This window comes from Dipteris shenzhenensis, chromosome 19 (genome assembly GCF_047967505.1).
Source record: "Dipteris shenzhenensis isolate YYH24624 ecotype China chromosome 19, Dip_SZ_1.0, whole genome shotgun sequence".
Taxonomy (NCBI): domain Eukaryota; kingdom Viridiplantae; phylum Streptophyta; class Polypodiopsida; order Gleicheniales; family Dipteridaceae; genus Dipteris; species Dipteris shenzhenensis.
In genome coordinates this window covers 6,752,088-6,816,185 of record NC_141614.1, presented here as the reverse complement: position 1 = coordinate 6,816,185, position 64,098 = coordinate 6,752,088, and the positions used below count along the sequence as shown (strand labels likewise).

The following is a 64,098-nucleotide window of genomic DNA, read 5'->3' as shown; positions in this document are numbered from 1 at the left end:
ACTAGGGCTCTACTTGCAAGAGAGAGCTTGGTTGAGCCTCCAATAGAGAAGCTTGCGCCTAACGCTCTCAAGAACCAGGGCAATCTGCTACTCTGCTAAGATATCCATCCCCACCTAACATCCTAGGTCCACCCCTGTGGAATCCACCTAAAGCCAAGTGTTGCCCCCAAGTCGCTAATCTCCTAAACCTCTTCCTTGTCCGTGAAGAATCCAACTGATTTGGTCCAGGTTATCCGTTCTCTAGAGGCCTCGCAATAAATGGTCAGGGCCTCCCTGACCGTCTCAAGGATCGCCACAGTCCCCTCCACAAAGCAAGTTGTATCATCCGCAAACTCTGAGTCCATTAGCTCATCCTCCTAGCACGTCGTGAGTCTCATCCCGGAGAGGTCAGCAGCCTAAGCACGAGGAAAATAGCCCATGGCCTCCACCACAAAGAGGAAAAGGAAGGGGGCGAGCGGGCAACCCTGTCCAACTAAGTGACAATAGAAACGGCTCTCCCGTGTGGCTGTCGATGGTCACCTGACTGGAGCTCCCTGCATAGAGGACTAAAAACCCTCTAATCCATGTCTCTGAGTAACCCAATCTTTGCATCGTTCCCTCTAGGAAGGACCACTCCAACCTGTCATACGCCTTCTCAAAATCCAAGAGAAGGATAGCGAGAGGTTGCATCTCCTCCCTGGCCCAATCCACTACCTCCTAGAATGTAAAGATGTTGTCCAGGATGCTGCGTTCCTGAACAGAGCCACTCTGTGTGTCGTGAATGAAGTCTGAAAGGTGGGGCCTCAACCGTAAGCTCAAGACCTTGTCTAAGATCTCGTATGCGATGACCAGTAGGGTAATCAGTGTCCACTACTGAATATCCACCATGTCCCCTCCTTCGGAAGTAAACATGTCCAATCACAGCTCAGGTAGGGTGGGAGAGAACCTGTATCAAAAATCTCCTAGCATGCTTGTCTAAGTGGAGTACGAATCCTCTCCAAGAAGAAGCGAAAGAAAGTCGGAGTTAGACCATCCTCCCCTTGGCACTTCTGAGGAGGAAGGGCCTTAAGAGCTTCTCAGAGCTCCTCCTCTATGAAGGGGGCCTCTAAGCGTCTGCTCAGGCTCGAGATACCACCATTGGACCTGCTCCCCCATTGCCTCCTTGGCCACAAGGCATGCGGGGGTCTCCTCCTTTGACTGAAACAATTCCCTCTAAAAATCGTGGTCATCTCCAAAATCTCCTAGGGTCCGTGTGCATCTGACCCTATGCGTCTCTCAGTTGCTGTAGCTACGTCCCTGCTGAACGTGGCCTAATGGCTTGGAAAAGCTGTCGAGTCATCCTATCCGCGTGTTGCACCCACTTGGCACGAGACGAGTGGTAAGAGAACTTTGCCCTCTGCACCTCCATATCTTGTAGGATTAGCCTCGCGACCTAGTATCTCTCACTAAGCCGCTGGGAGCTTGGCTCTTGCTCTCTAAGTCGCTCTATGGAAGCTAGATCCCTCCTCAAGGCTCTTGAAGAACATGTCTTCTCTTGAGTGCCTGGGATTGGAGCTCAACACTGCTCCTTTGGATGGCCTCTGCTACCCAAGTTGTCCATCCCTCTCAGGGTACTCCATTTGGTTTTGCTGCCAGATCTCCGCTATGGAGTGTTGGACCTCTGACTCTTGTGAAGCAAACTGTCTAGAATACAAATCCCCTTCTGGGGAAGATCCAGGTGAGACTGCTCAATGTGGAATATAATCGGAGCTTGATCCGGCATCATGGTACCTACTAATATGCATGTGGCTTTCCCTCTGTGCATAGCCCAAACGTTCAAGTAAACTGTCGCGTCTCCTTTGTCCAAAGGAGAAGTGAAGGTTGCCTGGGATCCTAGTAAACTCTGCCTCCCTCTAGGGATCCCTGCTGCCACGCTGATTGCAAAAACAAACCGCTCCCAAGTCCTCTGCTCTACTGCCGGCATCTCTATGAACAAAGCCCCACTTACTCGTCCTCCTCGAGCTCTAGATTGTTGAAGTTGCCTCCAACAATCCATGAATCCACATTGGGGAGGCACTCTACCAAACATCTCTTGAAGGTCAGCCGGTGCTATTTGCAAGCTAGCACATATACGTTCAGGATCCCTATCTTGAGGCCCTCTGCGTGAAGCCCCATCCATACTACCATGCCCGCTATAAGCTCGCCCTGGTCAAAAACCTCCAAGGCCACTGGCTGCGAGGCTCAGATACAAACCCCTCCGCTCCTGCCAACTACAGGGGACCAAATCTCAGGCCCCCTATCCAAAAGGAGGTGATTGCTATGTCCGAAATCAGTTGCGGTTAACATATGCTCCTGAATCAGGAGGTCAATTGACCTACCTACCATTGCTTTGATACCGAAGAATTAGGTACTGAGGCTAATTGCGTGCACGATCGTGGAATCTGTGCACATTCCAACTCACTATCGTCCAACTCATGAGGAGGATGTCCAAGAAAATAGAGCTTGCCTGTGAGTGGGAACTTGTTGTAGAAAATGAGACTTCTGCGATTTTGATGGGGGCTTGGAGGGAGAGTAGTCTTTGTCCGTGCGTCTAAGCAACTAGCTCAACTCCCACCTTCCATGCCCACTACATCATGAAAGAAAAGTCAGCCTTGAATGCCTCTACACATTGTTGTCGTGTCCATTGCTGCTGTGTCGATGGGTGAATCCTCACATCGTGGCAGCCGGATCACACCTACTGCTAAACTTGAGCTCGGTCTCTTGAATCCCAACTAGAAGAAGGCCAACAAGCCATGCACATACCATAAGTCTAGCCTGTACAGTCCCATCCACTTGTCCATCATGCGAGACAACAACTACTCTATCATGTCATCGAACATCTCCGGCATCCACTTCTCTCCTGTGGAGGAAAACTCTATGCCCCAAAAGTGATGGGTTCGAGATCTGGCCACACTGAATGATCCCTCTTTGTGGGGCTGCAAAATCAGAATTGTCAACTCCAGAGGCATGGGGTAGAGTCTGGAATTGCAAGGTAGTTCCATGGCCTGAACGCCATAACTCTCTCAGTAGGGAAGTCCCGGGTGAAGCATTGGGCCTGGAACTTGCGACAATAGGGATTTGTTCCTCCCCGCTTCCTGTCTCGTGAGGTAGGGGTCTGCTAAGAGGAGGCTCCCACCTTACTGCTGCGAGAGAGGGGATGAGCTACAGGCCAGTGCCTTGCTCACATGCTGAGGGGCAGGGGAGGCACCAGAAAAAGAGGGGGTGGATGGCATGAAGTAGGCGAAAACCGCCAAAATGGCTTTTGACTCATTGAATTTGGACACCCACCCAAATCGCATTCTTTTATATGATGGTCTTTGGCACCTGTTTTGGTCGTTCTGACTCAGAGACACCCATCCAAATTGCATTCTTTTGTACAATGTTCTTTGGCACCTGTTTTGGTTTTTTTGACCCCTCCAAGTGTCCAAATTCAGTGACTCAAAAGTCATTTTGGGGGTTTTTACCTACTCAAGACACAACGGTGGTGTCAAAAACATGAAATTCTATATAGCAGTATTAGACAGCCATTTGGGTACTTGGACATAGCATTTATGGCACACTTACAAGCCCAACTCCAGAGGGAAAGTCTTTTTTTAATTATTAAAGAATGTAATGTTTGCCTCTCTCATTGGGGGATCTCTTCTTTTTTTCCAACCTAAAAGGCCCCAAAATGAGCTCTATTTTTTCCTAATGAGGAGGTCTTTCACAATAAATCTTATCCCCACTAGAAGAAACATGTAGCAACAATAATTGTAGTAGCCTCAAGAAGCCAAGAATACTTTTTAAAAATTACCAAAATGGTATATGAAGAGAGTGGAGGATGCAAACTTTGTAGGAGAATCCTAAGGGTAGTAGAAGGAGGCAACTATCTAAATTAAAACAATGAGGGGAAATTAGAAATGAAGCCCTCATGATACATGTGTTGGATGAAGATGACCCTCAGAGATTTTTCAAGTAGACAAGCATGTGCATTGGAAGAATGCCATGATACAAGAAATGGATCATGCCATTTTCAAGAATGAAACTTAAGGGAAAACGTGGTAGGATACAAGTAGGTGTACAAGAACAAAGTTGAAGCATATGGATCCATGGACAAGTACAAGGCAAGGCTAGTTGCTAAAGGCTATTTCAAAGAGGAGAGGGGGTAGACTTCATGGAGACTTTGGCACCAATTTTTGCAAAGTCTATTACAGAGAGAATTGTTCTTCCCATGGTGGCACACTTGACCAAGAAACTGAAAAGTGGATTCAAGATGCTCAAATGGAGGAAGCTAATATCAAGCCTAGATGGTCCAGAGAGTTTGAGGACGATGTAAATCAAGTAGATGCTAGCATGAGTGAATGAGAGTTAGGAGACTCAGAGGAAGAACTTCCCTTGGCCCAAAAACAGAATAACTCTCTTGGACCTCCAGCCAAACCTCAAGCCACAACTTTGAATAAGAGAAGGATCTCCCAAGTAAAGGGTCAGAGTGCCCTACCCAAAAGCCCAATCCCCAAGCTAAAAAGGGGAAGAGTAAGAATGGTAAATAAACCATTCACTTTTCTCACTTTTAATGTCTGTGGATTACCTAAAAGGGATTGCGCTAATCTTCTCCTCAATAACTTCAAGCATGTCAGACCTCTCAAAGCTCCTAGATGGAAGGACTATCCCTTATTAGCAACCATTGGAAACCTAGAACCTTGCACTACCAAAGGGAGTCAGTTGTGGAAATCCCTGTGGGGGCCTATGAACAGATCAAGTGCTATATCACTCTCTCCGGGAAAGGAAGCTTCATGACTTTGGATTCCATATGGGTAGGTATCTACCTTCTTCCCAAAACAACAACTAAGTGACAATGATTTTCTGAGAGCATGGCACTTGGTGAAGAAGGGAATTTCTTCTTGGGGGGACCTATGGGACAAGAATAATATTAGATGGAAAAACTGGTTGGAGATAAGAAGAGAATTCAGACTACAAAATTTAGACCAAGAGCTAATCACGGGAAGAATACAATTGTGGGATGGGGACATCACTTGGAAGGGGGCAGAGTACTTAATTACACCAGAGAGTTTGGATGGGTTGGCAGCTCATTCCTCTTACCTATACCCACACCATCTGAAGGTATAGAGGAGATTGTTGCTAAGCTAAACAATAGGTGGAACAGCTCTGATGATGAAACAAAATGGACACTCAGATTTGAGCTGATATGGAATAGAGGAATCCATGAGAAAATGTCTCCTCTTTTATGGTTAACTTTACATAAGGCAGTTTGGACCAATTGTAGAAGTCTCAGCATTGGCAAGGGAGATGGCACATGCAAATACTGTGTGAAGACTAAGCAAGACATCTTCTGTCTCTTCATTGCTTGCCCCAGAGCAAGAAAAGCTTGGAAGTATGTGCAAATAAGAATCGGGGAACCTATAAATTAGAAGGCCATTCTATTGGGGGATGCTCTCAAAATACCTCATGCCACATGGACACACATCAGAGCATATGCACTATGGTTTATATGGATATCCAGAAATGCTTTTCAATTCAGTGATGAGATCATGCATCCTGATCAGCTCTTTGTTAATTCGTATAAATGCTTTATGCTTACTAACTGATCATTATATGATGTGCCCCAAGCTAAGTTCCTTTTGGACTAGGAATACCATAACTACAATGACCAGGTATCCCAACTGCAAATAGAAGTGGAAGAGCTCATTCAAGAGGAAGGGAGATGCACTAATTCAGGAGTGGACATGCAGGCCCAACTCCTCCCTTCACTATTTCTAGTCAAATTAGAACCTACAGACTAGAGTAGCTCAACTGGCTATTGTTTCCATGCTACTGATGCTCTGTGCATAGGTCCAAGACACTACTGATTGCTGCTGCCTTGAAGGATGCCAGATCCGCAACTCTCTTTTAGATCTCTCTGTTAATTACAACACACTGTCTCTTTCTTGGGTAGGCAAGGAGTTAACTTGGGATCATATTATGAGGCATAGCCTCCTCTTTTTAAGTTTATATTTCTGGATTTGCTTTCTCTTACTACTAGACAGAGGTCATTTTGTATGCAGCTATCCCTTTGAAGAGGGGAACATTTTGTCAAGTTTTGACAACATTGTACAAATCACATGATTAGAATATAATAAAATTTTCTTTACCCCCAAAAAAAAAGACAATCTAGCCTACAAAACCTTGTCTATTTCAAATTGCCAATGAACATGCATGCACCTACGATCTACAAATTAGAGCTCAGCCGATGTGTAGTTACAGCACTTTTGAGAAAAGGGAGTTTGAAAAAAAACAATATATGGCCTGCAAACATCTATATTATGTATTCTTGCATGTTTTAGGGTTGCATAAGATATATGGCCATTCCCTCTCAAGCGCACAAGAGTCAATACTTAGTCGACCAAGAGTCAATGTACTCTAAAGCACATGTGTATTGTATTGAAGAGTCATGTGAAGAAACACTTTATTTGAATCCACCCATCCTATCATAGTCATGTTGGAACTGTATTTTGCTTGCAATCGAATGGGGGTAAAAGCAGGAATGTCAAACGAGAATAACTTGGGGCATCTTTGACAAGAGAGTTTGTAAGCAAAGACTAGGAAATTTATTAAAGGAGATCATGGAACTATGCTTAATTGATCTAGCAAGAATGGAAAATTAAACATGGACTTATGCAAGCTTTCATTGCACAATTAACGCAAGGTCATGTAGGCCATCTTTTGGTGGTTCTAGTGATGCCCTATAGGCCATGGTATGTGCCTTGTAGGCATAAGTGTAGGCACTTATAGTGTTAGTGCCTTCTAGGCCACATAGGACAGTTAGTCCTATGTGACACCTAGGACACTTAGTCCTAGGTCTAGGTACAAGTACTTTGTACTTGTGTATTTTCATCTTATCTAAGTTTTGACGTGATTGCTCTATCGACTCATCTTGTACCTGCACTCTCTCTCTCTCTTCGTTTCGTACCTTCAGTGGTATCAGAGCAGGTATTGCTCTAGTCTTCCAGCTCTCCTCAGCCCCCGAGTCCTCCATTACTCATTGGGAGTTTTCTGCCCTGCTGGTCGACACATTCCCAGCCTTGTTCGAAGCTCTTTAGTTGCTGTCCAAGATCCAGGCATCCAACTTCCCAAACCAAAGTTGTAACTACATTCCCTTCCGTACAGTCATACGGATGGTTTGGTATCTGCATCCGTACTACACATCGCCGTACCTATGCATCGCTTTGCCGTACTGTATGTCCGTGCATGTCCGTACCTGCATCGTCGTACCTTCAGTAGATTCGCCATACAGGGTACCTACACCTTACAGTTGTACATGCATAGGAACTCCGTACAAGGTACTTTCACCCGTACAATTGTACCTACGTAGGAACTCCGTACAAGGTACTTGCACCGTACATGTTCCATACACAGTACCTATTTTTGTACGATCTTCCATACATGCATACCTATAGATCCGATCGTAAGCAACTTATAGCAGCTTCCCGTACACATGTACATGTAGAACAGCTGATTGTATAGCTTGTACTTGATCTAGGTATTCTGTACAATTTCACTACAGGGTCCGTACCTGTTTTGGCATTGGCTTGAATCAAGTTCTTGGTCTCACTGCAGTCATCTACAAACATTTGCAATTTTGGGGCTTTTGCAGGACATTGGCAAATTTGGGGCTTTCATTTCCTTTCATCTCCTTTGATTGCAATTTCTTGCAAGAATATTGGAGTTTTGGGATTTAGTCTGCGATTTCTTGTTTAGATTGCAGTACATTGGGTCAGATTGTAGGACATTAAGTTACATTTGCAGGACATTGGGTCAGATTATCATACATTGGGTCACATTTGCAAAATTTCAGCAAAATTTGGGGCTTTTCTACATTTGCCCTCTTTTTGGCCTATTTGACCTCAATAAATTTGGGGCTTTTGCCAAATTTGCTATTTTTGCAGTGAACATTGCCTGTCACATTCACATTTGGGTCAAATCTGCATTTGCCCTTTGATTTGGTTCAGAAATTTGCAGATATTTGCTGTCATTTTTTGGGAGAGCCAGCTTTTTGTAGTGATAGCCTTGAGGCTTTTGGGTTTTCAGGTTTTTTTAAGGGTATCACAGTTGCTATGGCTGGGAAAAATCAAGATTTATTTGGATTTCTTCGTGAAGATGATAAGTTGGATGGCACCAACTATCCGATGTGGTCTTATCTCATGAAACACATTCTTGTTGCAAAGCATTTGTGGAATATTGTTTCTGGGGCTGATTTGAGGCTAGCCAATGCTATAGTGGTTGTTTCTACTGCTGGTTCTTCTGCAAGGGGTACTCCTCCTAATGCCTCTTCCTCTAGCACTCCTACTACTGCTCTTCCAACTCAAGAATAGTCAAGATGGGATGCAAGAGATGCAAATGCACATTCATGCATTTCTTTATCATGCAAGAGAATCATTATTCCACACATCCGGTCTTGCAGGACAGCACAGGATGCTTGGGATAAATTGGCTTCTCTCTATCAGGTACGCAATGAAGCTCGTGTTGCATATTTGAGAAGGCAGTTACAGGAAGTGAATATGAATGAAGTTGACAAAGGTTAAGGAACTCATGGAACAGCTTGCCAACATTGATGAGGTGGTGCCAAATTCACAGCTTGTCAGTACCACATTGAATGGACTACCAGATACATATCAAGGGTTTACTACAACCCTTCGATTAGTGGCCATGGGTAATCCAGACCACTATTCTTTTGACCAGCTAGTTATTTTGCTTTTGCAGGAAGAGCAAAGTAGAGCTAACAGACAAGCCATTATTCTTGATCATGCATTTGCTTCACAACAGACAGGAAGAGGCAAGGCTTCCAAGTCTATGGGCAAGCCAAAATCTACACACAGCAGCTGCAATTCCTCTACGCATAGCAGCTGCAATTCCTTCCATGCATCTTAAAAAATAGCAGATAAGGGAAAGAAGAAAAGATGCAACTATTGTCGCAAGCCTGGACATGACATCAGGAAGTGCATTGCTTTGGAGAAAAAGAAAGCAAGATTGACAGTTAATGCCTCACATGCCATTGAATCCCATGAGCGAGCAGATGCTTCACATGCACATGCTCTTCAGGATGATTGGGCATGGGCTGTCCATTGCTCATTTGATCCCTCCAAAGCTGATGCACTCTTTACTGCTAATGATGCTCAGTCTTGGTACTTTGATAGTGGTGCTTCCAAGCATGTCACATCTTGTAGATAGTTGTGTCATTCTCTAGCTGATGCACCTCTAGGGGGGACTGTTACATGTGCCAATAATGCTTCATATGCTACAAAAGGAGTTGGAGATGTGCAACTCACATCCATTTCCGGCCATCCTATCACTCTGACAAATGTTCTTTTTGTGCCTGGCATTGAAGTCAACTTGATTTCAATTTCAGCAATTGCTACTTCAGGTTTCAGAGTAATTTTTGATGGCTACAGATGCCTAGTATATGATCTTCGTGATGACAATGCCATAGTTCTCACTGGCACTTTGCAAAAAGGGCTTTATCACCTTGATCATCATTCAGTTGCACTTTCTATTGAAGCATTGGCTATTTCAGATTCACAGCTTGCTGAAACTCATCTTTGGCATGAGAGAATGGGCCATCTCAATTATAGAGCTCTTGCAAAGCTACATTCATAGCAGATGGCAAATGATTACCTCATACTCACACAGTTTCTAAACATGAGTGTGAGGGTTGTCTTTGAGTAAGATGCATCGATTTCCTTTTCAAAAAATTTGCCAAAGCTCTCACAAAGGAAATTGCAGCTAGTACACAGTGATGTCTGTGGCCCAATGAGGACAAATGCCATTGGGGGGTATAAGTATTTCATGACTCTCATTGATGATTTCACAAGATATTGCTGGGTATATCCTTTGAAGGCCAAATGTGAAGTTTTCTTATGCTTTCAGAGATGGCTGAATATGGTTGAGAATGAATCAGGATGCAAGCTTGTCACCCTCAGATAGGGGGGGGGTATATGTCAAAGGAGTTTGATGTATTTCTATCCTCATGGGGCATTATTCGCTCATGCACTACTCCTTACACTCCTCAACAGAATCCTGTTTCTGAAAGGAAAAACAGGTCCACAATGGAGATGGCCAGATGCATGCTTAAGGCCAAGTCTTTGCCTAATAAATTTTGGCTTGATGCAGTAATGTGTGCCAGCTACGTGCTGAATAGATCACCTACACGGGCATTAAAGACTATTACACCTTATGCAGCATGGAAAGGCAGGAAGCCTTCACTTTCACACATGAAAGTTTTTGGGTCTCTTGCATATGTTCATGTACCATCTCAGCTGAGACATAAGCTTGATGACAAGGCAATCAAATGCATATTCATTGGTTACAGCTAGGAGAGCAGAGGGTATCAGTTATATCAACCAAATACTGGGAAGATTATTGTCAGTAGAGATGTGATCTTTGCTTAACATTCAGCTTCTCCTCTTGTGGACTACAAAGCAAAGCCAGATGTTGACATGTTTGATGCCTTTGAATCTTGGTTACCTCTGCCATCATCAGAGGAGGATTTTGAGCAGCAACATGGGCCTCCTGCAGGCCCTCCACTAAGCAATAATTAGCCACAACCTCATGCTGATTTGCAGGTTTCTCTTCTGGCACAAAATGATCCCACTACTCATGATGCAATCATTGAAGAAAGAGCTATCAATAGACAGTAAAGGCAAGTTCCCAAATGGCTTCTTGATACATTGAGGGACAGCAAACAAGATTAGCCTTTTATTGCCCGGACAAGATCAGGGAATAGACAGCATGGTCACTTTCTTGAATTTGCACTCCTTGCTACAGCTTGCAATAAAGAGCCTTTGTGCCATAAAGATGCATTTGACAGCAAAGAGTGGATGGATGCAATGAAAGCTGAGTTACAATCTATTGCCTCAAATGACACATGGGAATTAGTAGATCTCCCACCTGGCAAACATGCCATTGGAACATGGTGGGTCTTCAAATTAAAAAGGAAGTCTGATGGCAGCATAGATTGATATAAAGCCCGTCTTGTTGCAAAAGGGTATGCCCAAAAACAAGGCATTGACTTTGAGGAGACATTTTCTCCCACATCCAGGATTACTACCATTCGATGTGTCATTACCATTGTAGCCCATCATCATTGGCAAGTGCACCAACTTGACATCAAGACCGCTTTTCTTCATGGGGATCTACAGGAAGAAGTCTATGTCACACAACCTCCTGGCTTTGAGGTTGTTAATTCTAAAAATAAGGTATGCCGGCTTAGAAAAGCCCTTTATGGTTTGAAGCAGGCACCCAGGGCATGGTATGCCAAAATTCATGCACACTTACTATCCCTTTTTTTTTAACCCACTCTTTATGTTCGTGGGAGTGGATCTGATTTTTTAGTGCTGATTTTATATGTGGATGATATGCTTATCACGGGCCCAGATACTCAGCAAATTGCAGCTTTCAAGGCTGATTTGCAGTAGATTTTTGACATGTCTTTCAGTTCGAGGATTGGCTTGATGTCTCAGTCCAAGTATATTGGACAGCTCCTTGATTGTTTTCAGTTTGAGGATTGCAAGCCAATCTCTACTCAGTGGACCCTGGCTTCAAATTCTCAGCTCATGATGGGACTAGGCAGGATGTTCCGACAACAGAGTGTCACATACTGGCAATTCTTTTTTGCTTGGCAATTCATGTATTTCTTGGCTAAGCAAGAAGCAACTGACAGTTGTCATGTCTAGTTGTGAGGCTGAGTACAGGCAGCTTTCACCGCTATAGTAGAGTGTGTTTGGCTTCGATAGTTACTTACAAATCTTGGTATTTGCTAGACATCCTCCACTATTGTCTACACTGACAGCTAGAGTGCTTTAGCCATTGCGCATAACCCAATGTTTCATGCGCGTACCAAGCATATTGAAGTTCACTATCATTATGTTCGGGAGTGGTTGTCAGCAAGAGACATAGAATTGTCATATCTTCCCACAGAGGACAACATCGCAGATATGTTTACAAAGGAACTTCCTCATCCCAAGTTCGAAGTCTTCCAATAGGCTTTACACTTGGTTCCCTTTGTTACATGATCTGACATTCCTTGTACATTCATAGGTGGCTATATCCTTTTGGATGAACATGTGCCACCATGACCAGAAACTACCAGGTATTTTGAGATGTTTCCAGAGTACTTCAGCCCATCCCATGGAGGGGGGTTTGTAGGCCATCTTCTAGTGGTTCTAGTGATGCCCTATAGGCCATGGTATGTGCCTTGTAGGCATAAGTGTAGGCACTTATAGTGTTAGTACCTTCTAGGCCATATAGGGCACTTAGTCCTATGTGACACCTAGGACACTTAGTCCTATGTGACACCTAGGACACTTAGTCCTAGGTCTAGGTACAAGTACTTTGTACTTGTGTATTTTCATCTTATCTAAGTTTTGACGTGACTGCTCTATCGACTCGTCTTGTACCTGCACTCTCTCTCTCTCTCTCTCTCTCTTCGTTTCGTACCTTCAGGTCCCATGGCTAGCACTACATCAACAATAATGTCACAATAGTAACAAGAAACAACATGAAGCGATTTGATAAAACACTCATATATTCTCTTAAGTTTCCAAATGCAAGGCTATTTTGAAACTCTATGTCAAAAGTATTTCTCATATGAATTTAGTGATTACCTAAAAGAACACATAAGTGACATAACCCGCCACCTCTACATGCCTTACCTCATTCGAGGTATTGTGGGGCTTAACACTTGGATGCCATGTATTGCATGTGTGTGACATAATATGTATATGCATATGTATACGTATACGCATATGTATATGTATATGTATATGTATGCGTATACATATATGTATACGTATATGTATATGTATGTATGTATGTATGTATGTATGCATTCATGTATATTTATTTATTTTTGGGGGGTAGTGTTTGTGTTTTGCACCGGACACTTCGGAGATCTCTCCACACTACGGCTATGGCAATTGGCCGCCCTTGCTTCCTCTACATTTCTATCCTTTAATTCTTGATCCTATCCATCATTTCCCTCCATTGTTGATCCTTCACCCTCCTCTCCTCCTCTCTACTTTGCCTCCATCCACTCTCTCTCTACCCTCTTCTACTGCTACTGGAAGAAATCCTCTAGCACATCTTGCATCATGTACATTTGTTCCCTTTTCATTTTCCTAGGCTTCTCTGACCTCTTCATCAATCGTTCATCTTTGTTGTCTTCGTCCTCTTCCTCGTCTTCATCCGAGAGGTCTTCAAAGAACCTCTCCCCTAATATGCCCTTTCTTCCTGTGTTGTTGCCAAGTTGGTCCCCTCTGTGAGAAGTAACCCATCCAAGTTATTGTCAGTCTCAAAGAAAATGGCATGCAATTTATCATAAAGCGAGCAAGGCCACCCATTCTTAAGTTTTGTTGTATCCTTTTGTTACATCATCACTATTGTTTGGCATAAAAGATCAACTAATTCTCATGGGTAAGCAAATAGATCAAGCATCGAAGGACGGTAAATAATTGTTCTTCTCATCTCAATTTGTCCCATGGAGATGGATGTCATAAGGATCTATGTTATAACCAAGCTTTGTTCTACCTGCTCATCCTCCCAGAGATTGTACATGACAATGATAGTTCCTTGGTACTCGATTTGTTGAAGTTAATCCAAAAGAACCTCTCTATGCTATGAGGTCATCTTTGCAAAGTTGTCTCCATGTTTTTATTCCATTCATCTTAGTTCCATTTGATGAGCTTTCACAACCCAAAGCATTGCGCCTCATATTCAATCATAGAAACGATAATGTCTTCTTGCCCAGTATCGATAAAGAACGTGTAGGACAACATATTGATGCTTTGAGTGGGAAATGATCTATCTTTTCCAAGGGATTGTGAGAAAACTACATTGACTCCAAGCCGCATCATACTAGTCTTGAAACCATCATGTTGGCAATCTTGCTCGTAGTAGCAAAGTAACCTCGGTGGTGCAAACAGTGATAAAATCCTTAGTTTCCATTATCTTGAGATTGTGCTAGCTAATTAGAAGTATGCTATGAACACTTGGATCCTCTGCATAAATTCATTTCAAGTGCAGCAATTTAGAAATGATTGAAAACATCAAGGTTTGCTAGTTGCTAGTTTATATATGCATTATGATTGAGTGTGGAAAGACATCAGATTTTGGGTGCAAAACTATCCATGCTTAAGTCTCTCCAGTAGACAAGAGTATACTATAAATTCCAAGCTCTATACAATGCCACGACACTAATAATGCTACTGACATATGTGTCTCTATTCAGAGCATGACTTGAGTATGAGAAGATGTTGCCTTGAATTCGAACACATATATATACTTGTAGCTCTAGCATTTGAGTTTCATGGCTTGTCAAGGACGTTGTTATCACCAATGTGGCAATATATAGTTTCACAAATTTTTTTAATGCTTGCAAGTAGATGTATTGGCTAGGGAGTTGTTTTTCCATTGTTTAATTTAAGAGCATGTTGGTTTTAGCCAAGAAGAGACTTTTTCAATCTACTCTCTCTCACTGTTTTCTACTCTTCCCTCACATGAGATACAAGCCATTCAATGTGACATGGCTTCCTTCATAGTAGTAAATGGCAGGCTATCCATTGCAAAAGTTTCCAAATTCATTTGTTACCTTACCTTTCAACCCTAACCTTTATAAAACTGAAGTCTCTTTGAGGATAGGTTGAGCTTTCTCTTTGGAGATAAGGATTGTATAATGGTCGGGATCTATTAACAAAAGGATCTAAGAAAGAGGAAAAAGATGGGACATAGTTATACGTGTCGTGTTGTGACATAAGGATTTATTTTAGGGTATGTTTCTCTATTACCTTATGAATGGAAGGACTTGATAGAAAAGTATTTATATGCAACCCTTACTTGAATTATTCTCAAGTGGGAGAAAAGTAGTTGTATGCAACCCTTACTTGCCTTATTCTCAAGTGGGAGAATAAGCGAACTTAATTCAAACGTGATTTTGTCTTGATTATTACGGTATGTATCCAAAGTGTTGAGGAGTAGCAATCTACCACCTATATTCCTTCACTCATCGAATAATGAATTGAATTTGGATGCCTTCGAACTCCTTGAATTTACAGAGGGAATTTTGATTTGCATGTCATTTCTTTCTTGTCCTACTTTTGGAGAAACCCAAAGACCCCATGATATATGTAGTTAAGCTTTGAAAGGAAAGATCTATCATCTAATCCTTCCTTTTGGAGATAAGAAAAGAGTATATGATTCCAAACAAAAGTACCAAAATTAGTCTTTTACGATTGGGAATATTAGTATTTTGTCTTCCAATGCTGAAAACAAACTGAGTCTTTAGTATCCCATTTAGTTAATCATCTCCATTCATCGATGATGTACCATATTCTTTGTAGTCTTTCTATTGCCAAGACACACTATTAATATCATGTATACACATCCCTGCGAGTCGATGATGACGTCGATGAAGCACTAGGCATGGATGCCCCAATATATGTGTCGGTGAAGTCCATGGGGTAGCTACATGGAGCCATCTTCTATTTTGAAAGTCATGCCATGACCCACCAAAAAGTCAATGTAGAGACTGGAGGTGCCACAAGGACTAGTAGAGTCACTCAATATGCAAGCCTAGCACCACGGGCAATCAGAGAAGTAATTGAAGAAGCCGGGAAGTAACCGTACCTCACATCAAGATCATTTTTCTTTATCTTCTTACTACAAATTAGTGTGGAGTCTACACACCGTTATAGAAGGCAGATGAGGTGTACAATGCAGCAGCTCGAATGCACATTGACCCTCCTTGTATCTCAAAGCAGGACACCCCTAGATGGTGCCTTTGGCTGTGGGAGGGCAGACCCCTAAGGGAGGTCAAGTGGGATTCGAGAGAGTGGTTCTGGCCCTCCAGGGGCAGCCTAGCCGAGCAGATGGATGAGGTGCCCTTTTCCTACACCACATGGACTCGTCGAGGTGGACCCCCTTGAGGGAGAGGCATTGGATGACCCAAAGAGTGCCCCAAGATGTTTGCTCCAGGTTTTGGACATAATTGTGGTCCAATTTGTGGCCGAGGAGGATATCCTACTTCTTTTGGGGCTGGCCGCCCACAGAGGCTTGCCCATCGAACCGTGGTTAGAGCAGATGTGAGTGGAGGGGAAATGCCATTGTTGCTCCGATGGTGTCTTGGAGACTATCCCGCACTGCCTGTGGAGATGTCGTAGCACAGCAAGGATTTGGATGGGAGCCCTCTAGATCATGACACATATGCAAAGTCTTCAGAGAGACTACACCTGAGGGATGGTGGCTTGGTTGACAAAGGACACGTGTTTCAGATTGATGAGATCTCCCCAACCTGCCAGATACAGGGTCAGACCATCTAGAGGATAGCACTGCACGAGGCAATCCCTCCTGAAAACCTAGCTCCTCCTCCTAGGGAGGATAGTGTTTGGGAGGTGGTAGCCAGCATCACTACGTGGAACATATGGGTGGCTCGTTGCAGTCTTGTGATGGGTGAGCACCTGGTTCCACCCTCGGCTACCCTAGTCACCATCTGGCAGGACATCATATACACACTATGGTCCACCTGGGAGCGTGGGACTCCAGGTTCTAGGGCAGCTATTGAGAAGCGTGTTCGTTTCTGCAAGGCTTGGCCTGCAAGAGTTTTCTACATCTTCACCCCATGATGGATTCACTGGTTGTATAGTCCCCCTACTTGGCTATTAACCCCAATACCAGAGATCCCCTAGGTAGTGAGTTGGGTTTCTTTGGAACAGGCCGGTTTTCTTTCAACCCTTTCTCGATTTTTCCATACTCAGCACCTTCGAGGTTGCTGTCTTGTATGAAATCTTTCAAGCATTAATGGAAGGTTACTTTTTTTGGGGGAAAAAAAAAAACTACCTCTCGCTTGTTTCTCCCTAAATTATTCTAAAATCTTTTCCTCTATTGGAGTTTTCCTATGCAAACTTCTCATGGTGCACAAAAGCAATGCACATGATTCTTTGAGTTTGTAGTGGAACTTCTCATCTACCTTGCATGCTAGATATGACTTCAATAGTCAATGGAGCAATATTTGTTAACCACGACAAAAACATGCCTAAATGTCCTTGCTTAGAACATTCAACTCGATTCAAACAAATACTGCATCCTTTTTCTATCCAATTAAATCATGATGCCAATTGAGTTTCAAGATCTTTAAATTCAATAAGTCTAGATTAATCTTTGACTATAATTTTGTGGAATTGTTTATTTATTTTTAAGCATTTTAGTTCTATACACATGTTTGTGACATTGAATCTCTTCTCTATTTCTATCCATACATTCGCAAAACTGATGTCTTTTCCTTGATGAGATCAAAATCATGATTTCCTTGACACTTGAAAAGATGAGGTTGAGTGATAATTGATCTTTTCTATCCCAATGTGCTTGTTGTTCATTGAGCTCTTTTACTTCATTGGCTAAAGGGTATTTTCGAGCTTGTTATAGGAGGTTGTAGTCTTTTCTCTAACTTGCTAACAATGTTCCATAGTTTCTTGAATTGGGAAATTTTTTGAAGACTGAAGTTCCAATGGCATGTTTGGACAACCAAGAGACCAAAGTAAGTGTGCAATGAGTCTAAAATGAATTATTTACATAAGTAAAATTGCACATTGCCTAGTGTGATAAGTCTCTTGTGAATCCTCAACAATACAAAAGTTCAAAGGCTCCCAAGGAGTCACTATAGATGTTGCTACACTCCAAATTTTCTTAAATACATGTTAAGAAAAGATTACAATTCAAGAATAAGATGACTAAGGAGTCACTAAGAATAAACAATTCCTACACTCTAAATCGGCTTAAATTACATGTTGGGAAAAAGCCCAAAGTATCCACTAGTCATTCCCAAGATAACTTGGTGGAGCAATGTGGCAACATTTGGAAAAGAGTGGCTAGGAAACAATCAATTAAGAGGAGGCTATGTATGTCATGGACTTGTTCCATGTTTCATCAAATTGGTAATTGCAAGCATGTAAGTGCCAAATATTGATGCTTTCACTAAACAAAATAAGCTAGCAAAGACAATCCTAAAAATTATTTAAAGGAGGCTGATAAATGCTACCAATATTCTAGAAATTGTTAAAAAGTTACGTGTTTTCCAAATATGTCAAAATAAATGTTACAAATATTCTAGAAACTATTAACAAGTTATGCTTTTTCCAAATATGTCAAAATAGCCTTTACAAGTGTGGCATTGGATATTTATAAGGGTTAATGAAGATTGCACTGAAATCAAATACAAAATGGCCAAGATATGGCTATATACAATTCACAGTAATATTTTGTATTTGATTCATAGTTCCATATTCGAGAAATGACACATACAATTCACTATAATGTGTCAAAATGATGTGTAATTTTATTGTGTGAAACCATGGTGCAAACAATCAAGATATGGGCACCTAAATTCGGGTGTATTTCAAACATCATGAAAAAAATAGATTAAGGCAACAAATAAATTTGACTTAAAGGTCACCGTGACATAGTTATATTTGTCAACTTGTGCAATTGGCTTCTATGGAGTTCAATCTTTAGATTGGCATATAGGTATGCTAGTCTAACAAATAAATTTGACTTAAAGGCCACCATGACATAGATGTATTTGTCAACTTGTGCAATTGGCTTCTATAGAGTTCGAGCTTTAGATTGGCATATAGGTATTCTAGTCTAACTAACACTAAGGCTAGTCCACTTCCAAGAGAAACAAAGGGGCCATAATTTTTAATTCTTAATGCAAATTAAAAAATAACATGTGCTACAAATATGGTGTGTCATAGGTGATCATGTGCATCATGCAAATGCGTATTTGTGGAAATATGTGTGCTTAGAAAGCATTGTGTTGATGTGGTAGTAGGGAGGTGTCACTATGTAACATGTGTCATTATGATTATGTGGTACTAGAGTTACTCTACTGAGTCGACATCTTTGGATGCTTGTTGTAGATGATGAGGCAGCACGTGGGACACTTGGTAGCTAGGAGATCCTTAGCTTTTAGGATAATCATTAGTAGTAAAGAGTGATAAGGGTTTTGGTAATGAATGGAGGCAATGAGTGAATGACAAGCTAGCTTGAGGGGATATGTTAGAAGGACATGTCAATGGTGATGCATTGTGAGGAGTCTTTGAAAATAGGCTCCAATAAGAGAGCTCCTAAGTTTCTCAAGGATCAAGGCACTCTAGAAGCTCAAAGCTTCAAGTCAAGCATAACCTGAGATGGAAAGCTCGAATTAAGGTTGATAAACAAAGTTGTAGCTCTCCCCTCAAGCTACAATGCAACAATTAAGATAGGTGAAAACAAAAGAAGCCATGGGCTCTAATACCATGTTGGAGAATGTGGGAGAGAGTGAGGAGAGAGTAGTACACACTCATAAATACTAACTATATTATGTTATAATGAAGAAGAAGATAAACGTATACAATTCAACCCCTTAGGGTTGGGATTGGGGTTAGGGTTAGGAATTGTCCCTACGCCCTTTCTAGTCCTCTCTAGAGTAGTGCAATTCACATTATTGGTTCAAATGTGGGACTCTCTTTCACACCACATATGCCAGCATCTTCTAAGGCACCTATCTAGGTGGAAATCCTCGATTTTCCTCTATCCCTTTTCCCTCATATTGATACATTGTGCTCTCCTTTGGGCCAATTTTTAAGGTTAGAAGCTAAGAAGTTCAACAATCCAAGACGTAACCCACAAGCTTGTGTCCTTATGGACCTAGTGATTGATCCTCCTTCTACCATCTAGGTGGTAGATGGGGATGGTTGTGAACTAGTACAAAGTTTTCTACAAAATCATTCCAAATTCTTGTTTCTTGTGAAGCCTGGGGGGACATTTCATTAGAGATTTCCCTTACACGTCCAGTTGTAGGAATGCGAAGAGAAAGAGAGAAGAAGAGTCAATGAAAGAAACCGTGAAGGTAGGGGAGGACAAACCAAGTGTGGTAATAGAAAACTTGCCTTCGGATAAAAAAGATCTAGAGAAAGAAAAAGGGAAAACTATGGAGAGCAAGAACTCTTATGAGGTCCTTAGAGATGGTAATTTAGATGAAGACAGTTCGGATGAGGAAGTGGAAGTAGTACCCAACACCCGGAATTTCGAAGAACAACTTTTGCAAGTAATACAAATGCTGAAAATGAGGGACCACCCTTTACTGTGGTCAAGGGGAAATGAAAGGTCAACATACTAAAGCTAAACGGGCAAAGGTTGGGTTAAGGGATGCAAACAATCTAGAAATGAGGGAAAGGAGAAGGATTTCAAGGCGTTTTGTCATTTCACTTATACAAATCCCAATTCAATTCAATTCAAGAAGAAAAGGAATAAAGACAATCAATAAGGATACATTACACCAGTCATAATAAATTTTCATTTTCTCCGTGTAAATGTCCAATAGTTAAAGTGCAAGGGGAGAAACTTATGTGGCAATGAAACCAAATAGATAGCAAGAGAATGTGGGTTGTAATAGATCATGAAGAGGGCAAACATGGTGGAACCCTAGGAGTAGCAGAACATCTAAGAGAAACTTTGGGAAGACCTCTTCTATCTCTAAGATGTTGTGGGATAGGAGTGGAGTTTAGACACAAAAAGTTAGAACAAGACATTTTTTCTCTGTATGCCCCTAATTCAGTCATAGAAATATCTCTATTGAGGGACAATATCCGTTTCAAAGAAAAGGTAATCTTCTTGGGTAATTTCAATATGGTAGGGTCAAGAAAGGATAGGTGGATAGCTTGGGCAGTGTCATACGTGGTAGTGAAGTAAGAACTTGGCAAGAGCTCAAAGAGATAATTGATTTGATAGATGTTTCAGAGGAGATCTCCTTTAATAACCAATATGGGGACAATCATAGAAGAGCCAAGATAGACAGGGTGTACATGTCAAAAGTTACCTTGGAAGAGTCAATGCTTTGTAGATGCTCTTCTTTGACCTCCATTCCCTGTTCTAACCACAAGCCAATTGTGATGAAGTTGGATAGAGAAGAGGGAAGAGTTGCCAAATCATGGTTCAAGGCAAACCCCTTCTACTTTCAACTACCTTATGTTCTGGAAAATATGATTAGATTTTGGCATGCAGCTTTTGGTGGGTTAGCTAAGATCATTACACTATAAATGGATTCATAATAGAAAAAGATTTTCCTGAGGGGTATTAGGAAAATTGGCAAACAATGCCAGAGCCAAGAGGAGACAAGAAATTGAGGGTTAGATCAAGGATCTTGAGTTAGATCAATCAGAGCAAGGACATAAAAGATTAAGAGAATATAAAGAAAACCTTAAGAAGGAGGCCTTGATTGAGGCACAACAAACACAGGGGATTGGTGGGCAAGAAAAGGAGAAGAAAAATTACGGAACATTTAGGATTGCTCAAGAAAAACCACACTCAATAAAGCATTGAAGTCTGAGGATTGAGGATAAACTACTCACAAATGACTCTAACATTTTACAAAGTAGTGATTGGTCATTTTAAACTAGTGATTGGTCATTTTAAACAACTCTTGGATGAAACCGAGATCAAAACTACACATAAGATGAGAGTAAGGTGTTATTGAAGTGTAGCTAGACCGAGAATGGCCATTAATTTGCATGTCAATTCATATAGTCACATTAGCACTCATTGAATGGTCACAACAATAAGCATACATTTACATGTGGGTCTAGACTAGGAAAACTTTGAACAATGGTACTTAAATCTTATCCTTCTACCCTCCTGAGATAGCAACCCATGCATAGGCAATGACATCACATTTTACGTCATTGAGTTCAATTGTTGTGGATTCAACATTGTGGGCATAAATTAAAAACCATTTTCTCCATGATAATGGTATTATGTTAGCATAGATAGACACCAAAATCCAATCCTACATCAATAGACATATGAGAGGGTGTAAGGATCACACGATATGGTCACAGATGTCACCCATGAGTTGAACTATAAAATCGCCTACAAAGATGGCCCCAATTAGGCTAGTATATCCCCATGAGAAGGATAAAATATTTGACTGCATCCTAAGGTCTCTTGATTTCATATCCAAAATTACACACTCCTTCCCTTTATCCTATGATATCTCTTCTCTCCTTTTGTATCGCCCCACACAATCAGCCTCCATTTACTACCACTAACACAAGGTCATCATCCGTGAGATATGATAAATGACACTTACCTTAATGGAAGACATAGGAAGCCAACCTCCCTCAATGAAAAAGCCCAATTTTTATGGACTATGTGCATCAGCCCAATTTTTATGGACTATGTGCATCCCAACTTTCACCACAAAATATATGAAAAAACACTTAAAGGATCTACTCCCCAAAATTATTAGTACCGTGATGAGTGTAATGCGCACACATGATGTAGGAAGTTTGAGGCCTACAAGGGCAATTAAGTAAGGAATAACAAACACTCGTCTATGCAATGTTTTTTAAATTCTTAGCACTTGGATCACATGTCCCTAGAATAGGTGTTATGTTATAAGCATATATGCCAACGTCAGTCATCAAGTGAAATTGCATTGATCTAAAGTTGGTTATGCGGCCAATGTAGGTATATTCAGCTAAGTATTGGATGTGGAGGTCACACATGGAGCATGTACCTAATAACCAAAATCACGTAGTTAGAAACATGATGAATGGCATGTGTGTGTACCCTTGTGTGGGTTTAACTTATATGTTTTTGCAACTCTTCTTTGAATCCCCTTTTCTTTCTTTAATAAGAATTTAGCCCGTGCTTGCCTAAATCGTCTTAATGTCTAGCTCTTGTTCTCTTGGAGCATGCCTTTTAGGCTCCACTACTATAAAAAATAGAAAGTTATTTCTATTTTATATGGGAAATGGAAAAGAGTAATCACATAAATTATCTCATGCTATGCCATTCATCAATCTTAAAATTGCAATGGTCCTTGTAAAGAACTTTCAAACAAAAAATCATGTGGTACAAATTTGGAATCAAGTTGCATTCTCATAGCTCACTTAAACTAATTTTCATCACAATAGCCCTAAATGACAAATTGAGAGAGTAAGCACTTTAAATATTTTTAAAACATGTAACATAGCCTCAAAATCCCTATGGGACCCTTCAAAGTTATCCTTACTGCACATGCTCTATTCAATTGTAACGTGTCACTATATGGCCGTCCTTCCTTTGCTTCTACCATTGCCTCCCCATCCTAAATTTCTTTGGTTGTCACTACTTGAAAATGTCCTTGTCTTGGCTTCCTCGACCTCCCTCACTTCCCCTCCTCTTCCTTGTTACCATGAGCATCAAATTCTAGTTCTCATATGGCCTCGATTCAATATTTGCCCTAGAGGCTACTCAAACAACTTCATGAATGCTCTTCTTCACTCTATGTACAAGCAACATCAAACTTATCCTCAGCTTGCTATAGGTCCAACCCTCCCTAAAAATATTTTTACATGGATTGTGTCAATGCTTCATCATGCAACAATTGCTCATCACTCAATTGCAACCTATTACCCCTTCTATTGCTTCTTTGAGTGTAACAAATGTTTTTTGTCTATATAAGTCATTAACATTTGGGATGGTCCTTCAATTTTCCCATGGTTGCAGGCCTAACTTTATGTGTTTTTGCAACTCTTCTTTGGATTCCCTTTTCTTTCTTTTACAAGACCTAACCCCATGCTTGCCGAAGTAGCCTTAGTGTCTAGCTCTTGTTTCTTTTGGAGTATGCCCTTCTTTGCCATGGGCTTCAACCCCATCCTTTAAAAAATAGAAAGAATTAACTAATATTAATGGGCCACAACTTGCATGAAAATTTCACAAGGTGAAATGTGTAAACCTATCAATATAGCAAGAACATATATCTAGATAATTATATAACACGTCCAAACCCATCATGTACAATAGAACAAAGACTGCTATGCCGACCTCTTGATAACCATCCACAATGTTAAAACTATCATATTAATCATCCACACTATTCACTCATAAAGCCATCCCACTAATCACCTACAATCACTGAAACCATAAGTTTGTTCATGTATAAGAGAGGAGTTCAACGTGTCCAAAAATGTGTAGGTCATAGTATGAGCACATGCTCTAACACAAGCATAATCATTTACAAATGTATACAAGAGGGCATCCTTAAAGAGGTCTTTGTACTAAGTTTCTATCAAAGCTTTGAAGGTAGCGAACTAATTCAATATCAATCCACATTACCTCCATCTAGTTTGAATTAATATGAAGACTTTCAATCTTTCCAAACCAACATTTCCATACAAAATAACTTACAAAATACAACTAAGGCTGCATTACTTCAATTAAAATAACTATCACAACATCAACATGCCATAACTTGGATGAGATTTGCACAAGGTGAAATTTGCATATTTGCTAACACTACAAAAACGTACATTTAGACTATCAAGAGCATGGCCCAATTTTATCCCTTATCACAAAACAAGCATTGCAACTTTTACCTCATGATAGTCACCCACAAGGCTGAAGCTATAAACTTTATCCTTTAACACAAGACAAACACTACAACTTTAATCTCATGATAGTCACCCACACGATTGAAACTATAAACTTTACCATACATGGTACAACTAGCTACTATGACATACCCACAAAGATCAAAACCCAACCATGTTTAGAGGGAAGCGGAGAGGTCATGCCATCCAAACATATACTAGAGACGTTCACAATGTTTTCTTCCAATCTACAATTTTCTATGAATACTAGAGTATCGTTTTAATCTCTCCAAAGCCAACAATTATATGTAAAAATTATTAGAAAACAAAGGATCCGACAATACACTACTAGATAATAAAGGATTATTGCAATAACAACAAGCCTCACAAAATGTTCACAAGGTGAATTTCTACATGTCCACTCATGACTATAATAACACACTTTTTTTTTTAGTGAAATCCATTTGTCCTTATATTACAAAGAACAGTCCCAAAACACACACACACACACACATACTAGACACATCCATCTATGCACACATATTTATAAGAACCATGATAAAGATGGTACTAAGCCAAAGAATCCATCCAAAAGAAATCTACACACTCTCATCCAAGCTAACATTACCCTTCAGTCACTAATGCTTAGTAAAAATCTTAGAAAAGATAGCTGATAGAGCCATGCACCACTAAAAAGAGAAAAAAATATTGCAATATCAACAAAGACGCTCTTGGAAGCCCAATTCACAAGATACCATTCTATGTTCGCTTAACCAACAAAATTACATACCTAGAAATGGGTGGACTACAATACAAACATATGCTCTTACATACATCTGCACACCCACCCATGATTGAGATCTGCTCATACAAAGGTCTTTGTACTAAGGTTGCATTAAATTTTAGATGCGATGGAAAAACTAAGCCATGACAAAGGCTATCTTGTGGAGAGCCCTCGTCAAAAATTAGTTCACAATCGCTTCATTCAGTTAAACTATTTCATTTTAATCCCTTCAAACCAGTATTTGTAAGTCCTAAGGCAACAACACATGAATAACTCACAATTTCAACAAGTCCCAACTCTGAAAATTTTTAAAAAAAGGTGAAATTCGCATGTCCGCCAATGTTGCAAAAACATATATATAGATAGCTCCAAGAACATGTTAGCCACCCACAAGGTTAAAACTCCATGCATAGCAAGGACCACCCCAAAAAGTGGCAAATTTAAGGTAATACAAAAATGATCAAATCAGGCCCGTTGAAAGTTGAGGTGGTCCTCACTAATGCTACCTCTTAAGACTTTACAAGTACAGCAAACCATTAACAACAAGCACATTCTATTCACATACTATTCTCTGCAAATATAGTTGCTACGGCTTTTTTGGGGCCTTATATATAGAAAAAACCTTCGTTTCTGAAAAGTAAGCCAAAATCAAGAAACTCAAGTGTTGAAAAATTGTCCCAAGTGGAGGTGAAGGGATATTTTTTGTTGTTAGAATGTAATGATCTCACTACTACTTTTGGCATTATAGAACATCACTGAGGTAATAGGGACCCCCAATTGGTGAAAAATGCTATTAGTGCATGTAGATGGGGGAAGGAGGGGAGAAGAGGGATAAATGGGGGTGAGGCAAAATTTGGCACGTATCCCTTCTCGAGTTTTTTGTACCGTCCTATTGAAGAATATAACCGCAATCCCACCCTCGCCCTCCCAATCCAATGTTACCGTCGATGATGACATCGCTTCGTCAACGTTGCACTAAAAATTCCCTCTATCTAACGAGCCTCTTGGCACGAGCTCATAAACAAGCAATCTCTACAGTTCCTCCGCACAAAATCCTTTCAAGGACATTCCCAATTTTGCACCATCCCCCTTCCCATAGGTAGCCCATCCCCCTTCTTGCCCCCTTGACTCATTGATTTCAAAGAATAAGCGCCTGTTTTTCACGGCTTCGTGTCATTCATGCCTTCAATGGCAATCCACGTATTGCGCAATCAGGTCCCTCTCTTGGCTGAAAGTCCACTGGTGTCTCTTCATATTATGGGATGTCGGATGCCTCCTTGAAAGCTTTCCAAGGCCCGAGGGATGGGAACAACTACCTTATTAATTCACCTTTCCTCTAAGATCACTCCCACACTGCGTATCACAGACAGTGCCTTAGTTGTGCTTGATTGTGTTAAAGGAGAGTGCATCCAAACGGAAACTGTGCCGATCAAGCCTGTACTTAGAATTTCTAGAGAAGCTGTTCGGGCTGTAGACAAGGTTTGCATACAAGGACTTGGCACACTTCACCGAAAGCTTCAGTAAGAAGTTGGGGCGAGGCGGTTTCGGCTCGGTTTACGAAGGGAAATGGTAGGATGGGTGAAGAGGCTTGAGGGAGAAGTGGGGGGGGGGGGGGGGCCGCAAAAAGAAGTCGCCACCATATCCAAGCTCAAACATGTGAATCTGGTGGAGCGGGATGTGAGCTGAGGCCTTAAGCATTAGCTTAGGTTAATGTTTTTCCTTTTGCATGACCCCTTTAGCCTTAGGTTAATATGATAGAATTTTGGAGGGGAGGGGAGCTAAATAGGGATCCAATGCCATTTCTGAGTGTGGAGACAATTGAAGCACAAAATCACAAACCTAACGGAACAAATCCCATGGAAAACCAATGCTTGAATGGGCAGATGATGAATTTTTTAAATTAGTAGACCCATTAGTATAATACCCACTAGTATGTAGCGACCTCTTCTTTTTGGTAGCACTCCCCGTGGCTTACACTCAATTCACCCTTCACCTATATCAACGTTGAAAGTCAAAAACTTAACAAAATTTCCTGCCCAGCTATCCTTGGTTTCCTGGCATGGTCCCTCCCCTGTTTCTATGCTAATAATTAAATGCCAATTTTCAAATAACTTGCACAAGCCATCCTTGTAGTACCTTGTAATCATATCTAGCTAAAGCAGCAATGTTGTGGTGCAGGTACAATTCCACTGCATTTACTTTGTTTTAGTCCATCCAGATTTCCTTACTGCAACAAGAATTGTCAATATCAATCTAACAAAGCTGTTAACAAAGGAACATCCTTCTCATCCAAATAGACCTTGGGTAGTAGACCGATTGGCTGATTTGCTGAATAATACAATAAAAGCTTGTGAGTTTTCTTCCCATATAATGGGCAATCTCTATTCTGTATTCCTCTCAACAGAGAGAGCAGATGCAACTGTGAAGGAGTGTGGCATCAATCTGGACGGCTACGAAAATTCACTGAAGGAAATTTCAGTTACCAGGCATTTGCTGCACTTAGCTTCACTTAGCCACCAAACATAGCAAACATTAAAAATCTTGCACATAGTATCATGACCTTGCTAATGCATACTTTGATAACACACACAGAAGATATGCAGCCATGTTACATTCCAAAGACCAGTGGCAGCCACCAAATCATGACATTGTGAAGGGATAGATAAGGCTGCTAATCCTGAATGTGTTCTTTCAATATAATACATCAAAACAGGTATCTCCATTCCATTCTCCAGATAGGTATTACAAACTAACATTCTGAAAAAAAGAAGCCAGATAAAAAAGGCGACAAAGACATGGAGGAAAGCTGAAAATAAAGGAACTAGTAGCGACGGCAGAATCAAAGAAACGTCGACACCCTATAAAACAATCAAAAGCTATTATAAAAATCGCTGAGCTCACTATATCCTTACTTGACCATAGAAACACAAACCATATGCAAAGAGAGAGATAGAGAGAGAGAGAGAGAGAGAGAGAGAGAGAGAGAGAGAGAGAGAGAGAGAGAGATCCCCCACCTGAACTCAAGCTTCCAACATTTCCCCCCTGTTTGATAAACATACTGTACATCATTCCTGTGGAGAAAGAATTGATGAGACCACCAGATAGTGCATCACAAGGGAGTCAATTGCTTGCTCCTGCTTTCGAAAAAAGAGCTTGAAGTACTGTAATCGGAAGGGAGATTAGAGATGGGAAGTGGGGTATCTATAATGAACTCTTCCAGAAGAGACATTTCCTCAAGCCAAGGAATCAGAAGGCTTCCAAAACTTAAAATCCGACCCTGATTCCAAGGAGCAAACTTAAAGGGTGCACCAATGCCCTCTAAAGTTGCATACACAGCTTTTGATACAGGTGCATCAGGTTCATCATCCTCATGTTCTTCACTTCTCCTACATCAATTCAAAGCAGATTACCAGCAAGACTTTTAGGAAAGAGAAGCATACACAGTTTAAGAGGGACTTCGAAATCAATCCATTGCATTCAATTAGTAACAGCCAGAAATAAGAAAAAGGGGGCTGGAATATATAGTACTTGGTAACGATGCTAAAGAGCTGAGGAAGTTGCTGTGCCATTTCCACTGCAAGTTTCAACTCTTCAAGCCATACGACCAGGGTTGTTAAGGCAGCCCCTACAGACATTCTGCATGGTAAAAAGTTCCCATTCATTAATTTGGCTCAGACCATATAGGCTCGAGATCCAATTCCTTCTTCAAAAGAGAGATCAAAACCATATCGCATCGAACAAACATTTGACCAATTTGACTGTAGATGAATAGGCACCAACCTGTGGATGTCCACACCCCACACTGTCTGTGTCTTCCGAAAAGCTTCAGGAAAGATGCCTCGCTTTCTTCCTTCATGCAGAACTCTGGCTGCTCGTGATCTTTGGCCAGACCACCACAATGTCTCTAAAAGCGCATTGTAAAACATCATATTCCTTTCAATACCATCTACTTTAATGATATCAAATGCTGGCTCAACAATCTGATGCCAGTTGCTGGTCTCATCAAAATTTCCTTGTATTAAACCTGCAACCAAAATGTGCAGGCTGGGCATGCTGTTGCCTTGCATCTCCTCAAGCAGCTTATGGGCATCATCCCACCTGCAGGACACATAAAAGTCTCACTTAAAAATGTCCCCGACTACTATTTATGAGAAAAGAGAAACGAAGAAAAGGATGGGGGGGGTCTACTTTTGTGTCACAGCACATAGACAGAACTTGAGAGAGAGAGAGAGAGAGAGAGAGAGAGAGAGAGATCACTAGCTAAATAGAGGTATCGAACACCAAACTAGACCTCATCAATATCACAAATACTCTTTACAATTTCCCGCTACTTTTATTTGAGAAGTATATAGCCTTTCATGATGATAACATCGTTGCAATAACAGTGTAATAAAATCTTCTATTTCTAAAACTCCATACAGTGACAATGTGACAAGAGTAACGTCAATCGCCAAATGAATATATGTTCAAAACTTTGCAGAAAGCCTCTAAGTATTCGTGAGGTAAAGCTTTGGTGAAAAGATCTCTCGCATTCTGATGTGTATGGCAAAAGACTAGCTGATCTCCCCTGCATGTAACCGCTGACATAGTGCTAATGTATCTAGATGTGTTTCGTACATGCATAAAACACAAGATTCCACACCACTGCAATGGAGAGCTGAATGTCAATGAGAATTGGTGTAGGCTGCTCCAATTATGCATGTATCTAAAGAAGGCCCAATCATGCTCTACAAAATTTGATGAGGTATCACCCTCTCCTGATTTATGGCCAAAAATCTTGCAACTACCATACCAGACTCTTTCTCTTCTCTTTTGCAATCCTCTTCTAATAGCCAGAAATAAAGTGATTTGTCTTTCCTCTTAGACTTCTCAGCATCCTTTCTGTCCTTGCCAGAAGTCTGTTCTGCATCAAGTCTGGGCTAATATTTGCCCTTTCCCATATCTTTGGCAACAAAAGCTTGCTCTCCACCGTGCATACTCACTAACATGCATAGTTTTTTCCATACGTTACCATACACATACGGCATACGGGTATGGAAGTATTTTCTGATTTCTCCTAAAACCTCAATTGTTGTTTTATCAAAGTCCACATGAAAGATTAGATTATCAGCAAGACAGGGCCAAGGATTGCCATGGCTTTTTCATTTTGATTCTCCCTAAAGAGAATCTTTTGGGCATCAGACGTCTTTTCTTTTCAATTCACGATGTTCCAGATTCCTTCTCTCATTAAGAGAAGTCAATGTTAGAAAAGGTGACATCTCACATAGAGGGTATCTGCAACAGAAGACTGATACTTTGACCCAGAATTACACGCAGAACTGTTCACTATGGAATCAATGCTTCATCAAGTGTTTGTACTACACAACATTCAAGTGTATGTGCAGACTAGCAATTAGACAATGCTCAAAGAAAAATATAGAAGCAACACCTCATATTTCCGTCCATCCACAAATTGGATAAGATACAATACCAAAAGGTTCTCCTGTCAATGCCTAGCACCTCTAGATCTCTGAGCCCGCTTGCTCCACTAAGCGTATGTAGACTCTCTGTCCAAAGGATCCCTTCCACCTTACTGTCTATATACCAGCCTAGGTGTGGGCAGCTTTCCTAGCTCTTAGTCTGCAACTCCTTGTGCTCCCTTCACCTCCTGAGGATAGGCTCAAAGGGATGCTCCTATCTGCTGGCTACATGCTGCTCCAATCGGATGTCAAATAAGGCCACAAGGCCTGCCTTTTATAGGCCTAAGGGCCTGCCCAAAAAACTGACCAGGAGGGGGAGATCTGGCCGACCCACTCAGCCCCTCCCTGGCCGACTTTACTACCTCAAAAATCGCCCCAAAGGGCCACTCAAAACAAGGGCCTCTGGACCATACTTTTATGCAATGCCCCGCATTGTATCCAACCTATGAATAGGCCCTGGTTGGCTAGCTATGCCCAGCCCAACTAGCCTATCGAGACACATCTGCTGCTGTCCCTGCCTCCATTGCGCCTTTTCCAGAGCATGTTGCAGGCCATGTGCATGCCCACAAACCTCTCGAGACAGCTTGCCACATCAGCGCCTGTACACCGGGATACCCCACCATCTTTCTGCTCATCAGTGACCGTTTGTCAGCGCAGATCCAGGGCATGCTGACCCCGCCATCCTCCCTGCACAATGCCACCTGATGCAGCCTCTGGAGCTCCAGGTACTTGCTTTTCTTTAACTGACCTCTGCCCATGTGGCATCCTCTCAGAACCCAGGTTCAGGACCTCCATCCTCTCCTCATATGGCGGCCTCCAAACGAGGAGGTGACCTAACCATTTCCAACACCCCCTCTCACCAACCTGCCCTGCCCCAACACCAACACATTGATGAAGTGCAATGAAAAGGGGAAGGGCGGATTAGAGAAAAAAGAGAATTGGTAGGAGGGAGAGGGATGAAGGGGAAGAAGAAGAGGAAGGGGTAGAGGGAGAGGAAGAGAGAGAGGAAGAGTGAGGAGAAGAGAGAGAGAGAGAGATTGGGAGAGCGAGTAGGCAGCACGTAGGAGGAAGGAGGGAGTAGATGGGATTAGATGTCACATCAAAAGGTATACAATGAGTAGTCCACATGTCCCACCTAAAATCCCTCTAAAGGGCCTCTAAATTAGCCCATTTACCCCCTTCATTACAGCCATCCCTTCCCATACAATTTTGCCCACAAAAATTTTACATCCTGGCTGTCCAAACGGTTACAGCAAACAGCAACTACTAATCAGTCCGGAAGGAGATAGGGGTAGTCCTGGACAATGCTTTCTAGCTGCCATGAATTTTCATCCTCAGGGAGACCTTGCCATTTGATAAGATACTATACGTAGATCTTGTTTCTGAGCACATGGTCTCTAAAACCCCACGATGCGCTCCGGGGGATAGAGGATGTGACCCTCCTCATCCATCGGTGGTAGCTCAGGAAGAACTTGGACATGTCCTCCTACATGCGGCCTCAGCAAGGACACATGGAAAACATTGTGAATCTTAGAGGTATTGGGTAGCTCCAACTCATATGCCACCTCTCCAACTTTGCGGATGATCTTGTAGGGACCGTAATACCTACGAGCAAGCTTCGAATTGGTGCTACCTTTCAGCGAGGCATAACGGTTCTTATGGAGGCGTAAATGCACATAATCCCCTTCTTCAAAGACAGATACCTCCTACATTCATCCACATACTTCTCCGCTTGGTTTGGGCATCCTGCATATTCTTCTTAGCCAATGCAGAAGGGCATCCATTCTTTCCAAGTCACTCCTTGCTTGCTGATTTTTCACAACTATGTCTGCCATTAAAGGCGGCACCCATACATTGCTTCAAACGGGCTCATGCCAATGGAAAGGTGTTTGGTACTGTTGTAGCAAAATTCAGCCAAAGCTAACCACTTATCCCAGGAGTTCTGTGTATCATGACAAAATTGCCTCAATTATTCCTCATCCGTCTCTAGGTGGTAAGCAGTGCTAGGTGTGAGGAGAGTACCCATCGTTGTAAATAACTCTTGCAAAAAGTGACCCATAAACTTTGCATCTTTGTCACTGGCAATTTTCTGAGGGGAGCCATGATGCTTAAAAACATGCTCAATAAATTGCCAAGCAACCTATGATGCTGAATACCGAGTCTTAGTGGGTATGAAATGATCATGTTTTGTCATTCTGTCCACCACCACATAAATGCTATCCCATCCCTTCTCTGTAGAAGGTAACCCTGTGATGAAATCCATAGCGATATGAGTCCATTTTCCTTCTGGAATAGGGAGAGGCTGTAAGAGACCTACGGGTAGCTGGCTGTCCACCTTATTCTGTTGGCAAGGCAAGCATTCAGTGACATATTTAACCACATCCCGCCACATGCCATCCCAGATGAAACTCTGTCTGACTCTTTCATATGTCTTAGTGATACCAGCATGTCTTGCTGTAGGAGATGAGTGCATTTTCTGCAAAACCAGCCGTTTATACTTTGAATCTGGCACAAGATAAATTCTGTCCTTGCAGTACAACAACCATTATGAAGCTTAAATTCAGCATGCCCTTGGTTTGAAGGCTCTTGCAACTCCAAAAATATGGGAGCTGCCTTCGAATCCTGCATATGCTCTTCCTAAATCCCATGAACCCAATCTTGATAGATAGTGGAAACGGCAGACAGAGTGCAAGCCCACATTCTAGACAAAGCATTTTCTTTCCCATTCATGTACTCAATGTCAAAATCGTAGGACTGGACTGCAGCCAACCACCTCTTCTGCTTCATGGACAAATTGCACTGTGTAAGCAAGTACTTGAGCGTCCTATGATCCGTCTTAACCTGAATCCTGCTGCCATATAGGTAGTGGTGCCATTTCTCAAAAGCATGTAGTATGGCCAGCATTCCCTGATCATAAATATGATAGTCCAATTCCTTGGCTGTAAATTTTCTGCTCTCAAAAGCTATAACTCCATGTTGATGTCTCAAAACAGCCCCCACGCCTTTGCCACTTGCATCCATCTCTACAATGAAAGGGCGTGAAAAATCAGGGCACACTAATACAGGTGCATTACTCAAGGCAGTCCTCAAAACTGAGTTGTGTTTCTCCTGCCCATTTGAAAGAATCCTTTTTCAACAAGTCAGTGAGAGGGGCTGCCCCTTGGCAAAATGTTTAATAAATCTCCTGTAGAAAGAAGCAAGACCCAAAAAGCCGAGTTGGGTGAGATTTTGCGGCTGTGGCCAGTCCCTTATGCATTTCAACTTGGCTGGATCCACCTGAATTCCATCCTTGCTTACAATGAGGCCAAGATATTCAACCTCTTCCGCCATGTAAGTGCATTTGTTGGCTATAAAGCTGATGCAATCTCAAGATTTCCAGGACTTGTTTGACATGTCTGATATGTTCCTGCTTGTCCTTGTTGTAAAATAGGGTGTCATTAAAAAAAACCAGCACATGTTTGTAAAGAAGAGGCTGCAAAATCTAATTCATGAGTGCCTGGAAAGTAGCCGGTGCATTCGTCAATCCAAAAGGCATAACTTTGAACTCATATAAACCTCTTTCAGTGCGAAAGGTTGTCTTGTGTTCATCTCCTTCTCTCATTCTGATCTGATGGTAGCCTGACCTCAAATCAATCTTAGTGAAAAATCGAGCACCCTTGAGTTCATCCAACAGGTCATCTATCCTAGGGATCAGAAACCTATTCTTGATAGTAACCTTATTCAAGTCTCTGTAGTCAATGCACATGCGGTATGAACCCTCTTTCTTCTTCACCAGGAGCACTGGCGATGCAAAAGGAGTACTATGAGAGAGAAAATTCTTCTCAAGAAATTCTTGCACCTATGTGGCCACTTCTTCTCATTCTACCTTTGAGAGACGGTACGGAGCCTTATTAATTGGCTTGCTACCAGGCTCAAGCACATCTCTTCGTGGAGGCAACTGTGAAGGCATATTAGCAAACACATCTGTAAATTCTAAGAACAATTTCTGCATATCACAATCCTCAACATGGGAAGTGCTACCCTCCTAAGAAACTGACACATTCAGTGCATAGATGGCACACTCTCTCTTGAGCTCTCTGGCCACATGCTTCGCTGAAATGACCTGCAATTTAGGGGTTGCAATACCATGCAATGTTATAGATCTTCCCCTCTGAACAAAGCTGAGTGACAAGGCATTTTATGTCCATGCTGATTTTGCCCAAGGATTTCAGCCAATCACAGCCCTGAATAGCATCAATTGGGCCCATATCCAATGCCAAGAGATCCCCAGCAAAATCATAATCCTCGGAGAGCTTGATCCTTGCATCTTGGCAACAAAATTTACAGACCAAATGATGTCCATTTGCCACCTCTACTCTCAGCCCATGATCAATCTCACTAGCAATCAGTCCCACCTTCTGTAAGGTCTTAGAATTGATGAAACTATGAGTGCTACAGCTGTCCACAAGCATGTGAACAGTCCTGCCATTAATTTGTCCCTTTCAATCTGATAGTTTCAGCACTTTTAGCACCCATCAAGGCATGAAAAGAGAGAGCATAAATTGTTTGCTGCACATCCCAATAGATCTCCTCCTCGTCCAGAGGAGCATTTCCATTTGCATCCTCTTGCGCAAGAAAAGGCATAGCAACCTGATGCTCCATAAGAAAAGACATAGGTCTACGACCTCGCATGCCACGAGTAAACTGAATGTCCAGTGATGACATATCATTAATATCATGACCAGTAGCACCCCCCGGATCAAAAGGGAAATCAATACCCTTCGTGGCTCCATTGTCAAGAGCCTCATCCACACCATGTGATCTTGTTGTCTCATCATGAGAGGCATCGCATGAATCTGTGGCATCAACCAAATCCTCATCATCAGAGATTTCAACGATCATATTGAGCTTGGCTGAACCAATATTCTGCAAACATCCCAATGCTCAGGGGTCCATTTCTCCCCACACTAAAAGCATAAGTTTGCCTTTTTTCTACTGTCCATTATGGCCCTCGTATACTGCTTAATTTCTGATTTTTCACTTCCAGCAATAGGCTTAGTTCCTGGCTTGGCATCTGATGGCATGTATGGCTTGGCATAGGGCATTTTACTACCTGAAACAGTAGGAAACCTTGGAAAGGGCGCTGCTGCAAATTTTTTATCATGCCCGTCACCCATCTTATACCTAGATGAATCCAGGAACATTCCCAAACTCATCCTCTAAAAACACAACATAGTGCAGTTTCAATCTCATGATAGTCACTCACAAGGTTGAAAACCATAAACTCCATCATGCATAGCAGGGACCAGTCACCCATCTTAGGCTTCTTCTCAGCCTCATTTGCAGCACCATGTATGCTGCCCATTCCACTCTTATACTTAATGGAATATTTCGGCTCAAATACCTCTGCCAGTTAGGCTGCCCTCTTAATAGTTTGAGGGTTATGCGCCTTCACATCTGCAACCAGAGAAGGACTTAACCCCTAGATGAAACTCAGCAGCTTCCCCTTTTCAGATACGTCCTGCACAAACACGGAAAGCCTCCAAAAGCGCTGCAAATACTCTTGGACCGTACTGGTCTGCGACAAGGCATAGAATTCAACCAAGTACTAATCCAAGACAAGTAGGGATACGAATGTAGTAACTATCAATTCTTTGAAACACCTCCAGATGATTGGTCTTTGAGGCGAATCCCTCATGTATCGCTACCATGTGTGGGCATAGTCCTACATATGCATACTTGCAAAAATGATGCACTCCTCATCGGACTTGGGGTAGAAGCGGAAATAGTCTTCCAGCTTCGCGAGCCACTCCTCCAACTCATTGGAGTGCGAGTGTCCCCTTTAAACTTATGCACCGAGAGCTTATCCTTCACATCCTTGGCTGCATACTGCTTATTGTACCAACCAGAATGTCGGCCATCCTCACGCTTAAGGCTCACATACTGAGGAAAGGGCATCTCATCCCGCACTTCCTCAAGCAAGGCTCTGTAAGAGCGTAAGGCATCTGAGAGCATATCGTATGTGGTCACTTGCTGCCCATTTACAGCATTCTGCTGCATAGTAACACCACCAACCTGATGCACCGGCTGTGTCTGACTAAAGGTGTTCAATGACGGAGCCATTGAAACATGCAGCCTTGGCTGACTCTGCCTTCCAAAGGCACCCCTCTGAAAAGATGGTGCGGTAAAAGCCTGAGAAGAGGAATGACCTATAAAGAAAATACTTGGAGACAAATAAAAACAATACTGAAGACAATCAATGGCTGAAGAAGATATATATATCACAAACGGAACTTAGTACAAGTGAAGAGAAGCTCTGAAACAAACTTCAGTCCTGACAACTGTAGTGGACTTCTGCACTAGCTCCACAAGTTGGAACTGAACCAAATCTGAGACAACAAACTGATGAAGGGGTTGCTGCAGATTTGGAGTAGAAAGAACGGAATCTGGAGCGGAAGTTGGAGGTAATCTGATGCAGAAAGATGAGCAGAACTGAAGCAGAAAGGAAGGCTGTTCTGGAGCAGAAAAGAGGGCAGATCTAGAGCTGAAAAGGGGACAGATCTGGAGCAGAAAGGAGGACAGATCTGAGCAGAAAGGAGGGGCAGATCTGGGGCAGAAAAGAGGGCAGATCTGGAGCTGAAAAAGGGGACAGATCTGGAGCAGAAAGGAGGACAGATCTGAGCAGAAAGGAGGGGCAGATCTGGGGCAGAAAAGAGGGCAGATCTGGAGCTGAAAAAGGGGACAGATCTGGAGCAGAAAGGAGGACAGATCTGAGCAGAAAGGAGGGCAGATCTGAGCAGAAAGGAGGGGCAGATCTGGAGCAGAAAAGAGGGGACAGACAGGAGGAAGAAGTTGAGGCAGCAGAGGAGGCAGCCAGGAGGCAGAAGTGGCTCAGGGTGTGCAGGAACCTCTGGAGCTGGAGAAGAGATAATATATCAATACCTAGCCCCCCCCCCCTTTAAATAGGAAGGGGCAGAAAAAGTCGGTCAACCTGCAGGTTGACCGACCTGGTCAGAGTTGACCGACCAGGTCAATCTGGTCGGCCAGATCTGGTCGGCCAGATCTGGTCAGACCAGAAAAAAAAACATTTTTTAAATAATTTTTTATTTTGTTTCTCCTCTGCACCGGGGCTTTTGACATTTCTTTGGTTGTGTTTTTGGCCTCCGATTCGGGGTTTCTTTGACAGGATTTGGAGAGGCACCAGTGGTGTTTGTACCTGTTTTATCTGGTCCTGGAGAATTGGAGATTGCCTGGCTTAACACCCCCTCTCAATGTCCAATGCAGACAGGAGAAGCAAAGAGGTGTTCCATGAGTGATCTATCATCTTCATCAGCCCTTTTTTTTTTTTTTTTTTTTTTCGTGGGGGTTTTCATTTAGATGGAGATGCCTACAGAGTAGGTTTTCATCTTCACTAAATGCACAGATGATGGTACAAAAAAGAAAGACTTGAAGGAGTGCCCTCGCAGGGGATTTGTTCACTTCCTTAAGTACACAAAGAGAAAAAAACTGTTAAAGAGGAGGAGGTAAACCAATCCCCAACCGTGGGCAAAGATGCTCAAGAGTAGGGCGATTAACCGGCTTGGTAAGAATATCAGCATGATTATCGGCAGCTGGAACATAGATCAACCGAATAGTACCTAGTTCCACTTGCTCGCGAGTAAAATGAAAGTGAACACCAACATGTTTGGTGCGGTTGGAAAAAATGGGATTGCCTGCGAGAGCAATGGCACTTTTGTTGTCGACGTAGAGGATCGTGGGTTCAGTACAAGGAAAGTGCAATTCTGCCAAAAACTGTCGGAGATATATGGCCTCTGTGGTACAATCATACAAGGCCCGGTATTCAGCCTCAGTAGAAGAACCAGCAACAGTCTCTTGTTTACGGCTAGACCAAGAAACAGGTGCCGAGCCAAACGAGAAAATATAGCCGCCATGAGAACGACGATTGTCCGGGTCACCAGCCCAGTCAGAATCAGTGTATCCCTGTAGGGTTAGTCCTGGTCTGAAATGTAAACCATAAGGGTGCAAGATACGAATACATGCATGCCAATGAGTGAGCTTGGGTTCATTAAAATATTGACTGAGAATAGAGACGGAGTAAGCAAGATCAGGACGAGTGTGAAGGAGCCAGAGGAGTTTGCCAACAACCTGGCGATAGAGATGTTCATCAAAGGGAGGAGACTCCAAGTCTTTTGAGAGCTTTACGGTGGGATCTAAGGGAGTGGCAGCCAGCTTAGGCTCATGAGGAATGATTTGATCAAGGAGTTGAAGAGCATATTTCTGTTGAGAAACAAAAATACCACCAGAATGTTGTACAACTTCCATGCCTAAAAAATAGGAGAGCCGACCAAGATCAGTCATTTCAAAAGTGATGCTGAGTTGAGTTTTAATGTACTGAAGTGTAGTGGGAGTGGAGCCTAAAAGCAAAAGATCATCGACATAGAGTAAAATAAAGCAGACCCCCTCTGACGAATGATGGATATATAAATTTGGATCAAAGGGAGTAGAATGAAAACCATTAGTTTTGAGGAAGGTGTCTATTCGGTGGAACCATGATCGAGGTGCTTGTTTGAGACCATAAAGAGCTTTGCGGAGACGGAAAACCTTATTTTCATGGCCAGGAGGAGAAAAACCTGGTGGGGGAGTCACATAGACTTCTTCATCAAGGTAGCCATTGAGAAAGGCACTCTTGACATCCATTTGATAGATAGTCCAATGGTGATGAGCAGCTAAGGCAAGAAGAAGACGAAAGGAAGTTAACCGAGCAGTAGGGGCAAAGGTTTCCTCATAATCGATACCATGTTTTTGGCGGAATCCTTGCACTACTAAGCGGGCTTTGTATTTGTCCAGGGTGCCATCGGCTTTGAGTTTTGTTCGGAAGATCCACTTGGTTCCGATGACCTTTTTGTGAGTGGGTCGATTTACCAAGATCCAGGTCTGATTGCGATCAATACTTTCAAGCTCCTGTTCCATAGCACGATGCCACGCAGGATTTTTAACTGCTTCCTGCCAAGTGGCAGGTTCAGAATGTATGATATAGGCCGTGGTAAAAAAAGAGGCAGTGGCAGGAGAAGAAGTTATTCGAGTAGAGCGGCGCGGACAAGAAGGAGGAAGTTCGACAGGAATAATCCCGGAATCCTTCATAGTTTGACGATACCAACGTGGCAGTGGGTCGTGAGGAGAAGCAATGGGTGGGGGGAGAGATGTTTTGAGAGGAGAGGAAGGAATTTCGGGTGGAGAATTGTCGGAAGGAACTGGAGTGGAGACGTCATCAGTAGAGAGAATAGAGGAATTTTTAAGCACTGCTCTTTCATCGAAGACCACATCTCGGCGAACCAAAACTTTGTTTGTACGAGGATCAAATAATCGATAAGCTTTGGCTTCTGCCGAGTAGCCAACTAGAAGAAAAAGTTCAGCACGAGGTTCGAGTTTCCCGCGAGTATCATTGGGAGTATGAGTGTACGCACGGCAACCAAAGATTCGAAGATGAGAAATAGAAGGACGATAGCCATAAAAGGCCTCAAAAGGCGTCATGTTCAGGATGGGTTGAGTAGGACAGCGATTAAGGATATAGACAGAAGTATTGACGGCTTCGGGCCAGAGACGTTCAGGCAACTCGGCTGCAAAAAGCATGGAACGGGCCATGTTCATGACAGTACGTTGTCGCCGTTCGACACGAGCATTTTGGGAAGGCGAATTTGGAGATGTAAGATGGCGTTGGATACCATGCTCTTGAAGGAATTGAGTGAATTCATGGGAAATGAATTCACCACCATTATCACTACGAGCAATCGCAATAGACTTGCCTATTTGGTTCATAACCAAGCGAGCCCAAGTAGCAAAAAAAGAAAAAGTGTCAGATTTCTCTTTCATGAAAAACACCCATTGATAGCGAGAGTAATCATCCACAATTAAAAAGAAATAATGTGAACCATTGAGGGAAGGAACAGGAGATTTGCCACTAATATCGAGATGAATTAGACGCAAAATCTCACTGGCTCGAGAAGTGGAATGAGAAGCAAAAGGAGTGCGGCTTTGTTTACCTAATTGACAGGGATGACAAATATCTTTAGCGCGCGATAATTTAGGTAGGCCATCAACTAGATGATCCCGAGACATTTCATATAAAGAGTCATAGGACAAATGTCCCAGACGATAATGCCATAATCGTTCTGTGTCAGTTGGATCTTTTAGGGTAGCATTACCGTAAAGCCGATGAAACTCAGAACCGCAAGGGGAGGGAGTCGCAAGAAATTGATTTATAAAGTACAAACCATTAGGTTGAGCATCACCTCGAGCTAGAAGGAGTCCCGAGGACTCATCTATGATGTCAACATGCATCTTTGTAAATAGCACTGTGCGACCAAGGAGGCAAAGTTGATGAACAGAAAGAAGATTGACCCCTAATTGGGGCACATAAAACACTTGATCCAATTGAGCAAGTTTGGGACCTTTGTCAGTATCAAAGGTTATTGAACCAACACCATGAATAGTAGCAACAGAGTTATTGCCACAACAAACTCCCCCTGTTGCCGGTTGGCGAGAAATGAAGAGATCAAGATGAGGGGTCATATGATGAGTGGCTCCACTATCCACAATCCAAGAAGATTTAGAGTCACATGAAAGAGTATGAAAAGATGACCCAGATAAGGAAGAGGAGGAGTCAAGCTCGGTGATATGGATCAAGGCTTGAGAAGTGAAGTCTAGAGAATCTCCGGTGGACCAGTCAGACAGACCTTCAGGAGTTATAAAGGGAGGAGAAGGAGTGAAGTGATTAGTGACATGGCCCTGGGGTCTCCAGAGACCAGTGTTCGAAGGAGGAGGAGGAGGACCACCCCTAGGACGCCAACGAGGTGGCTGAGGAGTCGTGGTAGGGGGCTGTGGAGTCCAACGGGGTGGTTGAGGAGTCGTGGTAGGGAGCTGAGGAGTCCAACGGGGTGGTTGAGGAGTCATGGTGGGAGGCTGAGGAAGAAGGCCTTTGGCTTTGGAGCGACATTCATCGTCAATATGCCCAACTCTCTGGCAATGCTGACAAAATCTATTCTTTTTGGGAAGGGAGTGCCAGGCGGGTTTACTACTAGAGGGGTTAGGAGTAGGAGAGGGCTTTCCGGAGCTAGGTTGATCTTTTGGAATCCCGGAGAGAAGAGCCCCCTCTGAAGCAGGAATGCTATGTTTTTGGTGGACCTGAGAGTAAAGACGAGCATAACGCAAAAGTTGACATTCAAACTCATAAAAAGTAGGAAGAGAAGGTTGAGAAATGATTTGTTGCATAAAACTGAAATACTTGGGCGGAAGTTTATTTAAAAAGAAAGTAACTTGGTCATCCTCGGATTTGGGAGGACCAGTTGTGGCAAATTCAGCAACTAACCGCCGGTAATCGGCTAGTTTAACCTTGAGATCATCGTCAGCAAGAATCTGGAATTGTTGGAGATCATGGTCAAGATTGATACGACGAGTACGATCTCGAGCTGCATAGCGGTCAGTGAGATGTGCCCATCGCTCAGAGGCAAGATCAAAATGATGTAATTGAGAGTGAAATTCAGGTAAAAGACCTTGCATAATTTCAACAATGGCAGTGGCATTACGATGTCGCCACGAAGGAACTACCTGAGGAGGATAAACATGAGGATCAGGTGGCGATTCGGTACCTTGAACAAGTTCCCATAGGTCTTGAGAATCAAGCACATGGCGCATAAGATTGGACCATGTGGTATAATTAGACCCGTTAAAACGAGTCATATCAGTGAAAGCATGTTTGGCTGTTGCAGAGACAAGGTGAGGGGAAGAAATAGAATGATAGGGAGAAGCAACCGGTGGAGGCAGAAGAGAATTGGGAATAGTAGCAGAGTGAGAAGAAGGGAGAGGTGGCATCACCGGAGGAATAAAGGAATTTGAAAAAGGTCCTGAGGGGGAGGGATGAATATGAGAGGCGGGATAAGACATGAGAGGTGAAAAAGAGGCAGCGGGAGAGATAGAGGGAAATAAACTATAGGAATCCAGTGGCATGGGAGAAGGAGGAGGATGAGAAACCACTGGAGGAAAGATGGCAGCGGAAGAGATGAGAGGGAAGGGAGGGAGGGAGGGAGGGATGTGAACCGAAAGCAAACTCATTGTCAGACGCATTTCTTCCTTCTCGTCTGCGAGTGTTCACATGCATGTATGGATCTGTGTCCTTGTGATTACTTGTTCCTATGCCTTGCATAACAGAAGGAGTTGCACTAAGGGAATAGGGCATCATACCTTGCACTGATTCTTGTGGAATAGGCACTGTCGAATAATCCAATGTTCTCATGCCGGCCTGTCCTCTTTCGTCAGGGGATACTTGTTCTTCGTTGGCACCGAACTTGAGATGTTGCTCAGCTTCTTCTGAGTTGAATAGAGGTCCTTGTTGACGTACTGGAGAGAACCGTGGAGAGGTAGAGGCACGAGGTGTGCGGGTACCTGCTTCAAGTTCCTTCCATTTCTGGAATTCAGCAAATTCTTTAAAGAGTTTGGAGAGGTATTCATCACCTTCAATCCTAGCAGACTCTCTCTCGACATATGTCGAAGGTGATGGTTGAATAGAGGTTGATTCAGGCTGAGATCGCTTCAGAGAAGAGGGAGAAGACATCTTCAGGTGATGATTTATCTTCCAAGCTTTCCAGATCAAGGCTCAGGTGTCGATTGGCACACCTGGCTCTGATACCATATAAAGAAAATACTTGGAGACAAATAAAAACAATACTGAAGACAATCAATGGCTGAAGAAGATATATATATCACAAACGGAACTTAGTACAAGTGAAGAGAAGCTCTGAAACAAACTTCAGTCCTGACAACTGTAGTGGACTTCCGCACTAGCTCCACAAGTTGGAACTGAACCAAATCTGAGACAACAAACTGATGAAGGGGTTGCTGCAGATTTGGAGTAGAAAGAACGGAATCTGGAGCGGAGGTTGGAGGTAATCTGATGCAGAAAGATGAGCAGAACTGAAGCAGAAAGGAAGGCTGTTCTGGAGCAGAAAAGAGGGCAGATCTGGAGCTGAAAAGGGGACAGATCTGGAGCAGAAAGGAGGACAGATCTGAGCAGAAAGGAGGGGCAGATCTGGGGCAGAAAAGAGGGCAGATCTGGAGCTGAAAAAGGGGACAGATCTGGAGCAGAAAGGAGGACAGATCTGAGCAGAAAGGAGGGGCAGATCTGGGGCAGAAAAGAGGGCAGATCTGGAGCTGAAAAAGGGGACAGATCTGGAGCAGAAAGGAGGACAGATCTGAGCAGAAAGGAGGGCAGATCTGAGCAGAAAGGAGGGGCAGATCTGGAGCAGAAAAGAGGGGACAGACAGGAGGAAGAAGTTGAGGCAGTAGAGGAGGCAGCCAGGAGGCAGAAGTGGCTCAGGGTGTGCAGGAACCTCTGGAGCTGGAGAAGAGATAATATATCAATACCTAGCCCCCCCCCCCTTTAAATAGGAAGGGGCAGAAAAAGTCGGTCAACCTGCAGGTTGACCGACCTGGTCAGAGTTGACCGACCAGGTCAATCTGGTCGGCCAGATCTGGTCAGACCAGAAAAAAAAACATTTTTTAAATAATTTTTTATTTTGTTTCTCCTCTGCACCGGGGCTTTTGACATTTCTTTGGTTGTGTTTTTGGCCTCCGATTCGGGGTTTCTTTGACAGGATTTGGAGAGGCACCAGTGGTGTTTGTACCTGTTTTATCTGGTCCTGGAGAATTGGAGATTGCTTGGCTTAACATGACCTCTTTCCCATCTGCCCTGTAACCCAAAACCAGATCAAGCACGCTCACGGGTACAATATTGAATGAATGCATACCCAAAGGTCGGCCCAGTATAGATAGCCCAGCTTGCGTGCAAGCAAGAAACTGTGAGCCAAAAGGCGGCCTGGTGTTTGTCAAGAAAGTGCTCTGCGGCACAGAAAAAGCATCACCCAAATCAATGTAATTCCCATGCTGGGGTACATGCTCATAGGTTCGGCTTGCATCAGCCATAAACCCTCTGCGTGGGACCGAGAACTCATCATGGCTATCTGATTGATCCCCATGCTGGGATGCGGGCTGCTTACCCTTATCCTGCATAGCAATGGCAGATGTGATCTGCTGACCAATCTATTGTCCCATCTGGGCAAGACGGTATCCTGCATAGCCATGGCTGTGGTAAGCTGTTGGCTGAACTCATGTCCCATCTAGCGAAGCACCCTGAAGCATAGAGAAAAGGGCATCCAAAAACTGTGTCAACGCTGCCTACGCTTCCCAGGATGGAGGAGAGAGAGGCTGAGTGGAAGGAACCTCTGTACCACCAGTGGATGCAACCACTGTGGCAAGCACTTGCTCATACTGAGCAGCCTCATCACTGTTATGCAATATATCACGAGGGGCACGCTTTGGTGGCATGGTGACTGGCCCTGGAGAGAGGAGCTCGAATGTAGGCAAAGAGAAATGGACAGCAATTCCTTGCTGTAATGAGCACCTTAGATAGTGTGTGGAACCAAGAAAAGGTGGATGGAGAGGCTGGGGAGAAAGGTCGTTAAGAAGCTTCAAAACAGGGCCCAAATGAGCCAAAATAGGACTGTGGAAAGCCCCTAAAAGAGGCTGGAAATTTCTGAGTTTTTGTCTCTCTTTTTTTCCCCCTTTTTTTTTTACGGGGAAGGGGTTCCCTATGTCGCCTAGGACTGTTAGGACAGCACTAACCCAAGACTATTAGGAGTGTTAGGAAACTAAATTAGGCTATCCCAACCCTCCCTTTAATCCTAGTTAGCACTAACCTAACCTAGGTCCAAACTAACCAAACCTAAAGCTATAACCCACTAACTAAACTAGCCCTGGTTAAAATCTAACCTAAGAATTAGAACCTCGTAGGCTAAGGTTTGCAGGAGGCGACGAGCGAGGCAAAGGCAGGACGCGGTAGCCGTGGGCGGAGACGAAGGCGTGCTCGAAGCTAACGGTGATGGGAGGCACAGGGCACAGTGATGACGGCGACTCACGAGACTAGCAAGACGGCTCACGGAACGGTGCTCAAGGACAGGCAGCGGACAGAAGGCGACGGGCCTTCAACTTGAATGGTAGAGGTGGGAGGCGGTACTGGAGTAGAAGCTAGGGGAGAGGTAGTGGGAGTCGATGAGGTGATGGGTGCAGGTCCTAATTTAGGTGACGAAGCCGAAGGAGTGCTAGGCGTTGAGGTAGTGGCAACGGGTGTGGGAGCAGGGGTGGATGTAGCAGCTATTCCATACGACGCATGCAAGCTATTTGGGCTGCAGCTCTGTTCGAATCGCAAAGGGCTTGCGCAGGGCTTGGTTCACAGTGGCTCGCGGTGGCTACAGTAATATGGCGTTGTCAGGCACGCTGCTGCCAACATGAAAGCTCCTAAGTTGTACGTTCTTTGTCGTGAAAGCTCCTTGAGTTCAATCTCTGGCCCAGAGTTGGAGCTCTAATACCAATTCAATGAAAGGCGGACGGGCTGATTAGAGAAAGGAGTAGAATTGGTAGGAGGGAGAGAGGTGAAGGGGAAGAAGGAGAGGAAGGGCTAGAGGGAGAGGAAGAGTGAGGGGAAGAGAGAGATAGAGAGAGATTGAGAGAAAGAAAGAAAGAAAGAAAGTTTATTAAAGTCTTCGGAAGACCGATGGGTCTATGAGACTGTGAAAAACCTGGTACAAACAAGCTGTGGTGGTGGAGCTACTAAATGAGCATCCACACCAATGCAAAATGCAAAAAATGCAGAATGATGGTACTAAGTCCTAAGTGCAACAACATAGTCAGGTCGGTGGTTGACTATATATCTCATCATCATCATCATCATCAGGGCATCAAGGTGGGTGAGGCAATGGGGTCATGAAGTCGGCGATAGAGTGTTGTCGGCCACTCACAGGAGTAGCCCTGGCACGTCTCTTGGCTGTAGCTCTGCGTCTAGCCGGGGCTACTGTGACCCCTATCGGTCGGGCCCCGACTGAAAACAGAAAAGGGATGTCCCCTAGTGTGATATGTGTGTCAACCCTCTGTCTGAGCTGTCGGGTCACTAGCTCCAAGTCACGATCATGTCAAGGCCTCGTCTCGTGAGGGTCCATGTGATCTGGCTGAAAAAACTCCGTGACAGAGCTCTGAGATGGATCAGCCAAGGAAAGAGTCTGCTCCTATCTCCGTGCTCGAAGTATCCTCTCGCCGGTATTTGAGTACCTCATGAATGAAACCTGTCAAATATCGCTGGTCTGGATAGAAGAGGAATCGGGCGAGAATCCCATAGCTATCTTTGAAGAGGCAGTAGAAACACCCTCGGATCTTATAGTAAACAGGACACCTGAAGATGAAGTGCTCCTCTGTCTCAACCTCCCGCATGTCACATAATGTGCATATGCGCCTCTCCCTGGATAGTCGCTCTGCTCTCGATACGAAGTCTATGTGAAGAGACCCGAAACTGCCCAATAGAGATCCTCAGTGAGTGGGGTAAGTAGATCAATGAAACCCTCCTCTGTGATATGTAAGCAGTGATCTCTGTAGAAGCTAAGCTTCACTGGAAGTTCACTGGGTCCCAACCAAGTCCGAAATGTGTGTAGCTGTAAGAGATCCTCACGGATACCCTGGTTGACCTCGTGTGATAGGAGGGGAGAAAACGGAGCATCCATGCTGTACTGGAAGGGAGGTAGTCTATCCATGTGTAGCACCAGTCACCCAAACCATCTCTCTGTGCGTGTATACCAGCACCTTTGGTCCTCTCCTACTGCAAGTACCATAGAAGAGGACAGTGCTAGCCATGGTAGCCTGCTACGCCCAGAGGTGTAATCCCCATACTCCCTGACTCAGTACAGATACGTGATGACCTAAAATGCAGCATCTAGTTGTAACGGGGGTGACCCAAACTCAGCCTGCATGATCTGGTGAGGAACATATGGCTTACCACGAATCATCCATGATAACATGAGAACCTGAAGTTGCTCCACCCGGGCCCACTCTGTATCCAACAAGTCTGGCTCCCAACATGGGCTGTCGTACATCCCCGCATGACGGACCAAGGAGTCAAAGAGCAACCCCTTGGTCCGTGGATCTTGAAAGTGTAAGCGGAAGCCCTGCCTCTCTAGTCTGGCCAATGAAACATCATGAGAGAGAGCACTCCCAAGGGTTACAAACACACAAGATTGCTCTTCTATAAACGGTTGAGGGCTCGTGGGTACCCAAGCAAAGTTTTGCACAAATGTTTCTGAAAATTTTACATCAGTATGAGGACAGCTCTACTTGGCACTACTTCTAAACAAAAAAATCAGACAGGTAAAAGGACCCCTTGGTTCTTAAGCTAGACTATTCAAAGTTCATAAGAGCTTTAAACCTTGGGACCACCCTAAACCCTAAACTTCATCGGCTTTGCCAAAATCCACCTGAACTAAAGCATCTACCGGAAAAGACAACCCCAAGATAAGTGGTGGATGGGATTAGATGTTACATCAAAAGGTATACAATGAGTGGTGGATGGAGACTTATATAGTCCCTCCACATGCCCCACCTAAAACCCCTCTAAAGGGCCTCGCTCATTTTCCACCTTTATTACATGACAACACTCCAGTAGCTCCTGTGTCGTAGCCCTCTGGAAAGGTCCTATGTTGTCATAGTCCTTCTCTCGCTTTTCGACTAGTGGCTCCATTTCCACTTTCGCACACCACTCTAGTACACAGGTCTATCTTTGGCAGCACCTGATGCAACCACCACCTTCAGAGCCGAGCACGCCTCTAAACTCAAGCTTTGCAAGTACCAGTATCCTCCACATGCCCGCCTAATGATGGGTGAACAGCCTGAAGTCCTCTAGGCACCAGCCTCTCACGGACTATTTCAACCCGTCCCCCATCTGGCTAGGCCTACAACCAAACACAATATCCGAGACATCATACCCCAAGCACAAATCCAGTTTCCCTAGACAGTCAAGCTCCAACTGTGGTTCTTTCTTTTGTTGTCCTCCTCTAAGTCACAATCATCCTCAGACTCTAAGTCTCCAAATCCTATTGAAGAATCCCCCTTTGCTGGCAGCCCCATCCAAGCACCCAGATGGTTCCAGGCACTCGTCACTGTCCATCACCTTCACAAAGGATCATGACTCCTCTTCTGACCATTCCCCAATGTCCGACATCCTGATAGTAACACCGGGGTCCATGAATCTAATCTCAATAGCACACGACATGGCCACCAAGAAAAGTTTCCTATTGCCACCTAAGTTGAGTCCTCTGACTCTAAGTTCACACCCTTCCTCTTATCAGACTTCATTTAGCAAACTTCCACAAAATAACATGGCTCATCGCTTCTCTTTTTTTATCTTCTTCTTCTTGTCTTTATCTAAAGAGTCTGCTCCGTCCTCAGTTTTGGGCTTGCCTTTGCTAGGCTTACCCTTGCCCTTGCCTTTGCTCTTGTCCTGAGCTATCAGAGCCTTGTCATATCCTTTTTCGTACCATCGTACTTCTTTTCCCAAGCTTCCTGTTGCAACAACAGCGGAACCAGCTCCTCGAAAGTCACTGGTGCTGCCCTATGCCGTGCAGTCATCGTAGTCACAAAACTATTATAGCTCCGGGGAAGCATTCCTAGGACCCAGTGACAACCTTGCCATCCTGGTCGAACTCGTCCTTTGACAAATTGCCGCCATGTCACATGCACCCCTGCACTTGGGTGCAATGTGACACACTGGCTACATCGACAAGTGCATTATAGTTCCCAGATAGGAGATTTTGTCGTATGCTGTGACCCCTTTGTGAGCCCTTGTCCAGGGACAGTCAGGCACAAGCTACGTAGGTCAGTCTCTCAGCCTTAGGTCAAGTCAGTAGTCAGTTCTTGTTCACTGGTACCCACTGGAGAACAGTAGGTTAAGTGTTTCCATCTTATAGTTTAGGTCTTAGCCTAGGTTAGGAGTCCCTTTAGGGTCCCCAAAGGCTGGACAGGTAAGCAGGGAAGGCAGCCTGCAAAGGCTACCCAAAAACTCCCCTGGCAAATGAGCCAAGGAGGGCTTTTTATAGGCTGGTTGTAGGCCAGCCAGTCTGTAAAACAGACTGAGTCGGTCTGTTTACAGACTGGGTTGGCTCAGTCCAGCCCTATAAAAGGGCCCCTTGGCTGCCCTGTTTTCTCATTCAGTTTGCTCCTGCCTTCAGTCCTCCTACATCTCCACTTCAGCCTCCTGTGCAGCCCCTGAGATCCTTAGATCTGGCCCTGCTCTAGCCTCAGTCCCTTGGCCATCAGTTCAGCCTGATTTGAAGGTGACCACGCAGCACAACAGTCGGAGGTTTGGACCAGCAAACGGAGAGAGGTTTGGACACTGTTTCCTCAGCTTTCTCAGCTCTCTTTTACAGTTTACACAGCTCACTCTCAGCTCTATATTTCAGTCATCTCTCAGTTCTCTCATAGGATCTATCACTTCTAGTTTTCACTCTCTCACTCACGCAGTAACCCTGCATTCCGGTAGACAGCACAAGCCTCTTCCTTGCCTTGCAGAAGCGTCCTACATCGCCAGTGTGGACAGCATCAAGGTCTCAGTATTGGTCGGCGTTGCCTCTCAGGTCCTTGGTTCTGCTATACGTGTGCACAGTGAGCTCTTCAGAAGCACGTTCCGTGCTCTCTCGAAGAGTGTTCTTTGTATTTCTCAGTTCTCCAAGTATAAAGCGAATTCTCCCCTGATTGGGGAAGGGGGCCCTCAGTGGGTACAAGGACCCAATCGGTTGTCGACTCTACTCTCTCTCTACCCTCATCTCCTTTCTCTCTCTATGGTAAACAATGCTCATTCCTCGCTAAAGGTTTAAAGAAGGTCTTGCTGTGAATTACACGATCAGATAACCATTGCATATTACATGCCAATTGATCCCACACCACCTTCATCTTGGTGATGTATTCCTATACCAATTCCCCTTATCCATACTCTTGCTGAATATAGCTATCTCGAGGTCCAAGATTCTCACCTCATGTCGAGCTCATAAATATACCTCAAAGTCATCCATGCCTCCTGAGAAGTCTTCGACATCTCAATATGCACCGCATCCATTGTTGCACCTACAATGATAGCCAAGGCTTCCGCATCCCAGATATGCCACGCTCTCAAGACAGCTCTCGAGGTTGATGTGGCTACAATAGTCATGGTGGCCCGAGGTATCAGCTTCGTCCCCGTTGCAATCACCCACGACTCCCTCAACACCAAATGGCTCACAATCTTCATCTTCCACAACGTGTAGATGGTCCCGTTGAGCTTGCCTGTCTCACCAAAGTTTGGGATCTAGTATCTATTGGCCATGATAATGAACTGAAATAGGAAAAGGCTTAGAGTGCCGTACAGTTGTCTGAACTTGAGCCTCCCATCTGGGTACAATCCTTTAGACTCCGTCAGCTAATTCCTCCAAGCAATGAATCAAGATTGTCCTTCAACAAGGTTTTGCCTTCAAGCTCCACTTCTCGATAACTTCCATCAGGACTGTTAGAAATCGACCAACAGAGGGTACGCACAGCGGAAGACTAATAGAATAGCCCAAGAGCTCACACGGTGTGGTATGGGGTGTGGAATCACAAACTTCTTAACTTCATGTGCATCAGATAGATGTGCAGACTCATCAATAGACAATGAACCAGCCAAATATAGAAACCACCAAAATAATATATTTCTGTCCAAAGCTATGGACACGATACGAAAGAGAGAGATCCAGAGGCCCACCAATGGTGTCGTCCTCTGATTGTCACGATCTGTGACGTATTCCTTTCTCTATATCTAGACTTATGGATGGTTTGATGAATGGACAAGAGAATGAGCGTAAAAATTTTTAGCGCCAACCCTGCCTAAAGTCATCAATGGCCTCTCCATCTCCCACACATCACAAGTTGATGTGAATGGACACGACAAAAATCGTGTCTTTTCATGTGCTTGGGCTGTCCCAAAACCAAGGAACGCACCTTTTCCACCATCGGACACACCTTTGATGAAGAGTTTTGACTCCTCACCCAAGGGACACACCCCATCGTGGAAAAGAGGACACACCTCTTCGTGTGGGGACACCCCTTTTAAAAACAGGGACACACCCCTTCATGAAAAGGTACACCTATTCCAAGGGTCACACCCCTTCAAATAGGCACACCTTTTGGCACCAAGCACTTATTTTTAAAAAAGGGTACCTAGAGGGGCTAAAAAAGAAAACCCAGCCCCATACCTTAGGTCTAACCCTAGACTACCCAAGGGTTAAATAAACCCACCCTTTAATTTTTTGGGCAACCACCCAACCTAGGCAGCCACAAACGAAAAAAAGGGACGATCCATTTTGACGCCCGTATGGATTTCATCAAGCAGGCTCGCCTCCCTACGCAGCCCTCTTTCCACGCCATATGCAGCCCCCCCCCCCTCGCCGGTTTGCTGCCCTGGTTTCCTGCCAGTCCCTGCCAGCCTGCAGCGCTAGACCAGCGCCAGATTACCTGCCATTGCTGCCGCGCATCAGCCTTTGATAGCCCGCAGCCTGTTTCGCCAGCCCTCTATCGCAACCGCCTCTCTTCCACTTGCAAATGCCACCAATAATCCGACTGCGTGACTTCACTCACGGTGCCTCTCAGCCATGGCGAGAACAAGGCAAGTGTGCAAGTTACGGAGGCTACAGCACAAACATGCAATTCAAATCTGAAAATTGGAACTTGAAAGAGGAGGGTAGGATGGGTCAAGACTCAAGAGTCAAGAATAAAAATAAATTCAGAAATGAGAGCTTACCTTCACACAAGATCGAAGGGGCCTTTGGGCCTGCGCACCGTGGAGGACAAGAGTGAAGAGAGGGCTGAAGGCTGAGGGCACTTGAGGCTTGAGCCTTGGGCACTCGGGAGGACACGGCTTGAGGCTTGAGGCTTGAGCCTTGGGCACTAGGGAGGACACAAAACGGGCAGCAGCAAGCAAAGAAGGAGCAGCGAACAGGCGACGACACAAGTGACGGGCTGCGCAGGAATTTTTTTGTTTTGTCAGGGTTTGTAGGCAGAAACGGCGTGTTTCCCCTCCGGGGAAACGATTCCCCAAGGGGTGAAACGGGGAAACGCGCCGTTTCCCCCACGGGGAAACGTTTCCCACAAAAACTCCGTTTCTGTTCCAGATCAACCCCGAAACGCCGTTTCGCCTATTTTTTCTCCTGAAACGTGTGTTTCCCGTAACTATGATCCAGACCCCTTCCTTGGAAACAATATGGCACAGAAAATGAATTTCAGCCATGAAAAACTCTCTTTTTGGGATTAATGAACAACCTCTGTTTCTTCAGCTCTACAAACACAACTGCTACATGCTCCCGATGCTCCTCTTCATCTTTCGAAAACACAATCATGTCATCAAAGAACATACCAACAAAGGCTCTGCGATTCCAAAAGATCCTATCCATCATGCGATCGAATGTTGTAGGAGCATTAGTGAGTCTGAAAGGCATGACCAAGACCTCATACAGCCCAAAATAAGTCTTGAACACCGTCTTATATACATCTTCTGGGCGGATGCGAGCCTAGTGGTACCCACTCTTTAGATCAATGCAGGAAAATACAGCTCCCCTTTCAACCTATCCAAAATATCATCTATCCTGGGTATCGGGAAGCGATTCTTAATAGTGATCTTGTTCAAAACGCGGTAATCGATACACATACGCCAGGAACCGTCCTTCTTTAGCACTAACAAGACTGGAGAACAATAAGGTTGGAGAACAATAAGGTAACGAACTTGGCTGAATCACCCCCTTCTCGAAGAGTTCATTAACTTGACTCATGATCTCCTCTTGCTGCGCCGCACTGACCCTATAGGGTGGTTTATTAGGCGGACTACTACCAAGCAATTCATTCGAAAAACAATTTGAAAACTGACTTAAAAAGACAGCTCTTTCTCTATCCATACGAGAAACAGTATGCTCTTCATTCACTGGAGAAACCTCCCTAGCAAAAACCATGTAAGCTAAAATATGACTTTTCAAATTTGCATCAACTACATGGGTCTTCCCATTATGACAAACTATAATTTTTCCCTTTTTGGTATCTATCACTGCATCCAAGCGGTGCATCCACGGAATTCCCAGCAAAACATCACAACCGGAGAGAGGCATGATATCGAAGTCTTCGCTGCCCATCAAAGACTGAATATGCAAGCAAAGCTTCCCTATAATGGGAGTGACAAGAGTGCTAAACTGTGGATTTGCCATGCTGGCTTCACAACTCGGCCCCATCTCATCTGCACGGATCCCCAATCTGGCTGCCATATCTGGACAGATAAGATTGGCCTTCGCGCCAGGATCAAAGAAGATGGCTGTTCACTGATTACATCTGGCTGCTGTCCCTGCCTCCATTGCGCCTTTTCCAAAGCATGTTGCAGGCCATGTGCCTGCCCACAAACCTCTCCAGACAGCTTGCCACATCAGCACCTGTACCCCGGGATACCCCACCATCTTTCTGCTCATCAGTGACCTCTTGTCAGGGCAGACTCAGGGTACGCTGGCCCCGTCATCCTCCCTGTACAAAGGTGCCACCTGATGCAGCCTCCGGAGCTCTAGGTACTTGCTTTTCTTTATCTGATCTCTGCCCTCATGGCAGCCATAATGCTGCCCATGTGGCATCCTCTCAGAAACCACGGTTACCCCCCCCCCATGCTCTCCTCATATGGGGGCTTACAAACAGGGAGGTGACCTAACCATTTCCAACAGTTGACTCTTGGTCTAGCATGGGTGGAAAAAACTTTTCCACAAGTGTACCAACCATTTGTGCTTCCATAATTATTTACAGCTAATAAAATAGCATGCTGAGTGAAGTGCTGCCCAAGCGAGCTTGAACAAATCAAACATATCAGAAGATTTATATATATACCTTTGTAGGACTAGAATACATCCACTCGTAATAGATTGGAAGATTTATACGATGGAGTCTGTTAAAAAATGGCAAGGCTAATGAAGGGGCATTTCTCAGAAAAAGGAAGATTCAGACAAAGGAATCATGCAGAGAATGATGGCTCATAGCAGCAGAATATGTCTAGAATATGAAGGAACTGGAAGAAGGTGCAAAGGAGGCAAGGGAGCTAGAAGGAAGGAAGCATGAAATAGAAATGAAAGGAAATGGAAATGGAAAGAAAGGCAAGAACCGAAGGAAATCACTTACATGACCAAAAGCTCCTCTTGATTGATGTGACAAGTTGAAGTACAAAGAGTGGACACGCACACTCGAGTACCATATGTATATGGGATAACTCCCAAGATGCCACATGGCACTCTCTCACACAAAGACTCATGAGCTAGTTTCTAGTACACACTAGAACACTCTTTGACTATGATTTCTCCAACATCCCCCCTCAGAGCAAAGAGTGTGAGACCCAACATGCAAGGAGTAGACCGATCCCCCCTCCACCGCAACACTGCAAAGAGGAAGTCCAACTATCCAACACCTCCCGTGTGATAGTGACTTCTCAGTCAGCTTGCGACAGGCAGTGAGAACCATCCTCACATAGGTACTCACACAAGGGGAACACACACACATACTACCCCGAATCCCAACAATATCCACCACTAAGATAAAAACATCCACCAAATGTCAGCTTGTTTGCCACAACTTGAGCAGACGTATCACAAAGTGAAATCAGCATGTCTGCCAATACGTAAATCTGGGAACCAATTTTACCATGCAGAGACAGAAAGGCTTAATCTTATGTTTGACAATCTAATAACCAATACCTCTTAGCAAAAGACTCTTTGTATAACACAAGCGAAACCCCAATCTTTCCAATCAGCAAGAGAGCACCAATCTTTCCAATCCGCAAGAGAGCGCTGTTGGTATAACACAAGTGAAACCCCAATCTTTCCACATAAATCTGGGAACTAATTTTATCATGGAGAGACAGTACAGCTTAATCTTATGTTTGACAATCTAATAATCAATAGCTATTAGCAAAAGACTCTTTGTATAACACAAGCGAACCCCCAATCTTTCCAATCAGCAAGAGAGCACTGTTGGTATAACACAAGCGAAACCCCAATCTTTCCCACACTTTAACAGACACAAACCAACACTTGCATGCTCCCTTTAAGACGCAGACCTTTCAAGCTCTTGCCTTGTTATTACAAGAAACACATTCCTTATTTTTAGGTCTAAGCTCCTTTATGAAAATACAGTTCTGAGAACTTGATTTCTGTACCTGCTTCGCCTGGCCGATATTGACAACATCAGACAATACGAGGTAACCTGTGGAGTTGCACCCACCTCTTTCATCTCTAGGAACTGTGCCTTAGCTTCATCAAACAGACCCGCAATGCAGTATACATTCAACAAGGCTTCATACGTCTCCAGATTTTGAGGGCACCCAGCCACATGCATGTCGAAGAAAACCTCTTTCGCATCATGCAAAAGACCGGCCTTACCATATGCCTCTATGAAGGAATTATAAGTGTCCACAGAGGCAGAAAAACCTGCTTTCTGCATGCGTAAAAGAATGGTGCCCGCCTCCTTATACAGACCCCCTTTTGCATAGACATGGATGAGAGAATCAAATGTCTTTTGATTTGCCTTGCATTGAGACTCTTCTATGCTCTTGAATGCAATCTCTGCTTCCTGCTAGGAATCCCAAAGATATACTCTTTCGGTGACGAGTCTAACTATCAACTCTGCTGAACTTTGAAGAACAATGCAATGAACGAAAAAAACTTTCCTTTAAAGCACCTTACACAAAGACAATTCAGAATGACAACGAAAATTTTAGTTCTTAGCACCTGATATAAGGCTGCCTTCCCATAAGCATGAATTAGGCCACTGAAAATTTCAGGCTCTGGAATCAAACCTCTCTTCATCAGATGCTGATGGATCTCTGTTGCTTCTCGTTGTAAGCCTGCCATTCCACATGCATGTAATAGACCTTTGTAAGTCTCCATATCTGGCTTGACCGTGCCATCTACCATATCATAGAAGAGGCTAACAACCTCTTTGAAATATCCTCCTTTGCCAAATACTTGAATAAGAGTGTTATAAGTAACGACATCAGGTGCTGTCCCGCTGGCCTTCATTTCTGTGAAAAGTCCTCTCACATCATCAAAATGACCATGCTTCCCGTAGCAGTCCAAGAGTATGCTGTAGGTCTGCACATTTGGACCACAGCCTGCTTCTAGCATCTGCTTGAAAATGCCAGCTGCTCTTGAGACATCTCCTCCTTTAGCAAAGGCCTGCAGCAAGACATTATATGCAATCACATCTGGCACATTCCCAGTCACCTCCATCTCCCTGAGCAGCTCTGATACAGCTTCTAGCCGTCGTATAACTCCGTAAGTCTCCACCAATAAAGTGTAAGTGACCTGATCAGGGACCACTCCAGCCTCATTCATGGTCCGGAAAACCATTTTAGCTTCTTCACCAAGCCCCCTACTGCTGCAGGCACCAAGAAGTGTGTTGTAAGTAATAATGTCTGGCTGGATGCCCTCATGTCTCATCTGTGCAAAGAGGCCGAGCAAACCCTCCCAGTTCATGCCCCCCTTTGCGCAGGCATTGATCACAGTATTGTACGTTATAAGGTTGGGAGTCACTCTCTCTCTTTTCATGCGTGAGAGAAGATGAAGGGAAGCCTCGTACTGGCCATTCCTACCATAAGCATTTATCAGAGCAGTGAAGGAGTAGACGTTCCAATCCACACCTTGATTTGGCATTTCTTCAAACACCTCGCTGCATTTGTCAAGAAGGCCCTCCCTCCCCAGAATACCTATCAATATTGTATAAATATATTCGTGAGGCTTGCACCATTGTTGACGCTGCATGTATTTAAAAAGCCTGAGAGCTCTTTCCCAGTCGCCACGTTGACCGAATTCTCGGAAGATAAGGGAGAAGTCTTTCATAGATAACTTGTTGCGGTAGCTATCCATACATCGGGCGACACTAGAACGGGGTGCCAGAGCGCTCAACTGGTTAATAGCAGTCTCTACGTCATAAGTATACTTACCAGGCTCTACCCTTACTGCATCTGGAATGACCATCTGTGGTTTATGCATTTTCTTTTTGCCTGCTCTTGGCACAAACCTGGAATTGCGCCTATTGGACCTCAGGTCTCGTCGTTTCAATGGTTTTGCAAAATGGGCATCAGAGTCTTTGGAGCCGAAATCTCTTGAGAGCGCGGAATCCCAACACAGAAACCTTTTCCTTGCGCACTTACAAGAAAAAGATGATCCCGGAATCCTAACTGAAAATAGCGACTGCCCCCATGTCCTGGAAGATGACAGTAGAACAAATGGGAACTTAAGCGAAGACTGTCTTCCTCTTAAACGTCTATCCCAATGACTACTCTGCCCCGCCCCCAGGCAATGACTTTTGCCACAGGGAATTTGGTCTCTAGGTGCAAAGCCTGCTGCTCTGCTGTCTCGAGGAGATATCAAACAGCCCGTGTTACCATCAGCGCAAAACATAGGAGTCACTGGCGAGGCCTCCATTCGCGAAAAGTGAAACTTGGCTGCTGCGCAAGGACAGCAGGCCTGATGAGCCATTGATTCGCAGCTTAGCCAGGCATGGTGGAAAGTTGCGTGAACTGCATTTCAAATGCTCAGCATCCCTCTCTCTCTCTCTCTCTCTCTCTCTCTCTCTGCTTCTCTCGCTCGCTCGCCCGCCCGCCCGCCCGCCTCACATGACCTAAACAGGTATCCACTCCTTCGCAAAGGCAACTACCCCCTCCGCCCAGGTGTTGTTCCAGCCATCTTCAAGCTAAAACAATCGTTCTCGGGCTCTAGTTCTCGTTCTGCATACCCATATCGCCGCCATAACTAGAGAGACTCAAATCAGCACAGCATAGCTGTAAATCGCATCAGACGAAAGGCAACCGGATTGAAGTGCCCGCGGGGAGTACTTATCCAAATGCCAAGGAGCAAAGTTCAACATTCTGGAAACTGGTAACCTCATCCATATCCTCCACACTCTTGTCTTGGAAGGCCTGCATGCCTAGCTTCTTCTCTTCTCTCTGTCTCTCTCTGCTCTCTCTCTCTCCCTGTCCTCCCTTGGCTTAGCAGATTATCGTTCATCTCTGTTTATCATGTGAAACTCTCGGTGGTAAATCTCCTTCTTTGCAGATAGAGTGATTTATGAAATATGGACTATTTCCATATTTCGTGTGGGTTTATGAAATATGGACTATTTCCATATTTCGTGTGGGTTTAGCACGGATTTAAATTAAGACTATGAACCATCCGATTTACCTCCCGCCCCTATGTCTCTTGTGTATCTAAACTCAACCTTTGAGTGGTTCGCCATCATGCAAGGCCCATGGAGGTCAAAGCAATGCTAGAGAGGGTATGAATAATTGAGATAGCGTGTTGTCCTCAATCTTGAGGGGGCCCTTTCATGTACCCCATCTTAAGTTTTGCAAAAGGGCCTTCCAATAAATACAATATGTAATATATTATACGCGACAAGCATACAATGTCTCTGCAATAAGGTATCTGCATGTATGCGTACGCATGCTCACACACACACGTACTTTATGTATGTACGCATATCTATATGTATGCATTTATGAGATAATACATGATATTTCTAAAATTAGGGAGGCTCTCAATAGGATAATCCCAACATAAGAACTATCCTACATTTAGAAGGGCGATCATAAGTGCTTTTTTATTTGAAAGTGCGGCATCATAGGTGTGCTTTTTTTTTCTTTTTCTTTTTGGAGGGGGGGGGATTTGCTGGCTTGTGAACAAAATTTACAGAAAATGGCTGAATTTAGGGGCATTCTGCCCACGGCCTGTGCTGCCACGTAGCTACTTACAAGACTTCAGCTAAATCCTTTAGACTATCACTAATCAAACTATCCTTGGTGGCCTCAATCAACCCCATATCCAACAGATAGACCCTGATAGCTCCTATGATGGACTCTTCAACATGCCCCATACTCACTCCCCTCTCCAAAACTATCTTATTTCTGACAGACAATACCCCAAGAAACATGGTGGCCCTGATGAACGGTCAAATTGAAGTTTCTCATGAGGCCGACTCTTCTCACCACTCCTACCATACTCTTTTAGCCACTACACGCCTAGGACAAATAGATAACATCATCTTTGTCTCTCCCACACAATGGGCAGTAGTCATTAACATCCTTCCATCTTGCCAGCCTGGAGCGAAGGGCCAACCACTTGTGCATGGTTTTCCAATTTGCAGTTCCTCCAAAGAACCTTAATTCTGTCAACCCACCATTTAGGTGATCTTCGAAGCTTCCATTTGAGATTTAGTACCACCTTCTTCTACCCCAAGAAATGCTCTGAATAACTTCTCAATCTCAGCCCAATGAGACTTCTTGAATCTCCAAAGTAATGCAAGATATGTTGTGGAGGCTGAAAGCACATGCTTCAGAATAAACACTCGAGCATTCCATCCCGCGGTCACCCTGAACCATCATCGCAATTTCCCTTTTATTTTGTCATGGAACCATTCAAATCTTTGTCTCAGCATCACTCCTATCCTTGGAGGGGCTCCCAAATATATGATTATGGTGTGCTTTTCTATCCTCTGAGCCGAGACTGCATTCAGCCACTCAGCTACTAAACCCGCATCAGTCCTCATGATAAAAGACTTAGGCCAACTGCATAGTGATCCTGACGCAACACAAAACTCCTTCAAAATAAGATTCATATTACTCACTGAGGTCTGACACTCTGCCACCATAGCTATCATGTCATATGCAAAAAGTTGAGCACAAATCTAGTTGTTGGAAGGAAGATCCACTCCCCTGATCAAACCTTTTGTCATTTTATCTTTTATGTGCCCAATCAAAGGAACTATGCACAACGTAAACAAAAGGTGTGCCAAAGGGCATCCCTATCTCACTGACCTGCACATGTCATATCGGCCCACAATGCCCCCATTCAAACACAACACAGCTGATGCATTACCAAACACGGCTTTAACAATTCTGCAAAAGCTCTCCCCAAAGTCCAACTTTACTAAAACCTTCAGCATGAAGTCCCACTAGAACCTAACGCGGACTTTATCAAAGTCAAAGCCTAATAATGAAGACTTCTTACTAGATTGCATTGCATAGTCAATTATAGTAGCGACATTAAGAATATTTTCATAGATGTCCCGACCTTTGATGAGCCCATTCTGCTCTCTGTCTACTACCTTTGAGCACACCCCTCTGATTCTAGCCCAATGCCTTGGCAACTATTTTATAGGATGTATTCAACCTTGTAATAGGTCTCAAATCACCCACCTTTAGTCTGTTACGTCACTTTAGAAACAACTAAACCACTCCCACAATAACATCCTGAGACAACATCCCACTCTCCATGGCCTTCTACACCATCAACACATAATCAACCTTAATTAATTCCCAAAATGCAACATAAAATTCATCAACATCCATCACTTTGTCCATAGCTTCCATAGATTGTTTCTTCTTCACCGACTAAAAAAAGAATTTGGAGGGACAATCTCCCAATTCCAACCAAGTATAAGGCGACTCTTTATTCTAGCCTGATTAACCCTCTCCAATTCAAGTAGCCTCATATACTCCTCCATTTTGAGCATAAAAAATGAAATCACTATATCATTGGGTGAAGCATCTACTGCTTTTAATGAACCCCACACTGAGGTACTAGTGCCAAGAGATTATTTTTTTGAGTTCTTACCTATCTATCCCACACCTTAGCGAACCTAAGAGTCGCTCGAATGACCAAATCCCATCTAGCAACCAAGTCTTTGACACATATAGTAGCATCTCTCTAGACTTTCTTTAATTCAGAGCAAAACTTCTCAGATTGTAGCAAAGCTTTATCAAATTTAAATGGAATATCCAAAGACTTTTCCACCTCACCCGGGACAGAGAAATGCCACTCAATCGGAACATGGTCAGATAGACCGGAATGTGACAACCACTTACCCTCCATAGGAGCTGCCATCCACCGAAAAGTAAAACCTATTGAGCCTATTGCCCCTGAAGTCTAATCCACTTCTGCTATTGCACCAGGCAAACCCCTCCATACCTTAATGATCATCTCAGAATATTTCATGAACTACACAGTGTCCCTTAGAAAGGATGGCTACCACACCCCTTTCTCTTTCCAGGCAATTGACTACTGCTGCATAACCAGCCAGAGCAAAGGCCATCCATAAGCCAACATCCAACCCAACCTTCAGCTCCTGTAACAAAATCACATCAGATTCCATCTCCTAGCAACAGAAACACATGCATTCTGCTTCAACTATTACAAATACCTTTGATATTCCATGTGACTGTAGAGATACATTCCCTTCTACCTATAGTGGCATTATACACATCTCATAAGAAATGGAACCTATTCTCCTTGCCTCCTTGCCCAACACTCGTTGCCATATTTTTTATGCGATTTGGCATAGTCTTGGCCGGATGATGAGGTGTCTCCTCTTCCTGCCTCTCTTTGCTATTGAGATTATTCTCCTCTAATACTCATTTCTTAACATTAGCCTTGGTAGCTCTTCCTCCCTGCCTTCATGTACACCTGGCTCTGGCATAGCTTTTGTTCCCTCACCCTCCTTGAACACTTCCATATTAGCTTCACCATTCCTCTCCACTGCTTCGGTCCACAGCTCTCTTTCTAAGGTTTTTTCCCTACTTTGGTCTTCTCAAATGCCATAATCACCTTACCTTTTTTGCCCACTAGCTTCCATAATTCTTCCATCACCCCAGCCATCGCGATGGTTGGATTTCTTATCAGAATGACCCATATCAAGGTCAGATCCAATCCTAGCCGGCATTTGATCCTTCTTGGCTCATGCAATAGAGATTGTTTAGTACTCTCCACCACACCAGATTGTGAGAACACCACCTCAACAAGATCTAGTGGCTTATCACTAGTTTGCTCTGTCTTATCACCCCAAGCCACCTAGTATTCTCCTCACGTTTTGGACAAGCCCTTGTGAAATGATTAGTTTTCTTGCAAAGGAAACAAGAATCAAGAAAGGGCCTAAAATGAACCTTCTGTGTGTAAACAAGCTCATCTTCTAATTGTACCTCAACAAAGTCTGGAATAGGTTGGCTCTAATCCCATTGGATCCAGGCTTTCTTCGCTCCAAATTCCATGTGAGCCGAATGAGTGATAACCAACACTTTACCCAACAACTCAACCAATGTATCCAGTGCTCTACCCATTCATGCTGGCATTCCCAAAAAGTCGATCCATATGGGACAATCTCTGAAGAGAAATTTGTCAACATTAAATGCTAAGGACCATGGCAGTACTAGCACCACTGCACTTGAAAACCTGAATGCCCTTCCAAGCAGATCGTTGCGAACTTGCTCTAAAACATAGTGCAACAGGAAAAAACCTTTCTTAAGAAATTTGCCAGAAAAGGAGTGTCACATTCAAAGACCATAAACTCTCATAGTTCTACCATCAAGGGAATTCTCTCGGTGAAGAATAAATAAACCCCACCATGCACCAGTTTCTCCAGCTTAGGCTTAACAAGATCAAACTGTAAATAGCAAGTAGTGCTATGTTTCTTTCCATTTTCACGAAGCTCCTTCCTAGCAGGCTCGCTCTCCCTTCATGCAATATCTTGGCAAACAACTGACCATGCATCCTCCTTGGTTAGTTCAGAGAAACCACCTTTTAGTTTAGCTATCACCGAATCGGCATAGGACTTTCTGGATTCTTGATCTTTCAACATTTCCACCCCTTCAAACCTCCCTACTACGTCAATGATGAATCCTTCGCACCTTCACCCTCCTTGGGCATGCAAACATGCCTTGCCTTTCCCTTGATAGACTCCTTCGCACTCTCACTCCTCGCGATAGTACAAGTTGTCCCCTCAAACAAACCTTTTACCCCCCTACTCCCTTCCTCGGAAACTGACCCACATCAAGACCGCTTTCCTTACGGAGAAACCCCCCGACCCCCCGACTCGTACTAGGAACAACACTCATCGAAAGGATCTCAACAAATCATGCAGATCAATAGCTTCGCTCCGGATGCCGTCTCAGCTACCCATCCTCTCCTAAAAGATAGCTCACTCATGCATGCACGGACCTCGATGCGCTACACTCAAGCTCTCCCACCTTTATCGCGAAAGGTCTAGAGAGCCTTTCCCATTATAGGTGTGCATTTTTAAGATAATACATGATATTTCTAAAACTAGGGAGGCTCTTCAAAGAGTCTAAGAAATGCCTTGTATTTAAAAGGGTGGCCATATTTCTTGAATTACATTCAAAGGGTTGCCATGGGTTGCCCTATTTCTTGCCTTGTCCAAAAGGGTGGTATAAGATGCCGGATTTCTTGCCTTATGTCTAAAAGGGTGGCTATAAGATATGCTATTTGTTGCCATATGGTCAAAAGGGCAGCCATAAGAGTTGCCCTATATGATGGTGGTCATGGGCTACCCTATTTCTTAACTTCTATTCAAAAACGAAGCCACGACATGTACTATGTCCCTAGCGTGGGACATGGCTGCCCTTTATGTGGTCTAAAGGCGTCTGCAGGCTGTATGGAAATCTTCCCTTTGGCCTGCCCTTTTAGATCACTAGTAAAAGAGGACTTTCGGTTAGGATTGGCAGTTTTCTACGTTT

The 64,098-nt window shown here is 43.8% G+C and overlaps 1 protein-coding gene across 3 annotated transcripts; it reads right to left on the bottom strand.

The window, feature by feature from the left end:
• Window positions 1–27,632: 27,632 nt before the first annotated feature.
• Window positions 27,633–58,547, bottom strand: LOC147889995 (pentatricopeptide repeat-containing protein At1g74850, chloroplastic-like). 3 transcript variants are annotated; one of them, XM_087390715.1, is made up of 6 exons: window positions 56,303–58,547; window positions 55,732–56,147; window positions 28,975–29,292; window positions 28,723–28,830; window positions 28,209–28,580; window positions 27,633–27,697 (listed from the first exon to the last, which is right to left on the bottom strand). In XM_087390715.1, exons 1-5 carry the CDS (start codon window positions 58,052–58,054, stop codon window positions 28,304–28,306), a joined length of 2,871 nt encoding a protein of 956 aa, XP_087246841.1. In that variant the 5' UTR covers window positions 58,055–58,547; the 3' UTR covers window positions 27,633–27,697; window positions 28,209–28,303. The 3 variants fall into 3 exon arrangements, with proteins under 3 accessions (XP_087246841.1, XP_087246843.1, XP_087246842.1); XM_087390717.1 differs by having other exon boundaries at window positions 55,732–56,144; XM_087390716.1 differs by lacking the exon at window positions 27,633–27,697 and having other exon boundaries at window positions 28,186–28,580.
• Between the last annotated feature and the right edge of the window lie 5,551 nt (window positions 58,548–64,098).

Coding starts and splice junctions, on each gene's coding strand:
- LOC147889995 (XM_087390715.1), bottom strand. CDS start 58,054: ATGGCTCATCAGGCCTGCTGTCCTTGCGCAGCAGCCAAGTTTCACTTT. Junction 29,293..55,731: donor ATATCGGCCAGGCGAAGCAG/GTACAGAAATCA, acceptor TGTGTCCTGCAG/GTGGGATGATGCCCATAAGC. Junction 28,581..28,722: donor CTCTTTAGCATCGTTACCAA/GTACTATATATT, acceptor GAATTGATGTAG/GAGAAGTGAAGAACATGAGG.